Source organism: Sitodiplosis mosellana, unplaced genomic scaffold (genome assembly GCF_009176505.1).
Source record: "Sitodiplosis mosellana isolate CC-2019 unplaced genomic scaffold, AAFC_SMos_1.0 Smas_scaffold_5, whole genome shotgun sequence".
Taxonomy (NCBI): Eukaryota; Metazoa; Arthropoda; class Insecta; order Diptera; family Cecidomyiidae; genus Sitodiplosis; species Sitodiplosis mosellana.
This window is the reverse complement of record NW_022595248.1, coordinates 5,475,971-5,548,059: the sequence shown is the minus strand read 5'-3', so window position 1 is coordinate 5,548,059 and position 72,089 is coordinate 5,475,971. Positions and strand designations below refer to the sequence as shown.

At 37.3% G+C, this 72,089-nt stretch overlaps 3 protein-coding genes across 3 annotated transcripts in view; 2 read left to right on the top strand and 1 right to left on the bottom strand.

Annotated features, from left to right (window-relative positions):
- Nucleotides 1–12,291: 12,291 nt before the first annotated feature.
- On the bottom strand, nt 12,292–14,272 carry LOC129567017 (opsin-1). Its single transcript, XM_055443466.1, has 4 exons — nt 14,135–14,272; nt 13,649–14,051; nt 13,197–13,555; nt 12,292–13,083 (listed from the first exon to the last, which is right to left on the bottom strand). The coding sequence occupies exons 2-4, from the start codon at nt 14,013–14,015 to the stop codon at nt 12,682–12,684; spliced, it is 1,128 nt and encodes a 375-aa protein (XP_055299441.1). The 5' UTR covers nt 14,016–14,051; nt 14,135–14,272; the 3' UTR covers nt 12,292–12,681.
- A 10,124-nt stretch (nt 14,273–24,396) lies between these two features.
- On the top strand, nt 24,397–53,026 carry LOC129566859 (zinc finger protein 391). Its single transcript, XM_055443153.1, has 6 exons — nt 24,397–25,655; nt 29,776–29,934; nt 35,514–35,818; nt 36,022–36,617; nt 36,712–36,893; nt 51,651–53,026. Exons 1-6 carry the CDS (start codon nt 25,472–25,474, stop codon nt 51,842–51,844), a joined length of 1,620 nt encoding a protein of 539 aa, XP_055299128.1. The 5' UTR covers nt 24,397–25,471; the 3' UTR covers nt 51,845–53,026.
- Nucleotides 53,027–70,784: 17,758 nt separating this feature from the next.
- LOC129567056 (HEAT repeat-containing protein 1) overlaps nt 70,785–72,089 on the top strand; it is a 7,128-nt gene continuing 5,823 nt past the window's right edge. Inside the window, exon 1 of the mRNA XM_055443587.1 lies at nt 70,785–72,089. This exon is cut by the window's right edge and continues 41 nt beyond it. Coding sequence (XP_055299562.1) covers nt 70,953–72,089 — 1,137 coding nt within the window. The 5' untranslated portion in view covers nt 70,785–70,952.

Below are 72,089 nucleotides of genomic sequence, written 5' to 3'. Positions count from 1 at the left end.
AAAAGCGACAAAATATCACTGGCAAATTTATTATCAGAATTTTTAATATCATAACTAAAAATAACCATAATAAATGCCGTTCCCTGTTTGAAACAGGAATTAAAATCAATCAATTGAATTACAAACTCTTCTCCAACAGTACTAGAATCAAATGGCATAATTCACATAAAAAGCTACGTTGAAAATAAGTTGAGCTGCTCCACTTGAAATCAGTTATGATTGCTCAACTTAGTTCCATAACAACTTGCTCCATCTCGCGTATGATAGGCTTTTTCTAAAGTAGAATATTTACAGTTTGGGATTCTAACATTTTGTTCGTAAATGAACTGAATTTAAGTGATTTGAAATATATGTAGTACAATCTACTCATTCTGTTTCTTTTTTCTTCTTCTTATTTTTCCTCTGTGTATGAAGAAAGATAATTTGATTAATAAAAAAATTACGTTTTTTTGTCTTAACTTGCTTGAGCTATGACAAATCCTCGGGTGAAAGTGAAACAATCATAAAAACTAATTTTAAACCATGAGCAATTGCGAGGAATGAAACGATACCAAGCTTAAAAATCATCATAAACCGAATTCATTGAGTGTCAGCAATGGTTTGAAGCGTAAATTTCATTTCAAAATCTAATTGACCCGAAGTTTAATTAGTCGCCATTGTTCTCAGCACAGCACTCGTTTTGACTCGACCATTTAAATGGTTATGCTTTTAAATGGTACGGACGATTTTTTTTCGGCAACTGAGACTTAAAATTTCCATACAACTGAATTGTTGTGTCATTTATCCATCTGTTTTTGTTGGCAAGAACAAAAACGCGTGCGATTTTAATTCCGTTCGCATAAAACAAAATGCAAAATAAAACATATTCCGTATGTTTCGCCTCCATCTTTTGTGCTACATTTTAAATGATATTTGTTTATGCACGCAACATAAAACCATACAGTTTGTATGCAAATTCAAGACAGGAGCATGGTGGCCGGTCTCGAATCGTTTAATCTTTTGTTTATTTTCACGTGAACATCGTTCGACAATCTTTGTCGGGTTTTATTCATAATTTTAATGAATGTAAAATGCATTGCAAATGATTACATCGACTCAAAAATCGCAACTACTTCATTTCGTCTTTCACTTCAGATGAGAGCAGGTCATTCCAATGTGTTGCTGTGGCATCAGCAGCATAGTTGTTCTTACAATTTGCATAAATGGGATTCGAGTTGAAAATTGTGTTAGCTTTTCACTTGTGCTGACTGAGTAATATGTTCTTTTTCTGTTCTAACACTTTTCATTGTCTGTCCGAAAGCAAAAAAATTTAAGTGTTACCATGAAAAATCGATGAGACGAATGTCCAATTTAAAATTTGGGAAAAAAAGAATCAAACTCGATATGGTTCGAAGGAGAGCCCGAAAAAATCGGAGTCAAAGCAATTAGCTTGAAAGGTGAGAGAGCGTTCGAAAGGATTTATACATGCTTGATTGCGTATGGGAATAGTCACGATTACTTATAATCGGAATCTATTCGTTGCGTTTCTGGTTGAACAATGAACATTCATTATCCAATCCAATGCTGCTACTTCCCTCCATTGCACGCCTTGTTGTACTGAATTCCTTACGTTCAAATTCCATTTTCTCTTGTGCCAATCTCTTTCACCATTCTTCTTCACTTCGTTCATTTTTTTTCCGGTGAGTTGAATGTTTTGTTGTTGCCTGCAAACGCCTTTCAATTGCGTTCAACAGCCATTCGAATTATGCCGCTCTTATTCGTTTCACCGAAAGTTGAAACATTCCAACAACCATTCCAATTTTCTGCACATATATCAAACATAGAAACCATTTTCCGTATAAACGTGCATACTTTCTGGTGGATCGAGGCATACGTCTCTCTCACACATAGACTCGATCTCTCTTTCTCTCTCTCTCTCACTCTCGCATCCAACCGACTGGCACATCATTTTGATACACAACAAAAATTTAATCCTTATCCCCGACGCTTGCTCTCCGCTTTTCGCCAGCCGAATTTCCCGAATCAAATAGACAACACATACACACCGAACTCAACTTTGCATACTTGCTTACATATTTTACTTGATTTAAAGCTTCCCATTAAACCAGTTTTAATCTGTTTTCGTGTTTAAGATGGCCATAAATATTTCAAAAGTCGACAATTTAACAGATTCACTTGATTTATCACAATAAATTAGAATAATTTTCTATACTCCGCTCGCTCGCTAGCTCACACATTCAACGAATTATTGCCGAGCAGTGAGCGTAACGCCGCTCATACGCTTCTTCTTCTTATTTGATGTGATATTCACACTCGCCATCGCATCAGCCAACAAGCAACAATGTTAACAAAGGAATTTACCGATAATTCGGACTTTATAGTTGAGTTTCGAATGTTTCCATGTTGATTTGATGCATCACATTCAAACTACGACGGATCAGCTTGATGCGTGTCTTCGGAACATTTTTAGCTTCTTCTCGATGAAAACGAAATGCTAGATTTTCATTTATTCAATTGAATCAAGCCATCTTCTGATCGGTTCGTTTAGATCCATTTCTATGAGCTGTTCTAGTATTTAATACTTCAATTTGAAATCTTCAAAACGATTCACTCAACGAACTCATTCAATGAAATAATCAGTTAAAATTTGAATCGCATACGATCAAATGATTTGATTCCCAATTTTACAGATTTTATGATGGCATTTGAATACATTTCTGATATTCTTTATTTGTCTTCATAATTTTTGACAGTCTTCTAAAAATTTATGTTTTCATTTTGTTATTTCTCATTCTTTCTTGGCAGTTGGCTGCATTTAAGATTGTTCGATGGTCACCCTTGTTTTTTTAAAAGCTTATCTGAATAGAAATCTGTAGGCTCATGATTGTTTCTCTTCCAAATCCATTTCGACAATATTGTTATCATATGAAAATGATACCATTCCCGTGTGTCTAACGTCAAAATGATTCTTGTTGTGAAAAAAAGAACTTTTAATTTTCGGTCGAAAGTAAATAAAATCCTGTTGTGGGAAATATCTGGCGTTATTTTTGGTGTATGTTAGTGAAAAAAAAGGAGCGGTAACTTAACGATACCCTTGACATAACCAACATTGCCGTCCTCCACATCACCATATATATGCAGTAATTAAATGTTTAACCCTTCTTCATGCACGCGCATATCGCTCGCTGTCTCATTTTTAATGTGAGATTCCCCAGGCACACACACACACACAATGTCCATCACGCAATCTGTATAAATCACATGTGTGCGCTTACGTACAGCGAAATCATGCAAGTAACCGTTAGTTTACCTGCACTTTGCCATCGTGCATCGTTCACTTAAAAGAAATTAAAAATGAAATATTTTCCATTTGAAAACGATCGGCTGCTTCAGAGTGGGAGTCTCTCTTCAACACACGGTCGGTGGTTTTTCATGTGAATTTCCAGTGTGGATTTGCGTGTTTTCGAAATTTGCATAAATAATTTTGCCTGACTGATGATGAAATAGGCCATCAGATAACATGTTGATAAAAACAAAGCGAACAATCCATACGGACTATGATGGACTGACACTGTCTTATTTTCCTAATGGAAATTAAATAATGCATTCTTAAGTGTCATTAATTAAAATTTTATAGACATTTCGCAACGGATGCGAAAGTGGAAAAAACCCACCACCAGCAACAAACATGCATTTAGCAAGTTGATTTTATATTGACAATGTTTATATGGCATTTGATGATGATGATTCAGTAAACGGTCAAACCAAACCGTTCACGTCGTCCAATTTAATCAATCAATAAAATGGCAATGTTACACAACATACATATCATTAAATCGTCCAGGGTTTCCATTTTATAATGACAACAAAAAGGTGGAAACGCGACGACGACGACGACGAAAACGACGGCGGCAGAGAAAAAGCAACACGGGAAATTGATCGCAAAAAAAAGGAATTTGTAATTTGACTTGTTTATTGAATCATTAGCGATGAAATAAAAATTAATCGTAAAGTTTATTTTTCGACCGCAATTAAATGAGCGAACGAGCGATCAAAGCACGCGTTTTGTTTATCGGATATAGATTTGCCGGCATTTATCAAATGCTTAAAGCCCATTGCCCATTTAGTGATATCTGTTATCCATTCCAATCACCGTATTAAACCAAATGACATGGCGATATCCCTAAAAACAACCGAAAATATCGCGTGACCGAAAAATTTTCGGGGCTCGTTATCGGTGACAAATAGATAAGTTTGTGTCAATTGCACACATGAAGTCAGTTTTGTATGTGGTTAACCAGAAATATCGAAGAATTCTTCGGAATTTTTTTTCGACAAAACCGTTGTACGGCGGCAACCCTTTTGAATTAAGGTTTTTGCATGGGCCAAAAAGCAATTCCGAACTTTAGCTCCTGCAACCATGGACCAAACTGTCATTGAACTGGTTTTTATTTCACAAATTAAATATTTACACGTTTTCATGCCCGATCGGAAAATGCACATCGGTTGCGAAAAGTTTTTGCGTGTGCTTGTGACATTTTGTCGTTAAAGCAGTGGATCGAGGGCCAAAAACAACAATAACATGTTCTTAATGGTCACCGATAAAAATAAGATATATTCCGATCGGAATGGAAATCGAAAAGGTATATACATAGTTAGACAAAATGAAAAGCGATTTCACTACTGTGCGGCATACAATTTTGTTTGGCATTTTATCGAATGACCATCGTTAAATCCCAATTGTGATATTAATTTTGTCCACTTGACAAATAAATGTCGACCACACAAGATGGAGAAAAAAAAACTTTTTTCGCATCATCATCATCATGAGCTTCGATTCCACGACGTAAATCCACTTGACAGTTTCTCTCGTTTCGCCATTCATATTACATTCATGAGTTCAGATTATCACATTGAATTTCATGAGCGTTGTTTTTGCTGTTTTTTTTCTTTTCTTTTTCTTCATCTTCTTCCCCTACTTCAGGGAGAATTTTCCGGTTTATTTACCTTGATTAAAGCAAAAAATCCCCGATCCAATCTCATTTAATTCATTTCAAACTATTTCAAATGCGATAATAAAATACGTAATTAATTAGAGCTTATGGTTTCGGGAGTTGCTTTGGAGAAATGTGTAAGTAAACAGACACTGAGGCCGCTGTTGTGGCAAATCCACGCCGAGCGTCGATTTGATTAGGCGAAAAGTCGAAAATCAGACGAATGACCTCATACCATAAATCTTCAATGAACTGCCGTATAAGTTTCAATAAAACCGCCCATATGAGAATTGTGTGATTTACAAATTACTCCGCTTAATTTACATAAAGCACCATCATCATCATCACGGGCCGCCACCGCCACGTACATACAAATCCAATTAGACAATTAACAAACGAACAGAGAGTGTGTGTACGGCTGTGCGCTCCGTGTGTATTCGTATTCGGTATGTTTTCGTATTTGGCATATTCGGTTTTGGTTCGATACAGTTCATGCCGCACCCACATCGAATTCGAAAAATACACACACACACAACCATTGAATATTACGTATTATTATTCAGCGCCAATTATAGCATTTCAGCCCAAAATGATTGATTAGTGACATTTTGGGTTTGCCAAAAACTCCATAGAACACTTTTGTATCGGTGCTGTGATACGATTTTTGTGTTCGTATTCTGTTCCCATTACACAGTTTTGTTAGTGATATGGCAGCGTTGTTTGGTATTTTCGGCGGTTGTGTAATTGATAAATAACCGCGATAATTCGTAATTTTAACTCGTTCATCATAAAATGATGACATCAATCAGTCGAAGCAGACCTCAATGTTTTCCGTATGAAATTGGGCGAAATTTGGGTTTTAATTCAAAGCGAACATTTTCAAATAGAAGATCCAACTTCCGTGGGAACACTCTCAGTCTCGCAATACTCGTATGGCAAATTGACTGACGACCAGAATGACATGATTCGAATAAATTAGGATCCATGTTACACGCAACACATTTTCAAAGTAACAGCAACTTCATTAAATACCAAGTTAAAACATCCCTGTTGAATACGGATCAAGTCGATTAACTAATTAATTCACGATTTGTATGGCTTTCACCGAACTTTGAAAAAACATGTTGTGAAATCATGTTTTACTTCAGGTTGTAGCATAATGTGAACATGCGTTCAAGACTTTTTCTATGGTTTTCGTAGTTCAAAATTTGAACACTGATCACATTACAGTGAATTGATACATGAAATTCATTAAATCTAGTTTAAAGGTGAAGTACATATTTCTCCTTTATCAAACCAGGCCATGGATTATAAGTTCTTCAAAGCAAATTCGAAAGTCTTGGTTTTGACAGGTTTGAATATGGTAAAAAACGACAAATAATGAAAATTAATACAAAATTGACTATAAACTAAGGCAGTAAAGCCATGCCTTTATTAATGCATATAAATCTCATAGAAAAATTGAATTTCCCATAAAATTGCAGACAAATCTCTCCCATGCGACGCTTATAAAACTGAATTCCTCATTTAAACCAGGCCAAGCATAAAATGTTTGCAGAAAAAAGCCGTTGCTTATTTGATGTTTACAAAACGATCCTCAGTTTACGCAAGCCAAAACGAAGAAACGCGTTTGTGAAATGTGACAAAATAATCGTATTTGAATAATGATGACGACCAGAAGGATTTCTTGCCGCAGTGAAAGGCTACATGAAAATAGTTGCCATGCGTTGTACGGCAATCGGACCGATGTCGAGAACAAGTCGTAATCAAACCAGATCGCAATGATTTTAATGGCTGTTAGTTTTTGTTTTATGGAAAGCGACGGCGGCGCTTAAACGATTGTCACAATCAAAATATGGTTTATTGTGGTAGTGGTGGTGGTGGTTGCTTGTTTTCGGGCCGTATTTTTTTCCGTCGTCTTGGTTCTGTGTTTGCTTTCACTTATTAATATTTCACATCCAGGCAAACAGATAGTTTTGCCAAAGTGTATTAAAAAGAAGCATGCAATGAAGAAATAAAAATGACATGACAATGGTATCCGAAAGCAATGCGTTCGGTGTGTGTGTGTATGAGAGTGTGCGTTATTATAAATACAGAGCGTAGCGTGTTTAATTACATGATAAATGTCGACAATAAATAACTTAATTAAATTGTCTACCAGAAACAGTTGAGCAAACAATAACCAACTGTGAGTCGCTCTCTTCGCTCAATATCAGACGCTGAACCATGCCTCACATCACACACACACACACATACACACGATCGTCCAATAGGTAATTAAGAATTTTCCTCTGCTTTGACGTTGTGTGTGCTTGCTCGGCATGCATTGGTTTTTCCAATGTGTCGCTCTCGGTCGCGGCCAAATTTATCACACACTTTTGGAATGTGAACAGCAGTGTTTTTGTTTCGTCTTCATTTCGAACGGCAATGCGATCACACACTCACCAGAGAGAAGTTAAAAAAAAGAGAGACAGAAAACATGCAGGTTCACATAAATAATGTGGACCGTTTTTTTCTTTCTTTATGAAGTGTTCGTTATATCTGTATCTTTGACTTGATTCCCTGGTATGACATCCAAACACTAAACAGTGATATAATTTTTTTATCGTTCGTTCGTTTGACTTTAATTTGAGCTCCGACTTTAATTCATCAACCACACTCCAACCGGCGACTATTGTTTTATGCATTTGATTTCCCGGCGCTGTTTTGTCATTTTTTTTTCCTGTATCTTCGGTTGTTGTTCCTTTGTTTCCCTCAATTGATGCATTTATTAAAAAAACAGACTGCGAACGATAAGAGTTAGCCGGCAATGGGATATTAAATTAAGGAGATACAATTGATATTTATGTTGCGATCACTATCTTTGGTCTCTCACCGCAAACACAATTATCTAATTGAAAATCTATTAATATCTTCATCAAGGATATTTTGAATGTGCTTCAATTGAAGATAGACTCTGGTACTTGGCTCAAATTCTGAAGAAAATGATTACATTTTTATTATTCTGAAGAAATTTCTGTCATTTTTATTGCATTCCGTCAATGTGTCTTCAATGTTTCACTTTGAAATATACCCAATCAGTATAAACATATCCAGAGATAGCTTCGAAGTCAAGGAATGATTATCTCATGAGCTCACAGAGTCCAATAGAGTCAAAAGTGCGTTGACACATGAAAATAATCCCACTCGTTTTAATCAAGGCATCGAAAGCGAATAAATTGATCATCAGGGTGCTTGGATTTCAATTAAAAATCAACCACTGTGCGCTGAAATGCAACTCAATTCAAATGGAATACACACCGAGACATCGATCGATGTCGCATTCAATCAAACAATCAATTGGCTTCACGAGAATCGAGCTGTGTATTTAATTCGAAGTCTGTAGCAATTAAAACCAACAGCAGATATATTTTTGCCATCACCACAAGCAAGTCATCAATGATGATGATGATGATGATGATGATGACTCACCATTTGTTCCAGAATTAAGAGCGTAATTCCTAAGCTAACGTTCAAAACAACCAATTCAGGAGGCACTAAAATAGCAACCAAATCATAAATATCCATTTCGAAAATGGCGTTTGAAGACCATTTGCAATTTTTACTCAAAAGCAAATACTTGCGAGACGTACGTGTCAAATAGTGACATAAACAAGATTTTACTAGATTTAAATCAGAATTTGAGAATGAACTCATCAGACAGTGTTGACAATTTGCAAATTATTTGTTGTATACTCGCATGTTTCGAGTGAAGAATACTCAAAAAGCGAAAAAGCCATCCATATGTTTGTTGCTATGATGTGATTTATTAATTCGGTCACATTCACTACTACGGCATATTTGTTAGCCGTTGTCAGCCGTTCTACTAATGTATGTTAACTGATTGCCGCCGATTAACGCGATTGATTGTGATATGATGCCAGCTGAGCGAAAATACGCATTCACATCTCATCAAATTAATGCTTGGCCATACAGTAAACGTACTATAAGCTGCTCTTACTTTCTTCCAGTCAATTCGCTTGTCGACTCAATTTCTAAGAGCCATTAATAAGCGTTGGAATAGAAACAGATCTAGTTTGACGAAAAATGAGAAGGAAAAACCATTTAACGGTAGCATTGTGTGCAAATTGAGTTTATTTATCAATGTGTGTGTGTGTGAGATAGAGAGATTTCATGCAGGAAATTCGGTTTCAGTCCGAGGAAGGAAAAAAACGAAATGAAAATCTGCGATTGAATAAATCATTTGAATTTCGTGATGTAAATAAATGAAATCACCGTCACTCAAACAGATTTGATTATCGTAGATTTCAAGGAGACAAACAATTAAGACAAGCTCAAGTCATGCATTCTATTAAAGTATAAGTCGCATGATTTGCAACTCACCGAAAAACTTTGTCTACTCACTGACTCTAGAATTTTCAGTGTAAATGAACACAGTTCTGTGCACATGGAGCACATTTGCGGGCTTGCTTTTGTGCTCTGTCTCTCTCACTCGATGTTGTAACGAAGCTTGATTGATCGTAATTAATTTCAGTGAGTTTTTCAATTAATTATAATTGCTTTAGTTAACGATCATTTTCAGTGGTTTTCATAATTGCACATTTTAGCGACCGATTCGATTCACTTGATACGGCGCGCACGATAGACATGGGAGCATGTTCGGTTGGTCGACCGATTCGGGCCGAATGCAATCAATGTTTTCAAGTGTTTGGTCGCATGAATATTATGGTCAACCATTTCGTAATGATATCTGATATTTCTCACGCTCTCAACAACCAGTTTCGGTTGGGGCAGTGACAAGTGATCCGATTTAAAGCTCACAAGCACACACATTTTCCCGAAGCAACCGTCAATTTGTGTGAGAGAATACTTGAGTGTCGCTGTTGCATTGATCCCTAGCAATTAATTCACTGTGTTACTCAATTTTTGCACATTGCGGAACGAATTTTGCGGCCAAAGTTGACAATATTTCTGGTTTTTGATTGTGATTCTAAGCGTTTGATGCAAGCGGCAGAATCGTCGCGATTGTGAGCGTTTAAACTGGTGATTTGCAGAACCACCGGAAATGAGTAGATTTTGGCAACGAATTTTTTGTTTCATAATTAAACCCAATTGAAATGGGTCTCACTGTTTTTCCCTGTATGGATCAACAGCCGGATCTCATTTATCGTGGCCTATTTCTGTGCTCCATACAGCGGAAATGATTCAAACGGAAATCAATTGAATGAACAACACAAAATCTGAATACATGAACGTTCGACAGAGATCAAAAACTCGAGCTCAATTCATGAATAATCGAGTTTTTGTTTCGATCGTGGAAAATGGGTTTTGGGGGAAAAAAGGATTGATGCTCTATCGGTTTTGAATTAGTATGTAAAACTAAAGAAAACAAAAATCGAAATTCAATTCGTGGTGCTCTTTTGATTTTAGCTCACCGTCCATTTCCATGAAAGTGGTTTTTAATCTCTTTCGCTTTTCTATGCCAGCAGCGCTCGCTCAGCAGATTCTTGTGACGAGGTTGCTACTTCAAAGCAATTGCTTTTGGGTTTGGCCCAGCAAATGGATTTAAAATAAAACTATTCGGCATATAAATTTGATACGAATTTCAAAAATAAACCCAAACGCTCGCAGCACATACTGAAATTGGGTATGGAAACACATGCTCTTTGTACCGTATTACATGTGAAACGATTTGGCTTAACGCATAAGTATCTAGATATAAATCATGTTTCGAAGCGACTGAAGACAGCAATCTCATTTTCAATTTTGATTCATGCCAAAGCGACTCTTTTTCGCTCGCTCTTTCGCTCTGCTCGGCACACTTCATTTGCATTTCAAACGAATTCGATTTAAATTCAAGTCAAAAAATTTGGCACAACCCGATTCCGGTGCCATGCGCTTCACTCACAAAGTTCAGAGGTTTGCCGTTTTTTCTTTTCGTCTACTCTCAACATAATTTCTTTTTTGCTTTCAATTATTGTTTCGATGCTCATCTTTCTTTTCCTTCTTCCTTTGGCTGCTTTGAGAGCACCGAGAATAAACTAAATAAGTTAAGGTCGTGCCGGCAATTTTGTCCTCTGGATAATGTTCCACACAGTAAGCTAATCAACTCAACTCATTATGGCAAATGGTTATATTGTTTTCGTTTCCCATTCCATCCGATTCCAATTATTTTAAATGCCTCCCGGATTTTCTCATCATCCAAAACAATCGCCGGCTTTCAATTTTTTGGCTCTTCCTTCTTTTTCACATTTTTCACTCGACTCTCCGTAATTTTTAATCTTGTTCAATAGAAACTGTTCTCTTTTTTTGTTGCGATGCAAAAAGGACAAGAAGTAGAAGGAGAAAAGTGGAGGAAGAAAAAAAAATGAACCAAGTAATTGCAAAAATTTTCTTTCGAAAAAGTTAATCTCTTTTCCACGTGATGAGGATAAAACAAACCATTTCAATTTGAACACACGCGCACGCAGAGAAAGCTCATCTCACTGCAAATATACTGACCGGCTTGCAATTCTCATGATACATTTTTCATTTGTTTTGTCAAGCCAACGAACGTGAACCACTTAATAATCACTTTTAACCATTTTTTGCGTCGGATGAAATGAAAAAAGGGACCAAAACTCAAAGTTGCGATTCTAATTATTTCGTTTTTTTTCACTCGTTCGTTCACGTTTTTTTTCTATTTTGAGCGTTATGCGTGGGATATAAGAACCCTATTTTTTATAATTTTTTTTCTATTTTCACTCTTGATGAACTTGTGTCCAGGAAAATGATTCACCCTTTCAAACTCAATATTAGTTTCGTTTCCTGAATAATTTACGAGATTATAAGCAAAACAAGCAGGAAAAATGCGTTGCACCCATTTACCAAATGAAAAGTTACAAATGAACGAAATAAAAAAAAACACAATGCCTGGGACAAATGTGACATGGAAAATATTTGTCTTGTGTCATATCAAAATGAGACAAAGTCACAGTTAACAGAAGAAAAAAAACCTCTCAAATTAGCGACAAGAAAAAAATTAAACAAATGATTTGTTTGGATGAAGTTGAACTTTAAAGGCGGATCATTGTCATATTTTCAGGCATTTTGTGCATTTATCAGCTCGCAAAGGGCTGTTTTTGCGTTTTTTTATTCAATGCGTATTTTATTCATGCGTCCAAATTAGAAACGAGCAGAAATGTGCAGAGGAAAAAAGCGAAAGAAACAATTCGATGATTTAGGAGTCATTCAAGGGATAGACTGAAAAAATCCAATTTTTGACTCCCATCAACATTTTCAAAATGAAACCCATCACTTCAATTTCAAACTTGCATGTTTTTATATATTTCAAATTAAATATCAATAGCAAAATAAAAATTTCAAGTTTTGGTTTGTCATTTAATTTAGTATTTATCTACAATGTTATCCGAATCGAGGAGATGTATTGTCATATCAACTCTTTTAGATGTCAAAAATTAAATATGTTTTTTTTCTGTTTTTCGCAAATTGCACCAACAAAATAAGGGCTCCGGTTTGTTTCCAACAGTTTTCCACGAATACTGTTTTCTGCATTGAATTCAAACAGTATGAAAAAAATTTGTTAATCAATCCTAAGCTAAACGCAATAGAGAGTCTTCATCATGGCATCCTTATATAAAAACACAGATAGAATGTATAAAAAAGACATAAAAATGGTTTAAGAAATTTATGCTTTTTCATCTGAGACGGCGGTGGTTCCTGAGACAGCCGATTGGTTGTCGTTGTATTGCTCGTCGTTGCATGTAAGACATGGGAACATCTTGAACAATGCTTGTCTGTATTTTGGATGGGAGATACCGTAAATGATTGGATTATAGACGGCGTTTGCCTTAGCGAACAATGATCCCCAGATGGTGGCCAATGGTGAAATTTGAGCCAAGCTGAAGATACCGGCGAAGTTGATGATCAAGTATGGGGTCCAGGCCATGAACCACAATGAGATGGTCATCAATGCAACCTTAGCCAAACGGCATTCAGCGCTGGTTTGTTGAGATTCCGACGAACGCAATGAAGCGACATTCATTTTCTTGGCTTGTTCACGCATGTTCTTTTCGTGAGCAGATACAGCCTGTGCGTCGGAAAAGGGACAAACGAAATGTGTGAGAGAGTGAATTGATGTCATACCGAAATGGTTTCGGTTCGAATATATTGAATGAATAATTTAAATGTTTGTTTTTTTACCTGGAGAATGTAGTAGTATGAGTAGATGATCAACAACAATGGAGAAGTGTAGACGAAGAAACTGTAGACCATGATGTATGAACGGCTCTTCAAATCTTTGGAGAGGTAGTCAGTACCGCAGGCAGTCATGTTGCCTTCTGGAACGTATCTGTTCCATCCAAACATTGGCAAGAGAGTCCATACGAGAGCGTTACCCCAGATTGCGGCAATGCGCAAAACAGCACCTCCGTTGGTCAATGGTTTGGCTGACAAACCCTTGACAATAACATTGTAACGGTCGAAAGCAATCATAGTCATAGTCCAGATAGATGTGCAGCCAAACAATGATCCCAACATGGCGTAGACTTCGCACATGCGTGCTATAAGTTGCAATGAGACGTCAGAGAATTAATTAATTATAATTTTCAATGGAAAAAGAAACAAATTTGTGAAGTAAATTATTGATTCCTTACGTCCAAAATGCCAGGTTTCGTAGTAGCAGTTGACGACCATTGGTGGTGACATAGTAGCCATCATTAAGAAATCAGAGAATGCCAAATTGACAATGAAGAGGTTGGATGGGGTACGGAGGTTCTTGGTCGTTGTGAATATAAGAAGGACACAACCGTTACCGATGGTAGAGATGAGACCGAGGATGACCATCCAAGCTCCCAAAATCGAGTGCCACAATGGGTTCATTGGTGGATATTGATACCAATGTGGATCGATAAGGTGCAACATATCAGCTGGCACCTTGTCTACAACCGTAAGGTTGCCACCGAATCCGCCACCAAGACCTTTGGTCAAGGCTTCGAAATGTGGTTCCATCAAAGCGGCCATTGTAGATTAAAATCTAGTTTATAACTTTTATATTCACTGTAAACAGAAGAGAAGAAAAGAAAAACTTAGAAAAAACTGAATACAATTTTCACAACTTAGACTATTTCGATGATGTGTACCAGTAGAAAGCCTGAAGAAAATCGCACTAACACGAACTACTTCAGTCTTGGAAAATTTCAAATTGCACTGAATTAAAACAGCTTGGTAGTTGATTTGTTCCGTAGGAGACCAAGGGACAACTCGATGCAATGAGCGATTTGCACGGCTTTTATACCATTTTTCCAACAAGCACCTAATTGAATTTGGTGCATTTTGCATAGAAAATGAAAAATCGATTGCAAGCAACGGTCACATTGACGATATGTTTATCAGTTTTTGCGATTCACATGTTGTGGCGATAATCAGTTTTTATTAAATTTAGACCTTTTGGAACAGACATTGTTTTTTTTTTCTTACTGTGTGCTACATGCAAAGGGTGTCATATTCTCGAGTTACTTAAACGTGATGACCTTCGAATTTTGCACCGAATCCAACTTCGTGTACACTGTAAACGTGTATCGAATCCACATTCGTTAGTATTGTAATACGCAAATCAATAATTATTAATATGAAAACATAACGAAGAGAATCGGTCAACAACAAAACATACGCTTTAATTGGATTTGAGAAGAAAAAAAACATTATTCAGTTAGTAGATTTGCAGAAGACCAAAAAATGTAGAGAAAAAGAAACACAAAAGTGCAAGCTCATCAAGAGTAAAACGGAAAAAATATGTTTCCTTCTTTTTTGCGTCAATTTCGTAAGTCGACCAAACTACATGTTAACATTTGCTTTGAACCAAATGATAACCACTCGACGTATTGACCATTTTGTTATTCACTTGAGCTCAACGTGTCCACTGCTTTTGGAGTGAGCATGGACATGGACAACCAAGTATACAAGTGGAAAAGTACCTGAGAATAGTCGTTATCAAATCAGATTCTAACGGAAAAAAATAGGAACAAAGCACAAAACTATAAGAATTAACTGTTGTGATTTAAATCATTTGTTACAATTTCGAATTGTTAATATTCTTGATAGAGCTCATTCCAAAGAAAGCATTTGAAAAAAACTAATTTAAGTTCTATTTTTTTTCTTAAGTTTCACTTTTTTAATTCACGCTTCAAGTCGAATTAGAGCATTGTTCCATAGCTTTTTTTCTCTCCAAAGTGTTTCTTGGCGCTATAATTTGTCATTTTACTAATTAAACGAAAATAAAAACGTTCATTTCAGCAATTATCCCGAGCTGGTAGTGATATGTGATGACATCGCATGAGTCATTCGTTCAAGTTAAAAATGTGTGAGTGTGTGTAAATTGCAGTTAATCTATTCGTTTAAACGATTTCAATTTCGAAGTGAAGGAATTTCATTTGATTGAATTTAATTCATTTGTTTATTCCGAGGTTTACACCAAACACTCTTCATCCTCACCAATACTGTGTTTTGCATGAAACCTCAACATCTTGTCTCGAATTACGATTTTGTCACTTTCTCACTCTCTCTCTCTCTCTCTCTCTCTCTCTCTCTCTCTCGCTAAAATGACCAATATCGGTTTGTGTTGAGATAAAGTGATGCAAGACGACCACATAATTGATTGCAATTACACACAATTGAAACGAAAATCGTGAACGCTTCTGTTTGCATTTGAAGACTTGGTTGTATTTTATTAGTGGTGGGTGTTGGAAAATCATCGATGCGCATCAATCATATTTCAATCTTCGTGTGACTCACACATTATTGCTTTGTGGCTATCTAACAGCTTATGAATGGACTAATTCAATTTGAAATGAAACTCGTCATGAAACAATTGCAATAAAAAGAATAAAAGAATGCAATTTAGACAGAGAGCAATGAACAATGCGGCATTCATGGAGAGATTATTTCAAAAACCAATAAAAATGAGTAGAATTTGTGAGAACGAGACCATTGATTTAGATTTAAAAGCAAATAATCGCGGCGCCAACGCCAATTTAAATGACAATTTTTTTTAAATGTTTACATGTGATTTAAAATCCATTTATTGGCCGGCTTGTGTGGTTCACAAGCTTGAAATCAGTTTAATGAATGCGTCATTCCGTGCTTAATTTGTATATATGCTCAGACAACGGAAGCGGTTAATCAATGGAAAGTTTGCTTTTGATGCGGTTTTACCGCCGCGTGCTCAACGGCACACGTCTTCATTTACTTTTCAATCTATATCCCGTTAACAAGGCCTATTTAGACCTTGCCTCTGACTTTGCTACAGACCGAAGAGAGAAAATCCACTCGTTCAATGCGAGTCGTTCTTTGTTCGAGCGGGCTAAATCTAAAATTCCATTGTTAATATTGACACAAGCATTTGCTACCCCAATTGAACGACTGAATTTAAGTCGTCTATTTACCGGTACATTAAACTATACTTTGCTTCGAAGCCATTGTGAATATACTCAGTCAACTTCCAATGAAGGTAAACATAAAATGGATTTTATATTTCGACCGAGCGCAAAAAAGCAGTGGATTCATATTCAAAAATCATTCGAAATCAATTTGGTGCGATGTCAAAACTCTTCGAATCGTATTAGTATTCAAAGCCACTCTGGCATTTAAAGTTGGCAAAGAAAATAGATAAAGCGATTAAAAGTCGTGTCAATCCTTGTGGGAATCATTAGAAACAAAGCAATTGAATGAAATGGTTTTTGAGAAGCAATTTGCCTCAAGGAAAAAAAAAACCCAGCACAATAAAAATACGAAATTCAGAAACGGTAACAACCGAAAAAATCAGTTAAAGAGGCTGCAGTGGCGAAACAAGTGCTCAATATTTCGCAAGGATTATCACACATTTTCGAAAATTGCACGTCGGTTTCGAATATTTATTTCATTTTATTGTTATTTCTATTACGAGGTAGCATATTAACAATTTTGAATATGAAACGATTATTGCCGACAAAATAAAATGAAATGAATGCTACTGCATTTACATAATTTCAATGTGGTTTGGTGCCGACCAACGACTGTTTGGCAAAAAACGATTTCGAATGACATTGTGCGGCGGGCGAAGAAAAAATCGTAATCAAAACCAAGAGGAAGTAATCGCATTCGCAACCAGTTGCGGAAAATTGTAACCTTTAGTCGGTGGGCGTTGATGGAATCGGGATTGCGTTTTGACAATTACGTCGACCACACATTCTAATTAAAGGATTAAGGCAACCCGTTTTCGTTTCAACCAAAAACCAAGATGAAAAATCTCAATATTCTCATTATCATTTACAAATCGGGCCGAAAATCAACCCCTCGCAATTTACGATGCGGTCGTGTATATCAGAAGTCACATTAAAGGATTACATCAAGACAATTTCGAAACAAAATGTTACACAATTCGGTTTTTTTGCTCTGCTCTTCTCTACCGTGTACACAATGGAAATGCCATTGATTTCACCGCATTTGCAAAACCGATTGAAAAGTCTGTGCCAAAGTGGTTTTTTCTAGCCCGTATAATGATACGGTACGAAACGATTTCGTGGCCCAAGATTGTAATCATTGGAGAGAAAATTACAGACTTTCAATTTTGTGTCGATTTTTGCTTCATAAAAAAACTCTTTATTCCACAATACGTTTCAGTTTTTTTCTCCTCGGCATTCATCGAAACGAGTTTTCAAACTTCAAATTGTTACTGAATTTTGCACGAGATGCGAACAACTTTCCAGTGTGCACGGAGAGAGAGAGAGAGAGAGAGAGAGCGAAACATCAAAAGGATTTCGTAAAATTTGTCTACTTATTTAAACATAATCAAAGGCTGGATATAAATTCAAGATTCATGAATGATAATCGTTTTATTATTTACAATGCTAATGGTTTTGAATGGAATTTTTCCATTATCATTTTCGAGTACACCAAACGAAAGCCGTCTCGTTGTGTGCTGCGCTCAAAGGATTATTTCAAAATGCTTGCAAATTACGCCAGAAATTACAGGTTGATCATCTGCTATCATTGAAACTTGTGCTCGTATCGATTTTGCTGCTGGCGTTCGAAACTTTTCACATAAGATACGGCGCATCGTTACGTCAAAACTTTTGGATTTCATCCATTTTCAACGCAGCAATTCAATTCGATCAATTTCCAACCGAATGCCAATAAATCCAATTAAAACTGTCGATGCCGCAAATCAAATTAAATGTTACAAATGGAACAGTGGACACATATTCACCACGATCAATTTAGATTTATGGACCAATGCGCAACAATTGAAACAAATTCGGTCGGCTTCTTTGATTCCCATTCTGGAAAACCACAACCACTCATATACATAATTTTGTAATGAAATTAAGAGAAAAACGCTTGAAATTTAATTATTTTTTTCGGTAAATTTTTCGACATTGAAATTGAAACAAATACCCACGAAGTCGGTACGAGTGAATGCAGAGAAAAAGATAGTTTGAAACAAATAGGTCTATGTAAAGTAAATTGCACCCACATAAACAACAACCGATCAATTGGGCAAGTTATTGATTGCCACACGCACGCAATCAAATTCAACAAACTGTGAACCGCATGTGGACAACGATGGGCATTGCTCTCGAGCGTTTCAATTGACTCGGCTCGGCATGGCTTAGGCAACATTGTTTGGTTGGTTTAGTTAAGATTTGGGTTTCAAAACATGGAATTTTAATTGATTTTCTCAGTTTTGAGAGAAAAAAAAATGCAAAAACTTACGTGTCATTTCTGTATGGAACAAAGTAAGAAGAAACCATTTTTCACTCGTTCATTTTGCATAACCAACGATTCGTAAATTTATGGTAAGCAAATTGTACGTTTTTTTTTCTTCATTCTTTGGAGTTTTATTTGTTAATATTTTTGGATTTCTTTGTTCATCTGATCAAATTGCAATTTGAATAAGAATTGTTACTACGTTCAATTTTTATAGTCATTAATTATTACTTTGCGAGTGAATAAAAAGTGTGATTTTTTTCGAAGTGTGATACGAAAACATTGATGTCATCTTTTTTAATGAATTTTTTTCAGATTTTTTTTTATTTCTATTTTCTAAAATTCCATATTTTTGCAACCATCCAGGAATACAAAGACCTTGGATTGAGATTTAACAAAGATCTTCTCTGAGTCCTTCAAAATTGAAAAAGATATACTCAAATCACTCGAAAATTCCACCCTTTTCCACAATCGGTAGCGCAAATTCTCTTTGTATGGTGCGTTTTTGTGCAAACATAAATATTGATTTAGCCTTTGGTTCCGATCCGATCCGATGTATTGGATAATTGTGATTCAATTTACCGTATTATTAGCGTTTCTTTCATGTCACATTTCATCCGATTGTGGGCAATACTGCTATTAAGCTCGGTTACTGAGCTGTGTTGTGCATGGATCGTATGTGTTATATTTTGTGTGTATGTTTCCGTTCTTGATTACAGACTAATTTACGCCCTTCGTGTAAATAAACTGAAATTACCGAAAATAGGCGAAAAAAAAGTACGTTCATGTGCAAGCATATGTAGCGTCAATGTGTAATTCATTGAAATTCAGATAAAAATGAGCGAGTATTCACGATACAAATACACACGACTTTGTAGCAAGGTTGACATATGTTCTCTAATAAAAATTACATGATTCTTGCACATTGTTTCTCTGTCGTTCGTTAGTTTTTTTTCCGAATTTAACCCCTTGTTCAAATGAAGACATACATCACAGTGCGCCAAAGGACAAACACAAATATTGAGTTCATTGAATAATTAATGGGTGACCAAATGCACACACTCGGCCGAAAGACGAAAAAAACTGTGTGTGTCTATTTTACACAAATAGCGTTTAATTGGCGACATTCTAATCTGCCGTGGAATGACTTTTTTTCGGGTGACATTTGTTGCAATAGATAATAATGTTCAATCTTTGTTTCGCTTTTTATGTGATTTTCACATGAAATTCCACATGCTTGAATTGGTTACGTCGTAGGAAAAAAAATCGATCAAGTTGCTAGTGACGAGATTGCAAATGACTTCATCGAAAAATTTTAGGAAAAATTGAAGTAAACCGATATTTTTGCACACTTTTGAGCGCATCTGTTCCATTTTTGCCACTTAAAATTTTTCAGTTGATGATTTTGCAGAAAAAATGTCATCGTTCGATTGATTGATTCGCTACCGAAATTTTCGATCGGAGCTCATTCATCATAGTGCGAATTTTTTTTTTCCATGATCCCAATTATGAACGACAAGGATACGCAACCAAAATGACAAGGATACTCATTTGGTTAACTCAAGAGCACGATTGCTTTTTCACAGATTAAAATCTAAACGGAGAGCATAACGGAAATGGAAGTCTCTGAGGTGACATACCTGTATCATAGCACCGACAAACAAATGTAAATGAACAATAATTACATGACTCAAAAGGCGTAATTTTCCGTTTCATGCGACACAAAGAGACAGGAGCATTGTCGAGCAGCACACGGTTTACAGTATACAACAGTGTGACTGCACCTCAATTAACATATGGTGCGCGTAGTACAAATGAAGTGGTAACGCGTTAAATGAACCATCGTTTACCGGGACTATTCAAATGCGGCTTAAATCAGATATTCAAGATAAAGTGGAGGTATTTTTTTTCGTTCTCCGCTCGGTTCGTGTCTAATTCAAATGCAATCTATTTAGGTCGTCATTGTCCCTTGTTAATCTGTTACAAAAGACATCAGACAAACCCCATTTAATTGGTTTTCGTGTATTAACGCGATAAAATCAAGGTGGTACCACTTTCTGTCCGTAAAACAACACCACACAGTTCGGCTTTGACTTTTTTGTTTATCAATTTCCAATTTGTGCAATACAATTTAATTGAAAAGTGCATTGCGTGATCGACGCAGACGACTCTTTTGTACGCTCTTCTGCTGTTTTTTATACATTTTTTCGTGCAATTTTTCTGCAATTAAAGTCTTTTCGGGTGAATCATTTGGTTTGGTCGAAGATCATAACGGCCGATAAGATTGTTTACGTCGGTTTGGTCAAGGGTTTTCGACTGATATGAAGGCTTATTACGAAATGGAACCGTTTCGTGATATTCACTCAAGAAGAAGACACTCTTACCCATTATTTGAAGAAAACACAAATATTTTCACTTCTTGGAAGAGAAGACATAAACAAAACTACCCTCATTCGCCTCACTTTTCTATCTTATCTAATTAACGAGCAATAAATAATAAACCAAATTTTCACCTCGATTCCTCGATTGACAAACGAAAGAGTTCAAATGTCGTGTGACTCAAACTCAACCGTGAATTGGTTAATTGGTTATCTTCTCAGCAATTGTACAGATAGTTAATAGGTCAAAACATGAGTAAACGTAACCATTATTAACGAACAAAAAGAGGGCGCTTTTTTTTCTACTGAAGAAAATCGATCTGTAGTCATTTTCTCATCAAAAATGGAATAAAACAACAAAATGTGGTTCCAGGTTTTTTCTCTCTGTGTGTTATTTATTTAGTAATGAGGGTCGCTCATTCTGTCAATTTACACCGTTTGTAGAAACCGTGGGCACATCACCGCGTTATAAATATGAATGTGAATTCAATTCACATTGTACGGCTTCTGTGTGAATACGGGCTATGCTATTGTCTCTTTAGATCAATGAGAACACAAATATTGACAATTAGGATTAGAAATTGAATTTCAAATAAAAATAGAAAATTCAATGATTTTATGAAAATGGTCGAAAATGATTGTTTTTAATTCGAGGCAATTTCATGAAGTCAAAAGTTAATGAATTTATTACCCTTATCTATTCTGGAAATTTGGCGAATTATGAGGTAGAGTTTATGTAATATTTTTTACCATAATGTTTTTTGTTTTTTGTGAATCACTAACAATTTGATTGAACTGCATACAAAAATAGATCGAATAAGAAAAAGTGAAAGAAAAATTGGCGTCGAAATCTTTATTGTTATCATTTTGATTAGTATAATCACTTCAACGAACAGACTTTGATCGATTTAAATCATTTATTTATATGTTATGCACAATTTCAAAAAAGGTAAGTACTTTGGGTATTTTCCAGTCACAGAACACCGGATTGCTGTTTCATGTCGTGAGTATTTCAAGATAAATTTCTGCTCCGTTTCATAGCAGTAAGAAAATTGTAAATAAAAATCAAAATGGAATTTATCAACGAATTTCGAAAAAATAGAAACGAATTAGTCAAGTCAGAATAAAGTGTTTTATTTCATGAAAACATTGTTTTATTAAAAAAAAGAAGAAAATCTGCTCTAATTTCACATTTTCTCTCGTCAAGAACGAAATGCCACGTTCGACTCTTTTTCACTAATTACTCTAATCCCAAATTTGTCCACTTGAGTCATCGTGTATATTTGGTTGAATGTTCGGCTTCATTTTTTTTTCTCTGGTGCGTTTATAAAGTGTTTTTGTGATTTCCCGACAACGGCTAATGCTCAACAAATCTAAATGATCATAAATAAATTGGGAACGATAACAAAGCGATTTGAACGATAGCCTTGGGTAAGTGATTTTGTTGGATTCATGTGTGTGTCTCTGTGTGCTCACACGATCAAAGTGACAGTCGAAATGCGTACCAAAGAAAACCAACAACAAACAATGCGTTGTGTGTTATTCTCGCTTTTTTTGGCATTTCGTTTTTAACTTATCGCACATTTTATGGCCGAAATGAATTCAAATTGTTCTATTTGCTCAGTATAAATTGTATTTTCGTGATATCAATCAACAGTTCAAAATCATAAAAGATTATCGTTTGATTTCATCGCTATTTCTCTCGTCTGTTTTCGGTTCGTGGAATGAAATGTGACGATTTCTTCGAATTATCAGCGCCAAAAATCAATTATCATGATTGTTCGAAACTCATTCGCCATGATTAATTTGTTATCATTTCTGAGGTGTGCTGGTTTATCGCTGAAGTGAAATTGAAATCTGATTCCATGAGCCAATTGATTTCTCGTTGCCAATGTCAACTGGCGCAAAGGAAAAAAAGGTGGAAAAAAGAGCGGACGAAAACCGCAAAGGACAAAGTGAACTAGGCGAATGAGCGGTTAGGAAAAATTGTTGCCTTTTTGCCAAATGGTTGGTTTTTTCTCCTTCCGGTGCGAGAGAAAGAGAAATGCCAACGTTGCCATCGCTACCATTATCCGGTGTGTGTACACAATCACCAAAATCTCCTGAACTCGTTGATTTAGCCGATAGCCTGACAAAAACTCTCTCTTGAAAAAAAAGGAGTAGAAAAGCAACAAAAAAAAAGCAGCACCAGCCAGCAGTCAGCGTCGTCGAGTAAACAAAACCAAAAATCCTCTCCTCTTTTTTTTCTCGCATGTTGGTCGTCAATCCATATACGCACTTATAGAGGAGCATATGTGTGGCGAACATATTGCTTCGACTTCGCCAGATTCTTGTTGTGATTGTTGGAGTGTGGGCGAGCGCACACACACAAGAGTCAGAAGAAAAAAACGAGGAAGAATATCAGTGGAAAAAATGCTTAATCTCGTTGCCAGTCTATCGTGATAAGTTTTCGTAGTACATTGTGAGCCGCGAGAAGAGAAGAGCACAGTACATCCATCCGTGTCGTGCAGCGTGATTCGGATATATGAAACCCCTATCTCGTTTCAAATAGGTCTGTACATGAGCACACTTAAATGCGAATCAAACCATTACAAGCGGAAATATGCCAATCCATGCGACTGACGCAGAACGCGCTCCGTTTTTAGATTTTGTTTCTCTTGGCTTTTTTGTGTCGCGCGCAAATGCAAACCATCGAAGAATTCGGAGAGAAAGAGAGAAAGGGAAAAAAGCAACACCGACCCAACAACACATAACAGATTATTCCACTCTCGCTCTCTTTACAAACAACCTGATTTTTCGCGTTGATCCTGCCGCTGTATTGCACTGGTGGTACACACGATACAAGCGAGCAAAGGAGAGCGACAGAATTCAGCAAGTTTTACACAGCGCGCACAACAGCACAACGGACCGCCTACAAAATGGCTTCAATGCGAGACGAGAGTGGGAATCACTGTTCTCCGTATACACGATTCAAACAATATCACGGGGCCGGGCATAGCCTCCGATGCATGTGTATGCGTGCGTATCTGTGTCGGTATATGCGTACAGTATGAAATCAGAAATCTCTTCGTGTGTTTTGATAAAACCGAAAACGCGATAAGCTAAAAAAGCATACATATGGTCTGTGTGTCTGTGCGCGCGCTCCTCTCTATTCACTGCCATGTCATTGTGTATGAGTTGTCACCGATTGTTGTGTATGATCTATGGGTCGTCGCGCGTAAACAACAACAACTACGATTCACACACGCTCTTTCGACTCTCGCTCATTCGGTATAGCAATCATTTTCGATTGTAGCCCGGCTGAATCGGTTGTGTTTTGTTAATTGTGGCATTGATCGTCAATCGTCGACGAAACGGAAGTTTCATTACAGCTCATTCACATCGGCCACGGCATTCGACTTTGATACAACGATTCCTTTTCGCTCTCTCTCCACTTCGAACTAACGGAACGAAATCAACAAGGCGACGATTTTTGTTATTCTTCGAGTTGAGCTGCTCTCTCTCTCGGACACCAAACATACCTAGAGACAAACAGTCTGAAAGCAGCAGCGTTTTTTGTTTTGTTCCTGTGAATGTGTATTTCCAACTCGCTCCAACTCCTGCAGTTGTGTGTAGTAGAACGCAAAAAATTTCAATATGTGTCTGTGAGTTGTTTGAGAATCGGTAGTTAAAAGTGGTTTGACGCTGATATTGCCAATGCACAACCATATTTTTTTCCTTCGATCTCTCTCTCTCTCTCTCTCTCTCTGACCATGATTTATTGTTATTCTTTTTTTGCCGTTCGCGTTAAGCTAAACGTTTCTTAAACTGGTATTAACTCTTTCTGATCAAAAAGCGCTCGTCGACCGTGCTTCGTAATCAGTTGTTATCGGAATTTCGTGTAGTGATAGTCGCGATTTGACTCACCAAAAACCAAAGAACATTTTTGTTTTGTTTTTTTTTTTCATTCCGAATTGCTTGTGTGAAAGCGACAGTGGTTTTAATCTGATTCAGTCCATTTAAGCAACGAGGATTTTTAACGGGATTTTTCGACGTTTTTTCTTTCGTTCGGAGAATTTTGAAATGTGTTGAAAAATGAGAATTAGTGATAAAATTATTGGAGTTTTGTGATCATCTTTTTTTGAGAAAAATGATAAAAGTGCATTAAAAAACATTAAATTGAATTATTTTCAAATTGAACAATTGAATTTAAAAAAAAATTGGATGAAAATAATTCGTCGCAAAAACAATTGTGATAAAAAGACAACCTATAAATTAAAAACCTGATCGAATCAAAATAAACGATTTTTGAAGAAAATTTTCACAATAAGAGAAACAATAACATTGAACCAAAGATTTAAACCAAAGAAAAACGAAATGGATGTGTCTACAATGAAAGCATCACAACTACCGTTGGATTTTAGTTTGAATGTAAAAGCGGATGGTTTAACCAATCTCAATATTCAAGTGAAAACAGCCGAAAACGGAGCAAGCATGTTAATATCACCAGATAAAAGTCAGCATTCCGCATTCAAAGTGGTGACACCGAAGCATGCCGACGGTAAGTCAAAATGTGGTGAAGGTTTTTTTTTTCTGAGTCTGTTTTGAACGATTTTGTTTTTCCTTTTTTGGAGGAAATCTTTAGATTTTTCTGTTGCTTTACTCATAAAATCGCATCTTTTTCATCAAATTTTTGGAAAATAAAAGAAAAGTTGATGAAAAAGAAGAAAAAGTAACTGATGAACAATTTACTTTTTCCATATGAAATGTCTCTTCCCGTGATAGATCCACTCAAGTTTATGCATAACATTCAGGCAAGCAATTCAAGCAATGCAAGTAATTTGTATGCCATAAGAATGGCTATTCCAACTGTTAACTATAATAGAACTAGTTCACATGCATCAACTCCGTCGACTATGTCTTCATATAGGCAAAATTGAAATGATGAATCGGTTGAATCGTCCGAAACATTTATGTTAAATAGTCTGAAGCAAACTCAGTCACAGCTTGTGATTAAAACTGAAATTTTTTCCGCATCTTCTTCGGCGAAATGTTGTCACATGGTTTTTCCCAATGACATTTAAAATAGTGCAGCGCCGAGGCAACTGTTCTGGTGAACACATGTCACATTTATGATCGTCAACTCTTTTTTCTCCATATTCCAACATACAAACTACTGAAATGTTTTTCACATAGAATTATGGAATGTGGACGGTTTTTTCCTTAAAAAAAATAATCTTAAACGCAAATGCGCGACAAACAGATTCATTATACGAACTTTTTTGCGCGAGTGCTTAGTCTTTGTTTTTTTTTCTTCTAAATATGTTCGCCCTTTAGCGTACAATTAATTTTAATCAGTTTAAGAAAAACGAAATCATGTTGTTTCGTGTTGCGAAATGATAACTCACGAGAAAAATGGCATTTGGACGAGATTTATGTTTGTTGATGCTGCATTTTATGGTTATGCGTCGTTTTCTGCACGATTTATGAGTGATTTTCTGGCATCGAGATTCGTTTTGCCGCCGCTCGATTGTTGCATTCCATACAAGTGATGAATATTTGATTGCGTTTCTCACGTTTGTTCAAGCAAATAAAATCGCGTTTCCATCTGGATTTTTGTGCAAGGATATGAATGCTACGCCAAATTGGCGTTTCAACGCAAATTCCACGTCCCGATTTCTGTTTTCAGCCAAACACTTAAAGGCATACTCTGTAGATCGAAACCATATCAAGGTTTCATTAAGAGGCTTCGAAAAGCTTCAGTGAGAAGAAAAAACAGTTTGAGTTTGCGTGTATTGAGGAGATTTGCGTCACATTTCATTGATGATAAATGCCAAGTGGCGATTGCCTTGATTCGATCAGGATTTCGCCGGAAATGGATGTTATCATCGACGGAAAAAAGTTCACCAGCAAATCCACCCAGCAATTAAACGCTTCATAATTATCTAATGCGTCACATTCAATTCCGTTTATTACATTTCAACGGAATTAGACAGCGTCGACGGTCGTCGTCGTCGTCATTTGGTCGATGTGTTTTTGTTTGCAAATTTCATGGGATAAAACTGACATATATTTACATATTGTTGAAGAGTAAGCGAAGCCGAAGCAAAAAAAACGCATTCAAAAGCCATTAAACAGCGGAAAAATAACATGCAAAGCGCCTGTTTGGCACTTAATGACTGCAATATTTCAACACATTCGTTTGTTCGCCAGATTCATTTTGCTCTTTAATAACACTCAACTCCTCTCTTTCTCTCACTCAATTGCATCGAAAAAAGGGAATCCGAAGACAAAAAAAAAACGTGCTCCAGTTTTTGTCGTAAAATCATTGCCATGAAAAGGCTTTGCAAAGTAAATACACAACAATTTTTACACAAATAATTTGTCCTATATTCGAGAAATGCAGAGAGAAAAAAATATCTAACCATCGAGTAATCCGTTCGCTGTGTACCATATGGTATGCATTTAATTATTCGTTCGAGCCCAGCGCGATTCCGTCGAGCATATCGCTCCCCATTCAGTTGACGCTTCATGTATCAATTCGTTTTGATGACACTAGATTGAAACTAGACGAGTTGAATGGGGAAAAAAATCGACAACTTCTTTCATAATCAACAACATCGTCGTCGTAGTCATCGAATTGGATTACATGTGTTTGTCCTCAATAGTGATGGATTTATGATTTCAATTAGATGAACATTTGACCACATGGTAATAATCCCAATAATTATTTTTTACTGTTTTTTTTTTCGATTAATGAAGACGCAAGTAGTGACTGCACTGTGTCTCTCTCTCTCTCTCCCGAAAGAAAAGGGGGAACCGTTTGCATATATCAAACGATGCGTGTATGTCGCTGTGATGCAAAGTGTCTCGGTTTTTTTCTTCTCAATTGAAGTTGAATTCTATCCGGCCAACAGTGAAATAAAACTCTTCTATTATCCTACGCAATCATGATTCACCTACGCAAACAATTGTATCGAACGGTGCACGACGGATGACTAACGATGCAGCCTATCCAAAAACGAAAAAACCTCACTAAATGCCATCAATCTGACTGTCTCCGCACAATAAGATGTGCGTTCGCGCTTTAGCTCACACAAGAAATTTAATCATTTTATTATTGTTCCAATTGAAATAATTTACGGGCTAGTTAAATCAGTACAAGTTGCCGAAACCATGGAAAAATTAATGTGATCATCTAAAAGAATGACCGCCCGATCTGCGCACAGCCGAGAGAAATGAACATTGTTGCAGAATATTTTCGCTCATTCGCTGTCGGACGCAAGAGCCTTTGCCATCAGTTGTGAAGGCAAGCAGAGCAGAAATAAACAGCAGAAGAAAAATATTGTTTTTAATTGACGCAAAATATCTTTTGAATGAATATTAAAATAAGCGTACGCATTTAAGGGTTAGAATTTTTCATTACGCTACATTCAAGTGTGGATTTTTTTTCATCTTGCTTTATAAGCGAAGCGGAGGAAAAAAAGAGAGAACACAACCAAGCATTGCGTATTATTACCCTCGCGTTGATTTCCAACTCGAAATGATTGTAGCGCTCACAATCAGATAAATAAATTACAATAAATTAAAATTGTCCGCGCTGACAGACACACATACACATGCTCGCCTGCAAAGGAATGAAGTTCCTTTCCAAAGATTTTATTACTTTCGAATGTCCGAATGAAAATTAATGGCAAGAGATAATAATGATGCCAGCATTTCAACGTATGGTCGGTCGCCTTCTTCTGTTTTATCCACTCTCCATAATTTTTGTACAGTCTTTCTCTCTCTCTCAGCCTCGGCGATTCACGAATTAAAAATGAACAGAAAAAAACGGTATACCAGAAGTTACAATGGAAAATTAAAGCATTTTTTTCCTTGTCTGGCTCTTTCACTCTGTCTATCGCACGCGCGCGCGCGCGTTCAGTTCCATCAATTTCTATGAATAATAAAGGCGCGTATATCGTGATGATTTTACAGTTTTTCATTTTGAAATCACTCGTTTCGCTTCATTTAAAGCAATTAAATCAAGAATGTTTTGTAATTAGAATTATTGGTGTTGACTTTGGTGGTTGCGCAGTTGTTGTTGTGTGTGTGCTCTGCGCTTGCACACCATCGTTGATATTGTTTCGTTCATTGTTTTAACCGTTGTTGTATTGTCATTGTCATCGCTAGCGTGCACTCACACGCATGAGATTGTTTCATCGTTAGAAGGATCTTAATTCCCTTTCATCTAGCCTCAACACAGACGAAAAACTATTCATTTAAAAAAAAACATTCAATGGATAGTATCCATATTTTGAATGGTTCAATATGATGGGTCAACATGACCAGAATATTTTTTCCCAATGCTTTCAACTAATTTTATTATACCCAGTCAGCGATTCGATGTTTGCGCCGCAAGCTCGAATCGCAAGTTCAAACACACATACACGCTGGCTGACTGATGGGTTTCGTTTTTTCTTAATTAAAACAAATTAAAATCGAGCGAAAGAAATAACATAATTTAAGTGAATTGGCAACGAAACACGCAATCTTAAATTGTAACATTCGTCTGAAACGCGTATATCCGTTCAAATCAATTGAAAGCAGACAATGATTTCTCTCAGATTTTTTCCTTTGTTAATCTTGCAATTTGATTTTAACGGCTTTTTTCTTCTCTCGTTTCTTTTTTTCTGTAGGAGCACGAAATGGTTTGTTTCCATTCCCGTTAAACAGTGAATTTATTAACAACTATCGTCGATTGTACGGTCCAGTTCAGTTAACATCAATCATGAATGGCAACGATTTGTCAAAATCACCACATCGACGATCGCCCGTTGACTCAAAACGACTCAAAGGTAAATCAAATCACAAACGTTTTTTTCCCCGTTTTTTTCTCGCTTGAATTGTTCAATGTTACACTGGAGTGCGTTATTTTGTTTCAATTCCAACGACAAATATTGTGTGTGTGTGTCTATTATCACGTAATTTACAATGCAGATATGGTTTGTTTTATGGCATGCATTAGTACACCAGATAAAAAAGCATAACAACGAATATTATAAATCTGCGTTCGAAGAAGAGAAGAAAAAAACAACAGCCCAAGCGCGTTTTTATTGAAATCAAATCGATGATTTGTTTGTGTGATAACGGCTGATTAAACTTTTCGCATGTTCAATCGGTCGAAGTGCGATCATATTCTTCAATCGTCGACCGAGGGGCAAAAGAAGAGAAAACGAACAGCCCATCATAATACTTCACAATGCGATAAATATGTTTTTGAAAAAAAAGAAGAAGGAATTTTCGTGATTTAATCTTTTGGTAGTCTTTTGTTGATATCGCTATCGATCGTTCATCTAATAAGTATTTCCATTCATTGAATTTAATCACTGGCCGCCGTATCTAAAGTGCCCACCGCAATAAATCTCTTTCCGATATCGATCCATTTATTGTAAATCATAGCGCAAAATACAGGCAAAATTAATAAATAAACTCAACTGATTTGTTTGTGTTTCCGTTAAGCTTCAGGCATTTGATTTTTTCGATTCGTTCGTTCGTTTTTTCTTATGACGCTCAATCGTCGTTTGTTCGGCCAGGATTGAAGTGTTTGTTTTTTTGACTCGATGTTGGTTGCGTAATGCACAGATGAAAAGAAAAAAAAAACATATGTAGTGACTATTGATTGTGATCTATGAACCCGCACAAACCAAAGGTGATCACAACCAATTATGCATGACAAGCGATCACAATTTCTGGTCTCCCTTCATAACAGCCAACGAAATTTAGTGACTTTTCACACGCAATGCGCCCACAGGATTTCACATTGACACATATGGAAATGAGTACAAATTTTTGGTCGTCAATTGACGAAATGTTATACATGCCTTATGCAAACAATATGGTATCGATCATAAAAATCTAACACATTTCGGGCACAACAAATGAGGAAGAATTGCGTTTGGTTTTATTTGAGCATTGAGGCGCATTTGCCGCTCGAAGCCCATACAACAACGGCATACGCATGCCATGGCACAGCCATAAATCATATCCAATAGCCGCATATGTATGTACTCAAACCCAATCGCCCGTGTGCGACCATGATAAGATTCCATTTTCAATGGTAATACCGAACTGAGTATGGCTCTGTTCCCAATATCTGTTGTCCTTTGCACAACTCTTGCGTCCGATTTTCAATCATTTTATTTGATTTAAGTTACGATCTTCATAAAACCTCCAGGCGAGAGAGTGAGAAAAAAAAGGTGTTGAAAAAAGAGGCGAACGGAGAACATGTGATAAGAATAGTCTTTTATTGCTGCAGATCAAACGGTTCTACACACACACACCGATTGATTAAATGCGTAAATCGAAAAGAATTTTTACCGATTTGAAAAAAAAACGCGTTTTTGTTCGGCAAAGAAAAAAAGACGATGACAACGCAATGGAATCGGCTTTATTTCATTCGGTTTAATGATTTCATAATTTGATATAATTATCTCTCTCTTGGATTTTGATCAGGTTTATGATGATGAATTGATATTGAATCCCTGGCCGTTGCGGAGCGCCCGATTGAAATTGTGCGCGTTCCAATAAAATTGCGAACGAGTGCGCGCCTTCACTCCAAATTCCGATGAGAATTTTTAATCGAAAAGCAAACGATGTCGTCCAAAGCAAATTAAACACACATTGATTAATGGAAGGTTTGCTTTTTCCGTGGCAGCGAGACAGAAAGCAGGAAAAAAAAACGCGAACCACTTCTATGAAAATGGAATGTGATTTTTATGAAATTGACATTTCCACATAGTTTGTTGCTGGTTCTGGTGAGCATACAGTGTATGTTTTGTCGCTCGCTCGCTCACGCGCAACACACAATCGGCACACAATGAATTAGTTATTATTTGCGAAAACACTAGAGACAAGTGGTTGAGTTGACATTCAGTTCAGCAAATCGCAAATAGGCTTTCCATAAATATTTTAGAGGTCTTTATTGAAAAAAAAGCCGCCGTTTATTATGGGCTAATAAAAATCAAACGGACCAAATGTTTGCCATGCGCTCTCTATAAATATCAAATGATTCGATATGGTGTGTAACGGAAACGGCGCGTACATATTGAATTGAACTGTTTGTGTCCGGTCTAATCGAAGAGCAACGAGATGACAACGCGAACGAATAAAGTGTAATCAGATCAATTTGATTGGATTCATCCGGTCAGGCGTCTTGTGTGGCAAATCGCAGAGGAAATAAATAATAAAATCGAATAAAACCACAACCACACAAACTGAATGACTTATCAATCAAAATAAAAATCGATTCCGTTGCTTGATGCCATGGCAAAATTGCAATTGATGCGGATTGCGACAATTCCCTGTCTTCTGTCCTCCCGAATCATTTCAAAGACGAGAAATCATTTAATCGGCTTGTTTTGTTAACTATTCTTGTGAGTTTTAATGCGATTCATCATCAACAGATTCTCTATTACTCTCTCTCTCTCTCGCTCTTTCTCTTTCTCTCGCTCTCTTTCTACTGTCTCCTGTCTCCTGTCTGTTTCGTTCTTCGTCTGGCGAAGGAAAAAAATCAATTTCCTTAGCTTAATCAATTCTACTGTTTTCATGGTGCACTTTTGCTTTCAGCAAGAGCTGGCCACTTGTAAAAATCTGGAGAGAATTTTCAACGAACAGATCGTCGATTAATCTTCTTCATCTGTTGTGTGTGTGTGTGTTGCGACGAAATGACAAATGGTGAATCCATACACAAAGAAAAACATTCGTTCAACTAAAACAGGTGCAGTAGAAAAACAAGTTGGACCATAAAATAATAATAATGAAAATTGAAAAAGAGAGCAATCATTTTTTTTTCTTTCACTGCTCTTTGTACGTGCAACCCCAATTGCTCGCGCTCTGCATTGAACATTTGATCAATTTTTCGCTAGCTACCAAGGTCCATGCACATTAACACACATACACAACTCCGACAATTCGGATGCTTGCAATTCCAATTCAATTGTCTCTGTCGCAATGATGTTTCCCTTCACGTTTTCTCTTGGCTACACCACGGAAATCGCTGTAATTGAGAGCGTTTTGTTCAACAAAAAGGCAACCAATATGTTATAAATCTGCTATACAATTGAAATTTACCCACCATGATATTTGATGTAGTATATTCCAGCCCGATTTGCTCTCTGTACAAAACCCGTACAACGACGTCTCTATATATCCCATTCAAACTGCGGAAAACATTTAGCGCGCCCATTCAAAATGATGCGGATGTTTTTCAAACATTCTTCAATTTTCAACGCGCTGCATGTTGATAGTGTGAATTGGTTTGGGTTCACCCTCTTGTTTAGTTTACTTTTACACGCTTCGTGCGCCTCACTCATTCACTCATTGATGTTGGTTTTCTATTGAGTGATTTCGGGTGAATGGAATATTCATTCGGCCGGATTGTTATTATTTAGGGGTCGCATTTTTTCCCTTGTTGTTACTGCTGCTGCTGCTGCTGCTCACACACTCAGTGAACACGGTAATAATAATAACGACACAATCGAACCCAAAATGAGAGCAACCAGAGAGTGAGAGAGAGAGAGTGAACACTGAACAGTTACAATCATGATTATTATTATAATCCGTAGGGATGTTTGTTTTGATTATTTGCGCTGTTTGAATATTTCATTCACAGGTTCACCATTTGGACTCACACAACGACACATTTTTCCGTGTATTTTTCACCTCTTTTTTTTTGCTTGGCTGTTGCATTTCATCTAATTTTTTAATCACAGTTTTCATGTTGGAATGTGGACGTTCTTTTTATCGCTCGATTTTTGTGAAATTAAAATTTGTTTGCAAAACTGAACAACTATGAAAAAACATATTGGTTTTTACATGGCGAAAAACTCCTTTAGACTAACAAAAACTCTTTTCGACACGACACGAACAGGAAAAAAAACGGTTCTGTTACGTGAACGTAAATCAGTCGTATCGTTTCTGTAATAAAGCAGATACGAGCAAATATTTAAACAGGCTTTTTTAGTGTTTGCAAACAAGACACAGAGCGAGAGAGTGGAAAAAAACCTCGTCCGTCAAAGGGTTTTTTTTTACAATGTCGACCGATTTACATGGGTACTTCGGGTGGATTGTGGCCGAAATGGCGACGATTCGCATGTTCACCTTTGTTTGCACATCGATTTTGGTTTTCTTTGTTTAAGCGATCTGTGTGGTTGGCATTAACTACATAACCTAGAGTTAGTTGATTTATGCGATAACATCGCTCTGAAATGCTATAAAAATCAAGCATTATAAAATCATACACACCAAATCACTACCAGGTAGATAGAGAATGTGTGTGTGTTGGTTGCAGTCGATATGCATGCGATACAAGAATAAAATACACATATTTAACCAAATGGTATTTTGAAGCGATTTTATGATGACGACGATGACAACGAGCACGCGAATGCCGATATAATTCCATGTGCAACGATTGTTAATAACAATGGACACCGAGTTAGAAATTATCATAACCGCAAAATACATAAAACCAAACTCGCTTTGTCTTTGATTGTATTTTAGTGCTTGGCAAACATACGACTTTTTTTTCCAACGTTGTTAGGCAAAATATTTTGATTTTCCGCGCAATTATTGCGGGGCAAAAATCAATATCAACGACTTTGTCTCGAGCCAATGTTGAAGTTGGAATGGATTTGTATGTCTCAGCGACGGCAATGGCAAATGAAATTGATTCAATGATAACGAAAATGCTTCGATAATCCTGACGGATCCAAATATGATTAATTGATTATGTGGCTCAAAGAAACATATTGTCAAGGCTCGATAGGCAGTCAGTGCTGACTTTGTCAATAGAAAATCGTCGTCGGCCGCAATAACAAATCTATTAAAAATTTATTATGTATTCAGAGCAGCAGTTGCGAAAGAAATGTGTATAGTCAGATAATTACACAGAGCATATTATTCAATGATTTGATACGCATCCTGATTTTGGCTACAGCACAACCTCACACAATGATGACAATCAGTCAATTCATTTGAACTGTATTCGGCTCTTTGTGTTGCCGTTGTTGGGCCCGTTTGTGCTGCCGCTGCTGCTACTGCCGCTGCATGGTTTGATGAAGCGGAAAGTTGAAGCGATTTCATCAACGAAGGGTTATCTGGGGCAATATTGAATTTGATTCCCTTTTAACAAAAGGCGTAATAAATTAACCGTGTCGTCATCACACATACACTCACACACTCACACAATGAGAGACAAAACGTGTAATATTTCGTTGTCGGCCCAACGAGGGATAACATTTAATTTAATTCGTATTTAATATTTATAGCCTGAAATAATTAACGCCCAAATCAATATTTTATTAGGCATTTTCGCATTATCATCTCGAGTAAATCATTAATCATGAATTTTGGCGTTTGTTTCGTTTTTCGACAGAACAACTTAATTTCAGTATAAGCCGTTTGGTGAAGGGTCCCGATTCCGACGAAGAAGACAACAATAACACCTACGAGCAACGGAATCATCAACGAACACAAGGGACAAATGGAAAAGTCACACCACATTCAGAGGTTGAATCCAGTTGCAAAGATTCATGTACAAAGTCTCGATCACGCAGCTCGTCTCGGTCACGCTCTCGATCGCCAGCCAGATCATGTTCAGTTTCACCCGAATTAGAGGTGGATTCACCGCCACCGCCATTGAGAATGAACGAATCACCAACGAATACGAATATTTTTCATGTGAGTCTCTTTTCGTTTTGGCGAATTGATTTTCTCTTCTATTTCGATCGGAACATCTGGTGTTCGAGTATTTTATTTGAAACTAAATTTCATTCCATTTTTGTCTGTGTCATCATCTTGATTCTAAAATTTAGAGTCAAAACAACAAATAACTGCAACAACTAATAAATCTTCTGAATTTCTCTTTTTTGTCTCTCAAGCAGAATGTTGTCAAGAAATCGGAAACGTTTTCGATGTCGGCACTGTTGAGAGAAGATGGCCCGCGAGCACCGGCAAAATCGCCTCTCAGTTCAAATATGGCATTTGATGCATTCCGAACAACCGCTTCAGCAAACTACCCGCCAATTTATGATCAAAATATGCTACACCATCGGCCCCTCTTTCACACATTCCCATGGTTGGCTGCAGTTGCTTTCCATCAAGGTCAACAGCCGAATGCGCCAAGCGCTGCCGGTGCTTATGGGCCCATTGGACACGAAGATTTACTACGATTTCGTAATCTTGTATCACAAACATCAACATCGTCAGCGGCTGGATTACAAGGATCAAATGCAGCCGCTGCTGCACATTTAAACTTTGCCCAACAGCATCATTTACACCATCATCACCATCATTTATTTATGCGACCCGGCATACCATCGCTGGGCGACGTTTATTCCTGCGTCAAATGCGAAAAGATGTTCTCCACACCACACGGCTTAGAAGTACATTCACGACGATCGCACAACGGTAAACGACCATTCGCCTGCGAACTCTGCAATAAAACATTCGGCCACGAAGTCAGTCTGAGCCAACATAGGTACGTTCCAATTAATGATTTTCTTTTCCTTTGATTCTAACTTAAAAACGAAACCAAAACAAAAGACTTATTTCTTGCTCTCGATTGTAACCAGGGCCGTTCATAATGTGGAAAAAGTGTTCGAGTGCAAACAATGCGGAAAAGCCTTTAAACGGTCAAGTACATTATCCACTCATTTATTAATCCACAGCGACACGCGGCCATATCCATGTAGCTACTGCGGGAAACGTTTCCACCAAAAAAGTGACATGAAAAAACACACCTACATTCATACTGGTAAGCATGAGTTTTTCTATATTTCAACTTTATTTTCGTACGCGCCGGAGAGTGCCAATCAATCGGTCGGTCGAAAGAAATGACAAGGGAAATAATTTAATTAGCTAAAAATCTTTTCGCTGTCTGTTCATTCACGATTCGATAAAATTTAATTGAATTTCATGTGCTGTTTTAAAAACGATGAAATCTTTACGAGATTTTCACATTGTTTTGGAAATTATCACTTCCCTAAAAACCACACCACTTATTATTGATTTTATGACGGAATACGCGCGCACGAACCCACCAGTCCAGAAGATGATAATGGAATTATTCCAGAAATATGATCCAAGGGCACGGTTCATTTCACACGCTGTGTGTATGTTTTTGACAAACCTTCGAACAAATAGCGAGAACCAACATCAATTCTCTTCCGCTATTGTCGACAGTATTACGTTACCATCGTTAACACAACGCATCAGCGCTCAATTCATTCAATAATCTAGTCATAAATCGGTTTTTACTGATTTTCACCCGCGCAGATGATGCATTGACACACAGCTAACCATGTCAAATAGAGGCAGAAAAAAAAAACGCCCGGATACAGACACTCCGACGAGATAGCATCCTAATTCAATTATTTTGAGTTATGCTGAAATCACTCCATTATCACGATTTGTTTCCAATAATAAAAACGGTTAATGGCGATCGAAGCGAAATCGATCGGGAATAAACGATAACTAAATTAACAAGTTCGTCGAGCGATTTAGGAAACGTGTTTTCGGCAAAAATCACAAGCAAAAGTTCGGATTACCAATGCAAAAATGGTCGTTTCGCAGACGAGCATTCGATAGACTCCGTAGAACTACTTTATACCATTTTTCGCAATTGTCCTGCACCGCCTGTGTTTGGCCACTCTCATTCAAAATTGTTTAATTTGGCCATAATGCTAATGTGAATCGTCTCCGTTTGAGCATCATTTAACATGAAATTTTGGCAAAATACACAGTACAGCTGTGGAACCGTTTGCTTTAGCGTACGCAACTGCAGTGGAAAATGAATCGAAGCAAATGAAAACAAACACAAAAAAGAAGAAGAAGAAGAAGAAGAGCAGAAAGATGTGGCAAAAGGCAATTACGTAAAGTACTCTCTGTGGATTGTTTCTATGTTTGCTCTGTTTCGTTGAATTTATCAATGCGAACGAATGAATGAACGAATATGTGTGTGCGTTGATATAGTTTGCAAATGGAGAGATGAGCCTTGCCGCACAGCAGGTGATGATTGCACTTTATTTCAATGTGAGAACATACTAAACTCTCCGGTTAATTTAATCAACTGTGTCACTCACTCGTTTCCTTCCCTTCTCTCCCTCACTCTCACTCTCACTCGATATATCTATCTCTCGAGCTGTATCTCTTTGGCATAATGGCATCAAAAATCTTAGACTTCGACACGAAATTCGAAATTGATTCAAAATGTGTATGAGTTGAGCTTCTGTGATATTTTGTCTGGGAGCATTTCGGTGTGCATGGAATTTCGATGCTACTCTCCTGATTACTCTGGTGTTGCTCCTTAAATTTCCAATTCTGATAGGGATATTAGTCAATCAATTCACTTTTCAATGTTGCTAACATCCAGCCACTGGGGAGAATATCAAACGATTTTGTAATTATTTCCTAATCACAATAGTTCAAATGTCATCACTAGCTCGAAGCACAACCCTTTGAATTGCAATTCGACTGGGAAAATCGAACATAATCTCTTTTGAACATAATAATCAAAGTGGAAAGTTTGTTCTGGCAAAAATTCTGTTTTTCTAAGGAAAATTCGATGCAATTTGTTGTTTTCTTTTCGACTCGTTGAATTTCGAAGTTTTCAATGCATTTTAAAATGTTTTTCATTTCGGTTTAGATCCATTCTAAACTGCATTCATTCAAAGAGTAAAAAATTGAATCCACCGATCCTTTTGAACGAGCAAAAGAACTATGTTTGTTGAATCGAGCATAAGCCGAATGAAACGGGAAAAATTTGGTTTAAACACATTGCTAATCCATTGTAAATCGAATGGCACTTGTTTTGATCTGGCATTTGAGCTTGTTTATTTGTTATCATTGTGCGATGCGAGTCTAAGTTCTTGCGCAACGCCTAAAATCATCGCTATAAATCCGTTGTTGACACATGTTTTTTTCCATATGACAGTACTAGAGGCTAGAGATGTCTCAATTTGGGTACTTTTGCCTGAATGTCCTCGAGTTAAATGGCAGAATCAATATCTACTTGATATTTAAATCAAGTGGCGCGTGTACAACAAAAACAAAACCATCTCACCCTTTTTTGCCTAGATGACAATGGCAATAAACAGCAAAATGCTCGTGCATTTAAATGAACCCTCGAAATGGTGCCTCAATTTGCACCTTGCTCTCGAATTCATGTTGTTCCCATTGCTTTAATGCATTCCAATCTCTAGATACTTGATCTCTGGACTGGCGGTGAATAATTCTCAGCATTTTTATGTCAATTATTCACCGACTCTCTCACTCTGTCTCTCCGAAAACGGATAAATGGGAATTCATCATAAAAATTATTATTATGGGAATATTTTTGCCATGCAATGACTTTGAAGCATGGGTACTAAATTAAGAGATTTTTTTCTTCCTTCGTTGGCCTCGGTGTGTGTGTGTGTGTGTGTGTGTGTGTGTGTGTGTGTGTGTGTATGTGCATTTGGCAAAACTAATGTTCACAATTTATGGCGACGAGAGTCCTTTGAACTACCATTCAAATGAAAACGTGGGCACAGCAATGCTGCATAGCAACGACACATATTATTGATTACCACCATTTGGTCTGTATGTGATTATGATTACGGCAGAATAAAGTCTGCAACGCGACGCCGTTTTTTTCCACTCGCTCGCTCGGAGTGAATCAACAGTTAAATATTGGTCGTTGCCAGAGTTTGCTAGACAAAACATTGAAAATGTATACTATAGAGTGGGAATCGTGCACAGAGTTCATTGTGTAAATTAACAATACTAGGCGTTTTTATCTCTTGGGACATCTTTCGGTGTTCGGTACGCGCGCGGCACTCTCTTCTCTCTATTTTGCTGCTTGTCTTTTTTTTCATGTGCCACCACCAGCGATGCCATTCGATGTTCGGTGCGACGTACGCGCACAATGTTTTCAATCAAATAAAAAAAACCAGAGAGAGAGAGAGAGAGAGAGAGAGAGAGAGAGAGAGAGAGAGAGAGAGAGAGAGAGAGAGAGAGAGAGAGAAAGAGAGAGACGAAGGCAACTGGGTAGGGTCGACACATTAGCTTTTTTAATGTTACCGTTTTGCACCAGCAAATAAATGCGCGTGTGAGAAAATGAAATTATTATATTTCACGAGCATCTACATCGACATCAACCATTGCACTGCTCGAATTCACATCGTTTCTGTGTACAGTGCACATTCGATTTAAATTCGTAAAACACTTTGTGCTTTATTTTCTTTCCAGGCGTATTGAATTTCATTGAAAAAAAAAAAAAACAAGGCAATAGTGCAGTTTATACGTCAAATCAACAATCACATATGCACAACAGCCAATAAAGACAATAATCATTGACAATGCGCCGCTCTTTTTTTACTGATGGTATAAGGGTGATTTGATTCAATGAACTGGTTTCGAGACAGGGTCTGAAGAGATCGTATTTTTTTATTTGATGAGAATGACTAAAAAATGGGAAAATTTTGCATTTTGATTCGTGGGCATTTACGGATTTGAAATGGATAGAAAAATCAATTGCACTTATTGTATTAAAAAACACACTTCGCCCTAGTTAAAACCAATATTTAATGAGGAATTCTCATTCATTTCCCCATAATTTGATAGAGTTTTTTCTTTTTTTGATTAATCAATTTTCTCTCCGTGAAAATCGAAGAAAACGGAATAAGAAAAATTTGAAAACATCGAATCCGATGCCAGATTTGGGGAAATCAAAATGCAAATCTCATTTCGAAAGATAGGCTACTCCATTAGAATGAAACATGTTAATTATGAAATGTCAGTGTGGTGCTGAAATTTGCAGTAGCAAAACGAGCCACTTGCTCGGCCGAAGAGAGAGCTGCCTATACTCCAGAGAAAATATCGATTACCATCGCTTATATTCGTAATTAAATTATCGAGAGTTGCACGTGATGGTGGCAGACGGGCGGGTGGGCGATGAGCGTAGATGGTGCTCAACTGCACCATCCAAGTTGGAATGGTTCGAAGGAGTGTTTATTTTGATTTAGCAGACTTTCCGTATTAAATCACTTAAAGCTAGGGGCTTCACGCAAAATTTTCAACCATTGAATTTGTGTAGTGATAAATAAATAGTAATAAGTTTTAACGATTGTTATGAATTTGAAACGATACAAATAAATTTTGGTGAATTCTAGTGAATTTGTCGATAAATTAGATTTCACAGTCTTGCCAACTTAGCTGTCAAACTAAGTGTCGAACCTAGTGTTTAGCAATGAAAAGGGTCGGTAATACAAATTCTTGTAATTTTTTCTACTCACATAAATTCACCAAAATTCACCAAAATTCACCAAAATTCACCAAAATTCACCAAACTCCTCAATATTCATTCAATTCAAATGTGAGAGTTTTCGTGAATTCATGTGAGTTTCAGCGTGCAAGAATGGATTTTACCGGATTATACGTCAATAGAATAAATACTTGTTGTTTTTGAATCATTTTTTGAGTGCGTGAAGCCCCTAGACTTAAAGTGATTTGATGCGAGCCTGTTTTCCATTTGGGCTGTGCTTGCTTCCATCACCGTGTGCTCTTCAACAACAGTAGCAAAAAAAAGAGAAAAAAAACAACAGTTCGAGTGTGTCGTTCACTCTCTTGTGTTCGCCAGCACGTGTCTATTAGTCGTAGAGATTGAATTTCGTTTAGACACTGCCGTGCCTATTTCATCCAGTGTACTGTATCGACTGTTGTGGCTTTCCTACTTGGATGACAATCACACACCGCCATAATATTCTAATTTCGTTAATTTATACGTTGAAATTAGAAAAATTACGATTATTGCCGTTCTTGTGTCAGATTCCATTAAAAACATAAGCGAAGTTAATTTGATTTCATACCGAATGCCATTATTCTCTGCTTGCTTCTTCGATGCCAGCTCTCAAAATGAGTCAGATGGTATTTTGATTTGGCTTCGCAAGAAATTACTATAAAATATTACACGCGAACTTTTAGCGCTCTTCTTTGCCTTTTTCCTCATTTTATGGGGTGTATTTTTTGTTTGGTTGCTTCTGGGTTTTTATTTATGGAACGCATATTTCGGCATGGTTAGTTGGTGATATGTCCCGTATGTCAAATCGCTGCAACCATTTTGCTATGACAATTTAAGGATGACAATTTACTGCCGAAAATTATGGGCACGTTGCGGTTGGCGTCTTCAGTTCGTATATATAGTTGTAGTGCAGTTATTATTATGGACAGAATGGATAATCTCGATGCGAACGATCGAATAAAAATGCTCCATAAAGATATTTATGTGACCGCATACACAATAAATTCATAAATTAACAACGGCATTTTTAGATTCTCCGTCCATTTTCGGTGACGCGTTGTCATTTCGATCATTATGATGGTCGAACATGCGATGATCCTATGCAAAAAAGAAAACGAAATCAACCTCCCCCTAACTCGCATTCAATTCAACCAATCCTTTCGACGCTTTTATAGTTTGGTCGAAATGAATTTTTGATTTTCAGCCACGTGTTCGTTGTTCACGTATTGTTTTCGTCCGCATCGTCGAATACAATCATGCAATCAAAATTGCACAGTCTTATCGAATATTTTTACGAGCATCCTGCACACGCCCATTGCCTCTATCTCGCCATCTTCCATCTGCAGCTCAAATCATCCGAGACAAGTGAACTATAGATGCTATAAAATCGAAATGACTATGCAAAACAAGTTTCGAGAGACAGGGAGCGTGAAAAATGGAAATAGAAAAACTTTTTCGACTAGCGTCTCGTTTTTTTACAGCTATCCAAATGGCGAACTGATTTTCAGTGGTGTTTGGCTGGATTTTTATGCCGAAAATTATATTCTCGCACCCGCACCAACACCCACACTCGACTAGAATCAACTGTGAACACCATGAAAAATACTAAATAATTTATTTACGCTAACAACAACATTCCGAAGAGGTGTTTGTTTCCAGTGGTGCTCTGGGTGATACACACAACTCAGCGCAGTGCTTCATTGTTGTGTCGCGCCTGGCCCAGAATCCAAAAACAAATGATAGAGAAAGAGAGAGAGAGCGAGTGAAAAAAAGCATAGAGTGAGATGCAACCGAATCTCGGGTTTTATTGGACCAGACGCCGCGGAACGTGCATTGAATTATTAAATAAGTTTACCTCATTTGAGTTTCGGTCGTGCGTTTTTCTAGCATTTCACCATTCTGCACTTATCAAAAAATAACGAAAAAATATAACAAGAAGTAGAGAAAACTTTTTCGCTTTGCTATTATATGCGCTCTCGCACACACATACACACACACACATTCGTTTTTGCCTAGACGTTGATGCTTTCATTTTATGTGAATCTCTTATTCCGCATCGTTGTTCCAAGATTTATTTACCAAGATTTTTTATATGCGAGTGTGTAGTGAACGAATTCGATAGAGCGAGCGAGAGAGTGAGACAGAGAAAAAGAGAGCAGTTTTGTCGGTAGCATTTGCGAATTCGTTCATGAAATGAAACTTCATCTTGGGAATACATCGTCAGATTCACTTCGTTTCCGTCGTTACAGTGCTCATTTTCACTTTTCTCACTCCGACAACTGAAAACAGAATCGAGATAATTCAAGCAAAATCGCGCTCTCACTGCCAGCTAAGATTGTGTACGTGACAATACACTGCGACGTTTTGACTTTTTCTTCTTCTTACTCTTTGTTTTACCATGGCTTCTGTATCGGCTTCGCTCTCTTACCTCGTCTTGTCTATGTATCGATATCATATCGCATATCCCGACCAAAATATTTCGTGCCGTTTTTTTCTGCTCGTTTTCTTTTTCTATTTTTCATTTTGTTTTCCATAAATATTCAATTTTTCTGTTTTTTCTCTCGCTCTCGCGCACATCAATGCAATGCCATTGATTTTCTTTTTCGGCAAACAGCACCATCAGCAGCAGCAACTTCGTTTGCACGGATTAATAGTTAACGTTAGATAGAATTGTGCAGTTTGGCAGATTTAGAACACCAATTCCAAATGAATGTAGCTGTACTTTGCGAAACGTTGCACCTGAGACCTTGGACTTGTTTCAGTTCGCATTGAGATTGCATTAGGCGAATGAATGCGCATTAAAATTGAGGGTGGTTTCAATTTCGCAAATTGAAATCCAGAACACCGAAACAATCGTCGGCTTGAATCAAAAGCAATTAAGGCAGCGTAAAACAAGCCGACCAAACATCAAGCAAAACATAATTAAATGCAATGCAAAATACATTTGCGTCATAAAATCGTTGAAAATCTCGATTCGAGCGCCGCCTTAAACGCAATGCCAAACCACAAACACAGTGCAAGAGACAGTGGAAATGTGCGCGCACTTCAGTTAATTATAAAATCAAATACAAACCTCGAACAAGCACTTAATGGTAATCCCGACTTTTTCCGGCCCCGAAATTACGCGCCTTCGTTCGTTCTCCCTCTGTCTCATCCTCTGTCAATCTCTCCTGCTCTCGTCCCACGCGCAGATGAAACGAATCGAGAGCGAACGGAATGGCATCCGTTCAACGACAACAAGTGCAAAAAACAACAAATGCCGAAACAATAACCGAATGGAAAATTGAAAATATTAATGGAAAAGCATACTAAAAGCATGTGGCACCAACTTTTCAGTGTATAAAATAACACAGTCGTTGACGCAGAGCACACAGAAGGCGAACGAGAACGAGATGTTGGCATAGAATCTTGTCAATATCTTTCTCTCTGGTAGCGCTTAAAATGATTCCATGTTTTTTAAGTGCAAAGTGTTTATATAAATAAGTAGTCAAGTGTTTTTCTTGCGCTTCGGCAAAATAATAATCCAAAAGTTGGTGGTGCCATCGACGGAAAGTGTGTTGGTTCGTTGCTGCCTGAGCAGATCGTCTTGAAAATTATTTTATTTTGATATTCAATGTTTTCGGTTCACTTTGCTTCAAGTGCCTACTTATGGAAAAACCTGCACATCATTTGTGGCTATGCATTTCAGCTTTCTTTTTCCCTCTCTGCTCTGTTCTCCGCTCTATTTGAAACCAACACACAATTCCTATCATGAATCACAAATATTTGCGATTTAAAATCCATTTTCACAATTGCAATTCAACATTTAAAAATCACATAAGAGTTTTTCCCTCCAACTGGCTCACAACGAAAATCGTTCTAGGAATTGTTTAAGCTATGTATGTAACTGCGCTCGTGTTCTTTTTCTCATCTCGGTATTCTTGAGTTGCGACCTAACTCTCGTTTCTATTTTTATTCATTTAAAATTTTAATGTGCATTTTTGCCATGCTTTCTACTTCCTCATCCGAAAACAGCGATTATTTATGTCTGCCATTTTTTCGGCTCCGCTGCTGCTGCCGACGAAGTTGTTGTTGATCATGGGTGCTTTGGTTTTAGCCTCATTTCGCCAACGATTTGTATTGATTTTTTTGTTCGTGCTCCAGTTGCGAAATGGATAGAGATGGTGCAGCAGCAGCAGTGGCAGCAGCGCACACGACCAAAGACCCAAAACGATAAACAAATATAAAAATAAAAGCACTGCCATTGAGTCGGCAAAACGTTAAGAATGTTTTATTTATATTCTGTGAACCGAAAACCGAGCGAGCGTGAGCGAGAGAGAGAGAGAGAGAGAGAGATGGAGTCGAGGAAGCAAGATGAGCCGCTGCCATTGTGGAGCAGAAAAGGAATAGCATACACAACACACACTAGTGAAAAGAGATGAGCACCCCGAAATATACGGAACACACAAAACCCTGCCACCATTTGCAGTGACTGCACAAGCAGACCAATAAAACAAATTTATTTCACCATAAATAACAAATCTCTAAAAATCTTTTCCATCTGCGCCATCATATAAAATACATAGAGTCTCTCATTTCATGAGCCACTAAAAACAGCACACAGCCAAACACACACACACACACACTCACATTCACTGCTTCCGCAATGGTGGAAGCGAGCAAGCGATAGTGAGGTCGCCAACTTCCGTTCCGCTTCTATGTAATTCACCGTAGCAATAAATACATAAAGCGAAAGCTTGAGCTGAACGAGTCGTTGTGTGGCTCGCGCAAGCGATGAGTTCATAGATTATGTCTGTTTTGCTTCCATTCCAATTACATATGCGTCCCATTCTATGTGCAACCAAAGTAATTTCCACGCTGTATGTGTGTTTAAACGATTGGTACAGGAGAGAGAGAGAGAGAGAGAGAGAGAGAGAGAGAGAGAGAGAGAACGAGTGTGTATGGCATTGACTCCACACAACATTCGAATCGATCGAGAGAGGTATTTTGCAAGCTTGGCAAACTCCAAATGAGAAATCGCTTCCATTGCATTCCGGATTATTGCTTCTCTCTGTGTTCGTTCTTTTTTTCTGCTTGCTGCTTGAAAAGGTTCAACAAACCTTTTCCATATCACAGATTCGCACTCTCTTGCCTCGAAACCAGTCCCTTTGAAGTGGATTCGAAACAAAAACATCGGTTGAGCGCAATGGAAAAACATGGCGAGTGCACAGGGCCACAGAAAGAGAGAGAAAGAAAAAATCTCAAACACCAAAAACCCGACAGAATAATAAAAATCAAAAGCGTAACGAAAATTGAGTAAATAAATAAAAATGAAAACGGCGAAAAAGCGTTTTGGTGGTATGCGTTTCACAGATTAAATGGATACATTTGACTAACTAAACGCAGACATGTTAAAGTTTCGAGCAAAGCAAACCCATTTTTGGACGCCATCACCTTTTTTTCTCTCTCTTTCCCGTTCCTCTGCACTCGCGTTATGAAAATGCTTCGACTGGAGAAAAAAAGTGCCGAGCAACCAAAAAAAGAGAATCAGTTGCGAAATCTGAAGAGAATTTAGATAAATTGATGTTCGTTTCAAATGCTCAAATTCAATTACGTGAATGCGCAATCAGAGAGAACAAACGTAAATACTTTTTTCTCTCGCGTTCCGTTTGTGGCAATTACTTCAAAAGGAATTTTGGCCAAAAATTATTTTGATTTTTGCATCCGTTTGGTTTTTTCTGCTGCATTGCGCCGCGCCACGCTCAAACCTAAACGAATGAAATCAATTCAGTTTGCAGAGTTTTTTTTTTCATTTTGCATTTTTCGTTTTAATATTTCGGGCTAAATTTGAACGAAGCGTGCGAATGAATGGCGGAATTATGAGCGTGAATAAAGTTTATGGCTTCGTTTTTCTGGCCGTTATAAAATTTCGTATTGCCCGGAAACTCTCTCTGTGTCTCTATTTGTGTGGCTTTGGCAGCCGGGCGCACAATAAATGTTGAAGATTTGCGCTTTGAATGAGATTACGGCATCATTTGTGTATTTTTTTTCTGCTTCTCTGTGCACGCCATTCACCACCGAATTCCAAATGGATTGAATGAAATTTCCATTACATTTTCACTTCGTCTTTGCATGCTTTGGCGACGGGCGCTCCCTCGTTCACGCTGTTTATGTAAAAATATTTTTCATCGTATCCATTTATGATGGCACAGAGTGGCGTTCGCTGATTGCTTGAGCACCCAAACCCAAAGCCCATAACAAATAGAGCAGCACAAAAGCGAGAGAACGAATGTGAGATCAAGATAGAAAGAGCAAGAGACCCAAAACCTCGATATAAAATATATACCAGGATATCTATATAAAGCACACATCTTCATTTTTATGGCAGATTTCATCTATTTTATACGATGCAATCATTACAGGATTGCGGGAAAATGTAAATAATATAAATTCCTTCCGTTTACCGCTGACGATTGATGCCGCCGCCAACGCTGCTACTGTGTGTTGTTTCTTTCTCTCTCTTTCGGTATGAAACGAACGGGCCCGGAATTCCAAGCGCAGCACAAAATGGATTCCGTAGCAAAGATTTTTCCCGTTGAAACGATGTTTTGAAACGTTGCACGTTTCATTTGCCATCCGAAAGTGGTAGCAATTTGTCTCGAAAAATTGTGTGTGCCATCGTAAAGCGACATATATTCCGGTCGAAAATTATCATCAACCCCATCCAACACATTTGCACAAAATGCGGTGAACTATGCCGAAACACAACGCCATCGAATCAAATTAAATCGACAATTTTGCGTCGTCGATTTGTGTTCGTCCTTTGCATTTCGCCTGAGTACACATTCAATTATTCGCTCCAAATAAAATCCGAGAAAAGCAATGCGACGATCTATGCCATTGGAGAGATTCGAAACCAGAATCCATTGGATTTTTTTTTTCATCCACATTACGATTGAAATGCGACGAATTTACGCAATTCGCAGACAATTTGCATTGTGATCCAGCATTTTCAAAATCAAATTCTCCATCGATATTCACCTTTTTTCGGGCCATTTTGTGATTTTGTTCCCTTCTCCAACAGCACGAACAACGGCCCATCGAAATGCTTCTGCGTGCAACGCACACACATACACACAGTTAAAAGTGTCGTCATGAATTTGTTTTTTGCTTAGGGGATACAATAGCCAAGCATTGTGTCATGTTTTTTGTCATCGTCGTCGTTGCCATTGCTGTTGCTGGAAAAATTGAATAACAATCTCCAATCAGATTTATTGAATCGATGGCATTGGGTGACAACCAGCACATATCGTTGGAAGTGAAGCGCAACGGGAACGAAAATCACAATGCAAACTCTGGGTGCGAGCAATCATCAAATGTGTTGATAAGCGCAAATAATGTCCCAGCGTAAGAGCAAGAGCCCGAAACTGATTCAGCGCGATTCCGCTGCGTTGCCATGGTGACGATGGATATAGGGGCGGCACACAAAATCACAGCTAACCAATGAAAAATTTATACGCTCCGATTATAATTCAGCTGAATGAGAGCCAACGAGACAGCGACAACGACGATGACGATTCTGCTGTTGCGACGCGATTCCACATCATCATGTCACATTGCGCGTTGTTTCCACGCTACTCGACGACAAACGCGGGTGACGAGAAGGATTCAGTTTTTTTTTCGTCATTAAAACACGTTCATCGTACGAATAATTAGTTTTTCGTCAGACACACGAAAAAAAATCGATTTATCGATCTCGTTTCACGATGAGTGTCGAGGTTTAAAGTTGCGACCAAATCAAATTTTCGCTTCCAGGGATTTTGCATTGAAGCGCACAGCATTCGAATGAGAGATGATAAACGAATAAGGTGTCAGGTTAACAAATGTGTTACATAAATCGTGCAACCAGAACAAATGGCAACATTTCATATGGAAAACCCAATCAAGATTTGGTCGCTTTATTCGTTTTGATTCCGAAGATTTGCGAGTGTGAGCAAGAGTGGAATAAAATAATTGGATCAGTCATTCGCATTTCCCTTTCGGATTGGGTAGTGCGAGCTATGACCACTAAAGATGGTTTTGCATTCAATCAAATGTTTGTATCATCCACCACTATTCACTAGCATCGCTTCTGGTTTTTAATTCAATAACATTCGGATAATATTACAAATGAGACGTACATAGACGAGGCGAAGGGGAAGGAAAAAATTTAAACAGGTTTTGAAATCGTGCGATTTACATGCAGACACAGATTAAGCCATTGAATTGGAGGAATGCGCAATTTATGAGTCTGCATCGAATAAAATTTTATGAAAATATGAAATGTGGTGCTTGATTTCAGCCTTGAATTCATCGGGATGGAGTTGAACAATCGGATTTATTTACATTTGAAATCAAATGAATGCCGAAAATCTGCAGACAAACAAGACTGTTCTGAACATGACACCGACTTTGAGCGCCACATTTTCATATTTCAAAAAATCAAGCCGCATCCCTTCTTTTTATTGTCTTCCAAACCGGGCCACATAAATATTAATGGGCATTCATTTGAAGTGTACGAAAATCATTTGGAAATCAAAAACGGATTTATGTACATTCAACCTCACTCAAATTAAAACACGACTGATGCCATTAAATTCGTTCTGCCGCTCTTATTTGCGGCATGTAATTAATTACAGCGCCGAATATATCCGGTGTTAGATTCATCAAGCGTTTAACGAGGTACGGCAAACTCTTCGGCGTCGTCGACCCCGTCACCATTCCGTTCTTTGCTATTTTCTCGCTGTAAAATTGTGATTTTCGGCTTTTCCGCTCTAACTTTTTCGGCATTCATTTTATTGCTAATTGAAAATCAAACAATTAAACGAGTTGTTCGTATGAATTTTTCATTAAATGCCCCAAAATATTAGAGTAGATCAGATTAAACTGGAAAATGACTAGATAAATCATTTTGAATGAATGTGAAAATTCAACAACAACGACCAAAAAAAATGCGTTTGAAACAGACGTTTTTCACATAGCTGGCGGGCGCAAATAGACACCAACACACACTGGATTACAAATCAAATATTACACTTATGGATTTATGTGTTGAGCATTGCCATAAACAATTAAAGTGCGGTTTTAGAGCGTTGAGATAGGCGAGCTTGTTCCATATTCGGGCGAATGAATGAGCGAGGTCAAATTTCAATTTTGAAATATTAAACTAAATGGCTGCTATAATATGCTGCGCTAAATCGAATCAAGTCATAATTTATGAGCACATGACTGAATGGGTGAATGGTGAACAACGGGAGGAAGGGTCGTGTTGTTCACGCTTCATATAAATACCAAGTGAATGCCAACCATCACCACCAGTAAATGCAACCGTGCTTGCTAGCGACACTCACAATCCGAATCCGAGACACGAAAAGTATTTCCATTTCGATGTTTTTCTCCTGTTTTTTTTTGTTGTTGTTTCGTAGCCAGAAACTGCAAAGGCAAAACCATCCATTGGACCAGCACGATCCGAATTTCGTGCTGATGAACAGTTGTTGAACGAGAAATTAAATCGCAAGCCATGGGTATTATCAAGATTCGTTTCATAATAATCATGTGTATATCATGCGACATGGACGACGACTACGACTGGTACAAACAAAAGCCAAACGACTTTACCAACAAACAAATGAAATACAAATAAAATTTGGGGTGGAAAACGTCATCATTAAGTGACTAAATGCTATTATATTGGCCCGGTGACAAATGGCTCTACTGTTCATTTATAATAATATGATTTAATATTTATGCAGGGACAACAAAAGAGAAAGCGAAAACACAAGCAAATGAGAGAAAAAAAAATATATACGCAAATATATAGAGATCCTCTTAGTCCGAGGAACATTATTAAATTTTCGCCGAATTATTGCCGTTTCATTCCGCTTTAATTTCGTCGCATTGCCAAAATATTTGCCACATTCAATAAAAGCGATTGGACGATTTTCAATGGCCAAATATTTACGGCCCCTTATTTTTGCTATTTAAATTTGCACACACGGCTCGCCTTCGGAATCTTCATTGGAAAATTTTTAACTTGTCATTTTTATTTATTGCTTTCGACCGATTTGGAATCTCTCGCAATTATCAGCTATTGATTTCGGTGACCGAACATGATTTATACTGGCGAAAAAGGCGAAAAACAATACCAAAAATCTTTTATTGTATTATGACGATTTTAATTATATTTTCTTTCTTATTTTTCCCCTCGAATTACAGGAGAGAAACCACACAAATGTTCGGTATGCGGAAAGGCATTCAGTCAAAGTTCCAACCTTATCACTCATTCGAGAAAGCACACCGGCTACAAACCATTCGCCTGTGAACTCTGCCACAAGGCATTCCAGCGGAAAGTCGATCTAAGGCGTCACAAAGAGACTCAACACGCCGAAATTGGACCGCTCATTCATTAAATACCAGTTGAAATGATACGGTGAACAGTGTTCACTGAACACTCTCCAGTGAAAATCGAGTTGAACACGATTCGCAGTTAGTTTATGAAAAGATGATGATCTTTTTTTCTGTTTATCAAATCAATCAATAGAATATTGTGCAATTTTCCGATTTGATTCCTAAGTAAATGTGCAGTTGAATATTTAACGTAAATATTATAATAAAATGATCTATCATGAGCAACATTTAGAATAGTGTTAGACGATAAGCCTATCAACATTGAACTTAAATTTAAACACAGATTCTCCAAAGCATAAGTTGCACCCAGCTACAATTGGGCTACTTACTATTAATTATTATTAGCCAAACCCTAGAAATCGTAAGCGTACTTATATTTTCGATTTTAGCACTTTTCAACGTCTCGCAAAAACATTTAATGTTCAAATGGTGTTCGATTTATTTTTTTTTATTTCTTCCGTTAATTTTCGTTTATATTGCTTTTGCTACTTGATTTAATAATTTTTTTTCTATTGAATCAAATGACATACTTTAGTTAATTTTATTTAAATTTCACCGTTTTTGTTTCTTTTTTTTCTAATTTGTTGATTTCTAACAGAAATGTTTCTGTATCAAATTGTACATATGATTAAGAGTATCCCGTAGGAAAATTGTGGTGCTGAATGGAATATTTAGCTGTTTCTATCCAAAGAAGCTGGTCAGAACACATTTCCACGAAATATGTTCAGAAATGTCTGAAAGAAAAATGTTTGCATGTGAAATGCTTCGCAAAACGGCACCAAGCGACAGGTCAAAATTGTCAAAATCAGTGCGTCTATAATAATTAGATCAAATTTTTAAGCAACAAATGTGTGTAAAATGTTAGCATAATCCTATTTTAGGCTCTAAAAATTTCATTTCTTCAACACTAATTTCTATATACAAAATTAATTTTTAACTGTTACCAAAAACACTTCTTGCAACCAATTCTTTTGTGTAGATATTCGATAAAGTTCATATAAATGTCTGTCTGTACATTTCTCACCCACGTTCAAATCAAATTGTTTTCGGTTATTTGTCTTCTAAATTTAAGTCTTGGCACAACAGATTCGATTCAAGCTGTAAATTGGATACAAATTACTGCATTGTAAATGTTCACACTTTTATTTGATTAGCTAAAGAAGAAATAAACATTTTGAAAGAAATTAACTCGATTGACATTATTTAAATTGGTTAAACAGAGATGCGGCGCCGTTTGACGGATTCTTGACGGGTATTTTGTTACATTAATTATTTCCTTGTCTGGGTTTCTTCGTTGATGAATAAAAGAGGGACGAGCCAAATGCTTTTTTTTTTGTTTTGTACATCATGCACTATCAATCAAGATGTCAATATACCGTAAAAATATGTCATCACCTATCAATTAATCATATCCTTAAACACGCCAAACATCAATTACCAACCACATAACACTCATACTGTGTTGATTTTTCATTTTTCATTCGACGCTTTCAATTTGTCGATTGATCGATAAGATGTTCAGTGGATTTCATTACTTAAATTGCAATTTGATTACGATACCGTAATTAGATCGACTCAAATCAATCGATGGCTTTTTCAGGGAATGAGTAATGTGAGTAGCTTTGTTGAGTCACCTTCTGGTATAAAATGATAAACAAATCCATTGATTACACATTGGATATGCAAAAATCATTCTTTTACACTGTTTTCATCTAGGTATACTCAATTGCAACTTTGAAACAATGAAAATGAATTTTTTACAATTTTTTTTTTTTATTCAAGCAATTGTGTGATCAATTCGTTTCAACTGAAAACCTTGAAAGTGAAGTTGAATCGTTCAATTTTCTGAAGAGCCTCTCATCGTTCAATCGAAAGCAATCATCAATTTTCGTAAAGAAATTTGAAGATTGCCCGATTAACCGATGTTTTTGCTCATATTTATTTTGAATCTTTATCTCTTTCCATTCGTAAGCATTCCAATTTTTAATCAAGTTTTATGTGCTTCAAAACAGCGAACATGCTCTTTTCCGAATCGGCGTATCACGGAATTTGCATGATGCCAAAACAACAACCGAAAAAAAGGAACGGCCATCGTCAAAATGAAATGTCGCGTTTGGCAAATGGAAATAAACGGTAAATCGATGCGCTGTAAAAGCAATCGTCGATTGCCACTGTAATCGGTCTCCATACGTGTGAAATGTGAGAGCTCGAATCCGCTTATCACATGGATGTGAATACCCTATTGCCAATCCAACGCAATCGCTTTGGGAATTCGAAAGTTCGACACAAACACGGAACAAATTTTTGGCTGGCAAAACCTTTTTCGCCGAATGATTTTTCATTCAATTTCACCGTCAAATGCAGTGGGTAAATATATGTGGTGTTCAGCGTTTTGTGTGTGTGTGTGTGTGTGTGTGTGTGTGTGCGGACATAAAAACCTTTTACAGTTATTGCAATTGATATACATAATATCAATTTTATTTTGCGACCAATTGCCCCGAAAAAAGATGAAGAGAAGCTCGTAATAATATGTTGCATTCGATGGCGGTTTTATCGAACACGGTGGACTGTGCCAGATATGATGGTGATTTCCAATGTGAATTCGGTTTTTTTTTCACCTTTCATCAGATGTGCGCAAACATGTATCAACACCGGGACAAACATTTAACTAAACGATATCAACCTGAAAACGACTACAATTCCCGAGAAAAGTCCCATCGATAAAAATTGGTTTTTTGTTGCAAGAAAAAAATATATGACAAAAAATCGAACGAGATATGGATACAAAGCGGCCCACAGTGAATTCGAAACGAAAGCAAATGGAGTCAGTTTTGGTTTGGAAATTGCTTTTACGGCACTCCAGCGAGCGAGTGGCATTCGAAAAGTTTAATCGAAAGAATTTTGTGGCTTTTGACAAAATTATAGTGGTTTTTTTTTTCGTTCAACAGTTTTCACATGTGTGAGACACATTCAAAAAGGGAAAAATCGAGGAGGGAACAACGTATTTCCATCTTGGTGATGCTTTCCAGAACACGAGAACCGGATTCAGGTGCGATTCGCAAATAGTAAATCGACATATGACCCAAAATGAATAGAACGGGAATTTTCCTGATCGAAATAATGTGTTTGATGCCAGCAATTATCCAGGTGCAAATATTAGTGACGCAAGAGGGAACCATTTACGTACTGTACGCATAATAATTTACGCGACGATTTATCGAGGGAGCCGAAAATGTTGAGAACAATGGGCAAAAGTGCCATTTCCATAAATGCTCTTCGTGGATTTCATAATATATTCATATTTTGGTTGGATGCGACCGAATGCCAATTTATTTCCTTGTTTTATGACCTTATTTTATTTCCACTGGAAATAAACAAACAAATGTGGACGAGCAAAAAAAAAATTGGTCTGGGGAATAATTTTGGAAACGCACAAATGATCTGTCACGAATGCCCATCAAAAATCTCTTCGATGCCATAAAACTCATCATTTAAACGAAATGAAAGACGGCAAACAACAACAATCTCATGATTTAAAGCTTGAAATTTAAGCAAATGATGCGAATTCAAATGAATTCATCAAAATAAAAATTGAAACAGAATTTTCAAGTGGAAATTTTTTTAGAATAGATTTATGTAAAAAATGGACTTAAAAATAAAACAATTGCAAAATAAAAAAAAATTCCGTTCGAAAGAATGAAGATTTTCCCTGTTTACATACAATAAACAGACAATTTTATTTTTGCACAAATAAATAGCATTGTGAGTGAGTGAGAGCAAGCGAGAGAGAAAGAGAGAGTCAAAAGTCAAATCGCAGCACGAACATCTCTTCAAAGTATACACATGAATACGAGCTGTTCTGATTACATTTTCTGTGTTTGTACAGTGGAAGCGAACGGAGCAGCCAGCACTCGGCCATCATGAGTGAGTAGCTATGGTAAAGTAAGAAAGACAGAGAAAGACAGAAGGGAAAAAAAATCTGTAAACGATTCACGTATCCAGAATAATACATAATAAAAGTGAGTGAAGAAGCGCGCCCGAGAGAAGCGATAAAATGAAGTGAAATGAAAAGAAAGCAGCCGCAGCAGCAATGGCTTCAACAAACCGAGACATAAAGGAAAAAGTGCGACTGCTTCAGAGTTCGGAGCGGTACTCAAAAGCTCAATCAACGCAATGAAACGACACAACAATAAAACGGCAACACACAATGAAGCAAAATGAACGTCTACACTCTGGTTGAAACGGTTTGATTTGGCGAAGGCCGTGCTCGGATTTTTATCTTTCTTTTCCTTATATCCATTTTCATTGCTCATCCCTTGTGTGTGTATGTGTGAGTGTTTTTGTACATCATTTCGAAGCGAAAGCAAGCGAATGAGATTCGTCATTTTATTTACTGGAACCTCAGCTAGCTATGGCTAACGGATTTTTTTCATAATGTCTCAACACACGACTTATTCTATCCCGAGACCGAAATCCGTTCGCTTTTTATGTATATAAATAAGAAACGTGAGCATTTCGTTTGAGAGATGTGCACATTATTGCGTTTAATAGTTGGCTGTATGGGCTATGGTTGTTTCGATGCTAACGCGTATACGTATATATACTACATAGAGAAAGAATAGTAAATTCCACTAATATCGTTTCAGTGCTGCTGAAAATGAGTTGGTGAACATTTACGATGAATCCATGCTATATCTCTCCGGTGTGCGCTACAAAATCAGTCTCATGTGTGTATTTGTGCGGGCTTATTCAGGATTGTATTGTATGAAATGCCAATATGAACTGACATCTCGGACTCTAAATGTTTGACGAAGTCATTTGTGTGCCGAAAGCACTTTTCATCATTACATTTTCGCTATGCGTCCTGTCTCTTGGCGAGACGAGAACCAAACCTGAAATCCGTGCGCGCACACACAAACACACATTCGCAGACATAGACAACAAACCCATCCGCAACTTGACTAATTGAAGAAACGTATTCTTTTGTTGATTAGAACAACTGCATAAACACAACCATGAAAAATTCACCAAAAAACAATCAAATGCGCAAATCTTTGCGAAACACTCACTCACAACCCAGCCCAGGCTCTGTGGTACAGACGAAATCCGAAAATGACTTTGGAAATACGCAGTGTAGATGTTTTCGTATAATTTCTTGCCTTTCTCCGCGCTGCTCATTTTGAAATCAACTAACGAATCATCGCTCGTTCAACGAGTATGGAATAAAGTGAAAGAGTGAGACACAGTAAGAACCAGAATGATGCAGTGAGAGAAAAAGACATATCCACAGAGAGAGAATGAGTGGATCTGATGCTGTACAACAATGTTTTATTTGAAATTTCGTTTGGTGAAATAGAGCAATGGTGCGCATCTTCAGATTCATTTCAATTACATAAGCGCAAAGCGGCAAACATTTTTGTAATACACTTCTGTGTCTTAATACACATTAAAGCTGGAGAGTTCTTGCTCGCGCACGCACTCATACACTTCAACAGCGCTCAGATTGATGAAATAATCTATATTCGAAACGCGTGGAAATTGTTTGCTGTCTTGATTTTCATTAGTGTGAGAGAGACGGAAAAAATTTCAATTAAATCTTCAATATGAATTCATCGGGCGCAGCAGAGAGAAAACATTGAATAGGCAGACTGTGGAGAATTTCCATTGGAATTCCAAATCAAATGAGTGCGTGAGTGTGGGCGAAAATAACTGCGGCACTGACATAAAATTAATCACAGGCATTGCAGCCACTTGCAAAACTCGAATAAGTTTGAAGATGTGTGACGCCGTTTCAGACAAAAATTAAAAACATAAACTTGTGAATTTTTGGACAATTTGCACCAGCAAACACACGGGCAGAAGTCAATAACCTACCAATTAGATTACGATTAATGCATCGAAAATGAGCGGCCAATTTTGTTCGCAAGCGTATCCCATTTTATTTGCGACTTGATGAATCAATCGAATTTTACTTGAATTTCATGTCGCTGCTAAAGCACCACCTGTCTGGTGCAAAAATCAATTGCGATTGACGATAATATCAATGTTCGAATCCATGAGATTGCACAACCAAAAACAACGACGACGACGACGATGATGGTGAAGACGAGTTGGAACGAAAAGTTGGTGTGACGAAAATTGACACGTCTTCATTATCGGGATGTAATTTATCTCCATTTTTATTGAATTCTTCTCGGTTTTTTATAATTGGATGCGAAGTGAAATGCTCATATTTTATCGTAGCACTCAGACTCACATCTTCGCCCGTTTTTTTTTTTCTTTCTTTTGCTTCTATCTTCTTTGAATTCTGCATTCAATTTCGATTGAGTGACAAAATATTTATGGCGAAAGAGAGGAAGAGCGCGCGCACGCTCACCCATGCGCCCAAGCGATGAAGCAAATGCAGTCTGAATGATAACAAATCTAATCTAAATCAGCAGCCAATACAAATTTTCGATCGATTGCAATTTGGATTGTGGTCGTATCGTTCGTCGCTTTAATGCATATCGATGGCAGTGAGAGTCTGCATGGTGCTAAACAAGTGGGAGAGAGATAGAGAGCGATAGCAATGTGTAAACATCTTTAAAATTCAGTGTATAACTTTATTTATCCCTAATTTAAACTCAAAACACGTTCTACGTTCGCTCTTGTCGTTGTCGTCGCGTTCTTGCATGGACCAACCCATTTTTCTTCTCCTCTCGGCATTCGCTTTTTTCTGACAATTTTTGTTCATTGTCTTTTATTTGGATTTTTTTTTTCGTTTGTCATCCACTGCATACGTAAGCGTACGCGCGGCATAGTGAACAAACGATTCTTTTTTTTTTTGGTTCCTCTGCTTTGAATGCTGGCCGATGCGAGTCGCTTGTCAACGGTTCATAAATAAATTTTAAATCAATTGCAAATGGCATGATTCTTATTTCGTTATATTTGTATTTCCGTTCTTTTTCGCTTTTGGTTTCTCTCTGTGTGTGGGATGCGACACTTTTGGGCGAAGAGAGTGAGAGAATATTTCTTTGGATCGAACGAAAATGGAAAAGACACTTCGTCTTCGTTTGCAATCGCCCAATTGTTTCGCAATATAATAATGGAGCGGAACGAAAAGTAAAACTCGGAACAAGAAAATAAATATTTTTCATCCTATTCTCCCTCCTGCCGAATGAAAGCGACGCAGTCTCTTATTTACATGAGTTTCAATCGTCGTCTTACCAATTCGTTCGCGTGCGCTCAACCAACTTCCATTTTACTTTACGATTCAATTTCAGTGCATGCTCTCTTCTTTAACATACACATTTGCGTTCATCCGTTGCGCCGTGAATAAGACTAGCGACGTATTGTGTTTCGATTGAGTTGAAATTCAATCAATATAATATGGCGCGTATTGTCTCCGCCATTTGAATGTGCATTGCACCCAACCATTCCGCCCGCTATACACCTCTGTTCAAGCGTCGTTGCAAACCACTGGAACGGGGAGCAACTTCCCACAAACACATCGATGCTCAAAAGATTACACCACACCGTTCACATCGAAACAGCGATTCGAACATTATTGGTTGGTTTTTTGTGCTTGAGAATTTTGACATTTTGCGCTCTTGTAGTTGACACAAGAAACGATGAGACGGAGTGAGAAAGGGAGAAGGAGAGAGAGAGAGAAGAGAAAAAAACACGAAGCTGGCAATGGAGCTGAATCTTCAACGGGATTATATTGAAAACGATGCCAAACAAAGTGTGATTGACTGCAAACGGAAGATGAGCAAAACACATTTTCAACGCAAAACATTTTGAAATGTAAAATCCAACCGACGATGACGACAACGACTGAGCGATGTGAAAAAAAGTCGAACGAATTGAAATGAAATTACGTGAACAAGATTCAATTTGTCAACGAAACCAACACACGAATGGAATACTAAATAAGATGCGCGCCTCTCACTCTTCGATTGAAGAATTTTCAAGTGGCAGCCACCGCGTGTGTGTGTGTGTGTGTGTGCAACGACAAACCGATTGGGCGGACGAGAGATGACAATGGCTTCGACTTTGACTTTTTTTCTGTACTTCTTGGTCTCTTTTTCCCTCCAACTAACCAAACCAAATCCGAAAAAAGCGATTAAAAGTGGAAAGAGTCACGATGTTATTTGAACTCTTCTCGTTTTCAATTAGATTAAAGGTATGTAAATCGCTTCGAAGGAACAACAAATTGTGTTAACAGCAACCGAGTAATATATTTTTTTCTTCTGCGTTGAAATTGAGGGGAAGGCCAAATGGCATGGCCACAGAAGAGAAGAAAAAAAACGAGCAAAATCTCTTAAAAATGTGTCTTGCATCGTTTTTTTTTTCTTCTCTTTCGTTCTCTTCGTCACTTCACAACTTGAAATTTAATATATTTGAATGAAGAAAAAAAAAAGATAGAAAATTCTTGGTTGCTTCGTGATGAAATGGAGCGAAAAGTTTGAAGTTTCCTGGAAACCAATTGATTTATTAATCGTATGATGTTCCCATTTCCATTTCGATGCCCGATGAATTTTTTATGCGCTTTTGTCCCGGTGACAAAAATGCATTTGGTACTGTCGAACAAAGTTGAAAGTTCATCGAACATCTGTCTCTATGCGTTGCCTGTGTCGATTGAGCCCAAATGAGCATAAATTACGGTACTAAGAACGGAATTCGATTGTTGTCGTGCTTAGATTTCTTAAAATGGCAGGCAAATCGGTGAGTAAGTCAGTTTGAGAGTTGGTTTCCGAAGCGATTTAATTTATGGGTTGAGTGCATGCAACGCAAAGATCCACACGAAAATCCAAGAGCTGAAATTGGTGATTGAGAGGATATAAAAATTGGCGCGTGATCCGAACACATTTGCCATTTTCGGACAATGAAATCCAATTAAATGGAACATTTTTCTACTGACTTAACGTCAACCAAACAGGTGATCAACATCCGAATTGCTCATCCTCCCCAGAAGAAAAAACACAATTCAAATAAATGATTTGCACGTTTCATCAATTAAAAAGTTTTAATCAAAAGTTGTCATTTCTGCGATTTAGAATGTGATTTGTAGTTTGCCAAAAGGATTTTTCCCGTCCAAATGATTGATTGGTGAATCTGCAGTGCGTGGCACATTAGCGCTACATTCAAATGCGGTGAATTTCCATTTTGTGATTCATTTGACGGTGTAGCACCGTGAAATGAACAACACACTCAGCCAATGATAACAAATGAACGATAATCACACAATAATCGTTAAGCTGTAAGCGCCTGGAACAAACGAGATGACAAACAAACGTAGAGCAAAAGAGAGCGGGACGAAGCAGAAAAAAAACCCATTGAAAATTATCACCGCATATAAATTTTTCACGGAAAATCCAACCATTACCATTTGCATTCGCCCATTTCAATAACATAATTGTTTTCGTTCGCATTTTCGCCTCGTTGGAAATGACGAAATAACACCCCAATACAGAGACCAATCTGTGTGGTGCGTTGCTTTTTTCGCCGAGTGTGAGTGTGTGTTTAGCTACAAAGCAGTAGCAGCAACAGCAGACGAGAATGAGAGGGAAAAAAATGATGCGAACGGGCGCTCGTACGTGTGAGTGTGTGTAATGTGGATGAGTGATAGGCCCACAAGTCTACTTGATTCGATTGTGTGTTGACATGCCGGGGCAGAGCAACGCATAAAAATACATTGTTATGTTCTCTGTGGTATTGTTCCATTCGCTCGGCATATCACAGTCAGCGAGCGGAAATTTCAATCGTACGGAATCTACATCGTTCGCGTACGAATGAAAGAGCCAGTGCGCGAGAGAGTAGGAGAGAAAGAGAAAAAAGACAGCAGGCAAAGCGAGCAGAGCGAAGAGGGGTCGTGCTCTCATTCACACAAAATTTGCTTTCGGGATTAGCAAGTGTATTAAATTGGCATATGTTTGTTTACATGAGCTTATCTCGGATGATGATTTTTGGTTTATTTAATTCGAATCGCAATAACAAATGCAGCAAATCAACATTAAAGCTGTCGACAACACACAAACAAACACAGCACACAGCACACATTTGAAAATACGCTCACGCACCCGTGCAAAAACAAACGGCAGGCAGAACAAGTGAACGATAAAGTAAAATGTAAACATCAACAAAACAGCGAAAAACCGCTAATATTTTTGACAGAACAATAATTGCAAATGGTTTTCTGTGTGGAATTTCCACATTTTCATCGCCGTTGCTTTTGTTCGGGCGCTTACGCGCTCAAATCCAGATTTGAATCATTCATAAAGCGAAATTTGCTAGATTGATCCATGTTGCTGTTCTTTTTTTTTCCTTTTTCTGTGTCGACAAACAAACAAACTTTTTTTGCCGAATGATTTTTCACGCCATGTTTTTTTTCCATGTCTCATGCCTGAACATATTTCGTTTGATGATACGCACATTTTTGATTCGTTATTTTACTGAATGATTTGCAAATGTTTGCGTTGACATTACGCCTATTCGTGTTGATTTGTTTCTGTCATTTAACATCTTTGTGGAAGAATAAAAGGAAGAAATTCCTTTTATTAATGCCAACCCACGATGGAAATGTCTGTCAAAAGAGAAATTTGCTTGTAACACTGAAAGATCTCGGCTAATAACAAGAAGTCTTATCGTTGGCCCCACGAAAATTCCGTTTTGCTAACTTGGAAAATCCGTCGTCCAATGCCAAAGCTTGCTTCGCAGTATGCTACTACTACTATGGCTGCTGTTGATGTTGTACAGTGGTCAAACTCTGCTATCCGTTGTAATAAATCACATGTTTCGATTTTGACACTTTTCTGAATCTACGCTTATACGCAATGAATTAGGGGGAACGAACGAACGGAACTCGCTTCATGCTTTTTTCTCTCACTCTCCTTTTCAAGCTGTCATCGCTTTTCACTTGCTACACACAAACTGTGTGTGTGTGTGTGTTTATGTGCGTCAGAGGAAGCAAAAGCGTAAATTGTATGTTTAAGAGCGGCACCGATTTCCTGCTCTCTCTCTCTCTCTCTATCTCTACCCTGTGCAGTGGTGATGACGACGACAAACACTGTGAAAATGGACATCTGTTTTTGCGATTCTGTAATCTGTACGACCTCTTATTTATTTGTAAACGAATATGCCAGCCATTTATCGTTCAATGCGCACGTTGTGCGTTCATTTTTGTTGTTATTTTGCTCATTTTCATGCTGATCACATACATACATTGTTGCCGATGGTGTTTTCGATGGCGCTGTTTTTCGCAAATCATGAACTCAATCTTTGTTACAGTGAAAGCCAAAGCATTCTAATTACCTTTTTTTCTGTTACAGCAAAGTCAGTGTTTGGGCCATATAATGGAGATTTTTTTTTGCAACTTTAATGACATATCGAGCATGCTGGATTCGGTTTCTAGGTCAAAAATGAAGCTTATTGAACAATGAGTGTGGCATTGAAGGACGGAATATGACAAACGTTTTAAGTCACTCATTTTTTCGAACTAAAAACACAATAAAAACGGAAATATTGACACGAATAAAATCGAAAAAAGAGAAGAATAATGGAGAAAGAAATGAAGAAAAGGCTAAAAACTTATTAAATAAAAGAAAATTGAAAGTAGTTCACTGCATCCAGAAATATAAGTTTAATAAATTTGAAACTTCGAAGCGCGCCACCAAATTTGATTGAAATGCTCAAAATCACCAAACTGAAAATTCGGTCAAATGTTTTTGATTAAAAAGTTCTCTTGGTTTTTTTGTTTGTTTCGGCGTTGTTTTTTTCTTCTCTTTTACTAGCAAATTAGGATCGGTCGATTCAAATCGGTCGTAAAATTGTGGATGTAAAATCGAAATGGATGTGTGCACTTATTTTGTCGTAAATTCATTGCAATTTGATCATAAATGTAAATGTGAGAGCCATCGACTGAAACTCCACTCCTGACAATCATCTACCATCATGCAATGTGTGTTGTGATACATTTGATGCAATCGAAAGCAGCTCCCTCCGCCGCCGTCTCCGACCTTGCCGTAGCTCTGCTGGAAAATATGTCAAAAAATATCATAAAATTGTTTTATTTTGCAACTCTGGTTGCCTGTGCATTACACACATACACGGAGGCAACAGTCACTATGGAAATTGGGAATATGCGTAGGAATCAACATGACTTATTTATTTATAAAATAATCGGAAAATTCGCCAATATTTTATTCATCTCAATTCTCAGTTCGGTTGCGGTCGACATGTTCGAGCTGATTGGCTGGCCGTAATGCTGGCTGGTTGGTGTTGTTGTTGTGGTGTTTTTTTTTGTGCCAACGATTATCAACATTTCCCATTGATGATGTTTTATGTGCGAGCACTTGAGAGCGGTTTCAGTTGGGTTTTTTGCTATTTACCGCTCTTTGCTGCTGCCGCTCACTATTTTTATAACCATTTCCCAATGCCATCACAAGCCATTTTGACATCGCGTATGTGCTCGCCAAATATGAATATTCATTCGAAAGTATTTTGCTCACTCTCTCTCTCTCTGTCTCTTTCCCTCCCCGCCTCACTCTCTTTATCTCTTTATCTTTCTCCAAATGCAAAATAGGAGCGAGCGAGAGGCAGAGAGACAGAGAGTACGAGCTAAATTTCAGCATATCACATATCCCGAACCGAAAAGTGCACATAAATTTTAAATGAGATAAACGGACATTCGTCAATTTCATCAGCAATAAAATATAAATAAAATAGAAATTTCACTTGGTGTCATATCACTCGCTCGTTCGCAACAGTAACAGCAGTAGCATGAGCAGCGGGAATGTTTATATTCATATTTGTGAATAATGTTGAAGTTCCACAGAGATGACGATTAGATGGAAGGTATTTCGTTATATGTTTTGATAACCAGCCAACTTTTCCGAAATGTTCAATTCGATTCCCAATGAATCACTAAAAAAAATACACACACACGTTTCCATTTCATGGACCAGCTTCTTCTTCGTGCAAATAGCAGCATCACCAACAGTGGCAGTGGTTCGAGAGAAACCCACGTTGACGTGTGTGATGCTTTTGTCATCTTTTATGCCAAAATTGAAATTTATCGTCCATTTCAAAAAGCATTTATGATTTTGAAGCCGGGCATGAGCATGGGCACGGAGTAAGAAAGAAAAAGAGTCACTGAAAAGAAATGCACATGACATGTGCGCATTTATCGTGTGTCAGTCGCAATAAGGATGGGGCATCATAAAATATGAAGGGAACGGGGCGAAAAGGGTTGCCCATCACATAAACTTGCGGATAATATTTCAATATTTGAGGAATTGACAAAATGGACGATTTAGATTGCATAGAGGGTTCTTACAAGGCAAACATTGAATCCTTTCGATGTGAATTGCCGACATTTCAAGTGATGAAATTCGTGCCTACAATTTATTGATTACAATATTTGATTGAATACAAGGGTTTGGAGTATATGTTGGCTGCTCCAGCAATTAATTAAATTTTGGCACAACAATAAATTTATTTTCTAAACTCAAATGAGCCACACTAATTCCGGCTACTACACCGCCTGACAGCTATAAATTTTCCAACTAAACTTCCATTTCAAGCAAACAGTTGGAATTAAATGAAAAAGTCAAAAACACAAAACACGACCAAACGTTAACTCTCTTGATGTGTAATTATTTAATAATTTTGCTTGCCGAGTGAGGAAGAAAAGTTTTTCGCCGTTAGTTGTAACGATAAGGAAGCGCTTCCGCATACAATGGAGCCGACACAGTGCGGCTACATCCAATTGTAGACACATTTCAAACGCATTTCGCACTCAAAACAAAACCCAAATACAATTGGGTATCATTTAAAAAGTTTTTAGCGTATTTTATGTAGATTTTCCATGATTCTCATTCACTTTGACTCTCTTGCTCATTCCACTCATTTCTGGCATAATCCATTGCACTCCCATTTTCTCTATCTATCTATCTTTCTCCCTTCCTCACTCACACTCAGTCTTTTTATCTTTTGCGCCTTTTGAGTTTATGCAACGCCCGTTTCTCTGTAGTTGGACCGAGTGTTTTATGTCGAGCAATTAGTAACGAAACGAGAGTGACATGAAACCACGCACATTTTCTCCTGCTCAACTTTTCCAAAAAAAGACTAACAAAAACTTCCAAAACATTCGTAATAATTTTTTGAAATGAAATTATCCTCGTAATTGCGTTGTTATTGTAGTCAAAGTACACTCATCCTTCCTTGCTGCTTTGTACCATTCCCAAGGATGGATGATAAAGATGTTATGCACAATTTGTAAGCAATGAAAAGCGCATAAATGACAAAACTTTCACCAAGCACCAAAAATAAGGAACACGGCACACGAAAAGAAAACACTTTTTCCATTTTCTTTCGCACAGCAATGAGACAAAAACAGCCGTAAACATGTTTGTTGCTGTTACTGCTTCTTGAGCCAGAACTTCTCTGTTTCGTTTGGCAAATCGACTGGGAAATTTACATCTTAATCCACATTATATGTTGACTTAAGACACAAGCGATTTTTCATCTCTCTGCTTTGTACTTGTAATAAACTCAAGAAAAACTTTTCCTCTCCGCTCGGAATTCCGACTCAAATGGGCTAATAAGTGTTAAGTTGATTTTCGTGAAACAGACAACACAACTTTTGCCACTTTAATTTGCTGCTAAAGTTACAAATTCATTACTTAAGAGTGAGCAGGGAAAAAAATACGTATGAATGGTTAAAATATATCATTTCTCTGTGATGATTTTTTCCCCGTTGAAATCTCTGCGCAACTGATTCACGTTAGTGATGAAATAAAACTCTTTCCATTCAACGAGAAACGAAAACTTCAAGCGAAATGTATACCGTCAAATTCAATAAAATCTAAATGATATTCCAGTTTTTTTTATGCTTTTAGCTTGATTCGTACACCGTCCCGATTTTGCTTTATGTACTGAATCTCCATAGCATTAAGCGCGGATTTTTGTTTTGATTATCGAATTGCAGCATGTATTCGTTTCACTGGATTTTGACTTCATGCCAGCGCTGTTCCGACACCATTACCATGGTGAACTGCTACACACCACATCTCCTTTAGCTATTGTTTTGCTTTACCACTAAAAACCATTCGAGATACCATTTGATTTGAACATTGGAATAATATCCTGGATTGCTGCCGCCTCACATTGAGTCGGTTATGTTTAGAAATCAAAATTTCCGATATTCATATGATACACACAAAGCCACGGCTTTATATTCTCCAAAGAGATTTGGTTTTCACAGCAGCATTACAATCACTTCAAATCTGATATGGAAATTTAGAAATTCGCACTCACTTCGATATCATTGTGAAGGAAAAACGGAAGTGGTGAGATGTAATACGAATGGTTAGAATCAGATGGGGTGAACGAATTTTTGACATTTCGATGCAAAACTAAGAATGAATGTGTTGAAACCATAGGTGTTAATTTTTGTAATAATTATTCGTTTTTTTATTCACTTATTACTTTTGTCATATTTATTCATTTATTCGTTATTCGTTCTTATTCGCGAATAAGAACGAATAATTATTCATTTATTCGTGAATAAGTTGTAATAGTTATTACTTCTTACAACTTCTTTTTCAATTTTCATTCGTTTTCTTATTCGTTTCTTATTCACTTCTTATTCGTTTCTTATTCACTTCTTATTCGTTTCATATATTATTCAATTTTTATTACATTTCTTATTCGTTTCTTGCATGAATAAATGAATAATTATTCGTTCTTATTCGCGAGTAAGAACGAATAACGAATAAATGAATAATGACATAAAACGAATAAGTAATAAAATCTTTTATTACTTATTATTTATTCGTTACACCTATGGTTGAAACCTCTAACTTGACGGTGTTCAACAGGACAATGATTTCTATTTGTCAGAGAAATATTGACAGAATCATGCAGAATGATATTTAGATGTTTTATAGCACATGTAAAGAGATGCCGAATGAAAAAAACTTAATAAGAGCTTGGTTATCGAACTCAGAAAAGTGGAATGTCAAACCGAAACAAAATTTTGTTCACCATATCAACACTTTTCGCATACAAAGTGCTACAGCTTAACAATTCACGAAAAATTAACGCCAATTACGAAAAGAGACTTTGCAAATGTTAAAACACATCACTTCCTACGACGATATTATCACTAACTGTTAGCGAGTTATGATGAATAAGGAATCTTGAGTTTATGTTTCAAAACCATTTATTGTCGCTCTTTGTTCTGACAATATGGCAAGTATGTCGTTTTCTTCGATTAACCAAATCTATGGGTGAGATTGAGAGTGGTGTATGTTTCACAGACTTTTTATTGGAAAAACTATAGTATGTTCTCAAGCGTTATGCAAATCTCGAGAATCGCTAGTAATGTGTCAATGGGCACAGTAACGCCAGATACCATAATACTAAATGCATCCATTCCAATCAAGACTTGATGTAATTTTTTCGCGCGGAATTGTTTTTTGAAAAGTTGTACAGTTTGATAAGAGCAAAAATTTTCGAGGAGACACTAATTCGATATTTTTTGTCAGTAAAAATTAAAATCGCCGAAAACTACGAGTGAAACATACTCTACTTTATCAAAATAAAAATAGTCAAAAAAACATAAACTGTTCTGAATCTCATCCATAGAAATTTGGTTAACTTAAGTTTGTTTCGCTTCGATATGTAACGTATTTCAATAATGAGATTGTAGGTGAATGGTGACATCACACCTGTTTTTCAGTGATGAATAATCAATGCAAGTTATGAGTTTCAAGATGATGATGAAAGCCATGAATCAAGCAAGTAAAACAAAGAATCGAAAAAAATGGATGACCATAGTGTACCATGCGCCACTTTGAATCTGAAACAAACATCACACTGATACGGCTTCTCTCCAGTGTGAATTCGCAAGTTTGCTATGAGATGAGACTTTTGATCTGCCAAATGATTGCACACATGACATTTGTGCTTCTTTTGTTTTTTTAGCCGCTTGATTCCTGGAGATGGCTCGTTTGTTTTCCTTTTTGGAGCCTCCATTCCGTTTCTTTCCACTGTTGACTGGTTTGGATGGTTGAGCATTGATTGCGCCAGCCAAACCGTTTTTATCCTCCGCACTTTCATTCGGTCGTTCACCTGGTTCCGAGTCCTTTTCTTTGCCCACCTCATCTTCATCGCATTTGATTTCATTCTTTATCCCATCGAAGTCAAACTCAAAGTCGAACGCATCGTATCTTCCCTCAACTCGACGTGATACGGTATCGATATTATCATCACTGTTCGGTTCTTCCTTAGAAGTCGGCTCTTCCTTAACTTCGATCGGAGGCTGTTTTGGCTTGCGCTTGCAGCGTCGACCATTTTTGTCAAACCCGAACCCGTCTACGAACCATTTATTTGTAGAATATTTTTGTGGTTGTCTTTTATTTGGAACGTTGATTCATTGTTCCTAACCGAAAAATATTTTTTTCACAGAAAATTCCAACAAACAATCGAAAAAAAGACAAAAATATTCTACCACGGGCTGCTGATGGCCGTTCTCTGATGTTCATAGCCAGTCCGGTGTACAGCACATGTTCGGCGTGTCTGTGTGTCGAATAAAACTACACACAAAATGTGCACACTACGCATACACTTGTCTCTAAACCTATAATGCATACAACCGCCTCTAAACGGGCAACATTTGAACGCCTGTGAAACGTAAACCTTGCATCGAATCACATTGCTTCAAAGAGAATTTTTATTCGTCAATGTTCTCTCTTTATTTTTGTCTTTGGCAATTTTTGTCTATGTAGTGTGATTGTAAAGTTATAAACAAAAATGTGTGCAAGAACAGAAATTTGACAAAATAAATTATTCGAACTCCAAATTAGACACATTTTTGACACTTTTAAACAATGGATTTGATTGTTCTCTGATTTATGTCAATCGCATTTCCTGACTAAACTATGAGGAATCCAGGATTATGAATATTTTTCTAATTATCTATGGCCAAAAATCAACCCAGTACCAGTACTCCCAGCCCTAGGAAAAATTAATGCATTAGAGGGTTAAGTTATTTGTCGTCAATTTTCATGAATATTCATTTAATTTCACACAATTACGATAGAATCACCCAAATCTAATCCTAACATCAAATAAATAAAAAAATAATTAACACTAACGACCGTCAAATGTTTTTTTCCTGCTGATGAAATCAGTTTTTTCTGCGTATCGTCTCACAATTTGTCCGCTTCGGCGTATGATTTTTTTTCACAATATCAATCTCAAAACAGCCCACAGAATCAATGGAAAAAAAATTCACTTTCATGTTGGTGACACTTCATTAAGTTGGTAGCGACGCCGATGAATAAAACATTCATCTCATTAGGAACACAAATCTGGAGCAATTTCATTTTTTTTTAAATGAATTTGCAAAAATGTCTGTAAAAGTCATACAGAATTTAATTTTTCAAATTCAAATGTAGTTGAATAAATTTTGGTGCAAATTATGATCATTTTGTCATCCAAATTAAAAATTCTTAATGATTAAGAAACGGTATTTTCTTAATCAAAAGTTTTTTCCTCGGTCAATAAACATTGAACACACGCTACTCAAAAATAACTGATTAAATGCTTTCATTCATGTTTAGCTATTCAATGGAGCTGAATGGAGAGCGCCTGAATAAATTTCAGTGTCAGCTTTTTTCGATAATGTACTCTTATACACACATTTAGAATGGGTTTTTATTTATATTTTGTGAGCATAATCGACAGGTAATCCACAGAGAAATTTTATATGGAAAAATACTAATTTAAAAATCACTCAAGATTACCTCTAAATTATGCATTAGAAATTCAATCTGTTTGAAAAATCAATGTAATGACTGTTTACACACACAGCGCCCCAAGTGCCATCTGTCGGGAGTAGTCATAGCTTTCCCAATGTACTAAACTTGGAACACAAATTCAATCTGTTGAAATGTCATCGCAATTTATTCTGTCAAACTTACTTCGAACAAAAAAAAAACACGTGCATACCATTCAGACGTGTATTTTGACCGCATGTTGTTTACTACTGAAATTAAGTTTGAAAAAAGTAAAAAATCGATTATTTTTCAAGTGAATTTGATGAAATAAAAAGCAACGATAAAAATGTCGAAGATTTCAACATCTTTAGCGGATCAATTGCGTCGGTTGAAGACACCTCAATCAACGTTATTGACCGATAGTAAGAAGCGTGCTTCAATTTTGTTCAGTCCAAAAGAGGCGGCCGAAAAGGATCGTGAAACCATTTTTGACATTGGATACAGTGGTTTTGAAGATTTAATCAAATTGAACCCATCATTTTTGCAATTTGAATCGGCATTGTTCGACAAAAATGCGCGTGAAATGCAGCGAGCCATCGAACACAAAGAGGTGAACCGGCAATTGAAAGAGGTTATCAAAAAGTTTCTCATCCATTTATCGCCGTATTTGCTGTTGCAACCGTCACACAAATGCTTGGAATGGTTGATTCGTCGGTTCAACATCAATGAATATGAAAAGAGTGAGTTTATGATGCTGATTTTACCGTATCACGAAACGACCATCTTCGTGAAGTGCCTGCAAACGATGAATTTAAGCGATCCAAGTGATTTGTGGCATTGGTTGGAACCGGTGAAAAAAAATGGTGTTCCATTGTCAAAACAAGCGCTGCTAAATCGTGTGGCTAGCGACAGTTTCCTCATGTCATTCGTTTGCGAGGCAATTGTTTACGCTGTAAACGAACTTGGAGTACGGTCACATACGCTTCAAGTTTACTATGCATTCTTCTGTACATCCGTCATTGGTGCATTGGACATTGCCAAAATCAACGAGTCCCACATTACCAACATTTATAGAGCCATTCGAAAGGGAGTCAAGTCAACGTCGATCGATTTTTGTGCCGCATCACTCATGATCATCGGTCAATTGGTGAATAAAGTCAAATTAAAGCGCGATATTCTGGATGCACTCGTTAATATGCTGTTGGAAAAAGTGCAACACGCCAAATTACAACAAGATGTGATCATTTTGCTGGTGCTCATCTATCGCAATCAAAACGAAACCATCGATGACATTTCGGAAGAATGCTTAACCAAATTGCTAGTGAACATCAAGTGGTTGCCTCCGGTTTTGTCAAAGATTTACAGCGAAGACGTCAATATTTTACCATTTTATTTGCCACTTTTGTCCGCCTGTCTCAAGCACATTCAACTGAAGGTCGGCAGCTGGAAGAAATGCCGCAAATTCTGTGATTCACTGCTTTCG

Bases quoted from the DNA above. Each gene is read 5' to 3' on its own strand.
- LOC129567017 (XM_055443466.1), bottom strand. From the start codon at position 14,015: ATGGCCGCTTTGATGGAACCACATTTCGAAGCCTTGACCAAAGGTCTT. The intron at 13,556-13,648 runs GTAAGGAATCAA...TGCAACTTATAG, and splicing joins CGAAACCTGGCATTTTGGAC to CACGCATGTGCGAAGTCTAC. The intron at 13,084-13,196 runs GTAAAAAAACAA...TCCGACGCACAG, and splicing joins CATACTACTACATTCTCCAG to GCTGTATCTGCTCACGAAAA.
- LOC129566859 (XM_055443153.1), top strand. From the start codon at position 25,472: ATGGATGTGTCTACAATGAAAGCATCACAACTACCGTTGGATTTTAGT. The intron at 25,656-29,775 runs GTAAGTCAAAAT...TTTTTTCTGTAG, and splicing joins GACACCGAAGCATGCCGACG to GAGCACGAAATGGTTTGTTT. The intron at 36,618-36,711 runs GTACGTTCCAAT...GATTGTAACCAG, and splicing joins GTCAGTCTGAGCCAACATAG to GGCCGTTCATAATGTGGAAA.